Here is a 72,089-nt window from a genome sequence, read left to right on the forward strand (position 1 = left end):
CATTAATCATTATAGAAGTAATAAAGATTTTACCATTCTGAGAAAAAAAAAAATCCAGCAGCCTGAGGGATTTTTTTTTTCCTGGAAATATGCTTAGCTAGCAAGTTTTGTACATTTGGAAAGCACATCTGGGAGCAGCTAACTGGGCTGTCAGTCTTACGTACAGTGACTATTCCTTTGTCTTTTTGTGGTGCAATGCACATGTCTTAATTATAAAAAAAAATGCAAAACCAATGAGAGAATTATGTCTATAAGTGCCAATTCACACTTGTGAAAGATGAATACTCCTTCAAAATAGCAACAGCAATAAAGAAGACCCAATTTCTTGTCATTCTTTAAAAATTCCTACGGAATATACATAGGTTTCCTCCTCTTTTTTTTTTTCTTTTTTTTTTTTTTTTATTTGCCAGCCAACCAAATGATGACACAGATAATTGAGAAGTTTCAGATCCTACCAAATGCAGCTTACCTCTAATTAAGTGTTGTCCATATATGTGAAAGATTAGAATATTAAGGGCTTAAAGTCAGGATTAGCTGTAGAAGCTGTCATCATCCTCAGGAAACAAATTAAAGGCACTGACTGTTGATTGAACAAATTATTTCCAAAATTCAATCTATATAGTATATATACATCACCCTGTCACCATCTTTTCAAAAAGTGGCTGGCATATGAATGTATGACAGCATTACTCCCATTTAGAAGAAGTTATTTGTTTACTGTGCACAAACAGGCACTGGCGATAATTTTATTTTATATGAAGAGATCTGTTGATGATAGTTCAGAGTATTGATGACCATGCTGCCTCTTTATTTTATTACCTTCTTGGTTATTTGAGCTATCCAGTGATTTATCATTAAATGTTTAATTTACCTTGACTTCTACCACATTTTGAACTTGTTTTTCTCTGTAAAGCCAACAAAACAGCTGGCACAGTTGATTTCTGTGCCATGTGTAATTAAATGCTAGAGCAAAAAAAGAAGAGAATTAGAGACAGTCAGTGGCCAGTGATTTCCATGTATCAGTACAACATCTCAAAATTTCTCAGCCTGCTTTCTAATCTGCATACCATTGTCTACCCACCTTCCTTCTATTTCGTTCACTGCTGCTCAGCCATGTGGAGAACTGTGTCCATTTTCAAGTACTTGCACCAGTTAATAGAATTCCTGACCCCAAATCAGATTCTGAAGTGCCTTATTTCTGAATTGCCTACCCTCCAGTTGGCAGCTATGCATCAAGGTGTAGGATACACAAGGAGGTGGCTTTTTCTGTCATGCTTTCTGCTTTGAGTATAAGGTTTTAAACACTACTGTGCTCCATCAGGTTAGAGTACTCAAGTGGAAGACTCTGATTTGAGTTTGATGAGGTGGAAGTGAACTTGAAGCCCATCTCTCCTCTGTCCTAGTAGACAATAATTAGGATGGGGGATGTGAGAGGAAAATGATGCCTTCCTTTCTTCCCACAAGCTGTGATTTGCACAGGATAGGGACTGCCTGAGCAGATATATGAAATCAGGCCCCACACGTTAGGAAGTTAGGAAACATTTTGTGGTAAGGCTGATCACAAGACAGGCTACAAATAAACAAATGTCCTGAGGTGCCTTGTATGCACCTAGCTGCAAAACCAGAGGTGCCTACCAGAAATGGTTGCAGAGGAAACTGAGATGTCACAAGGGTGCCTGTGGAGATGGCCTGCTCCACAGGTACTAGCGATAGCAAAATGATGGATATGCATCCTTGAAACCAAGCACTCCTGTAACTTTTGTAACTACAGCCTTGAGCATCTTTGTGACCATTCTCTCTGCCTTAATTGTTCTATTTGTTGCCTTTGGTCCCAGTGAGAATAGTCTCATAAAATGTCCTCCATCTAACACATTTAAAAGAATTGCCTGCTATTTATTCCTTTGTCTATATACCCATTTGCTCTTCATGTTCTAATGGGTGTATTTGAGATGGGATTGAATTTTCATGATAGATATAAATAGGATTTGCATTGTGTCCTTATCTATTTCCCTCCAAGGAAATTGCTTTTAATTATTATTTAAGATGCAACTCTAGTTACTGCTAAAACGAACTTGTGCTTCTAGCTTTAGGACTGAAAACTGAGCTGCAAATAAACATGAACTGAAATAATTAAATCAATTACTACCTTTGGTTATTTTACTGTTAATCTCTGTAGCCTTTATAGTTTCAGAATAATAATGTCCAAATTCATTTTAACTGAAGTGATTTTTTTTGGTTGAGATTCATGCTGCCTTCTCAGTACTCAAACTGGGTCTTGCTTGAGGCAGTGACTTAATTTGTAAAGAAATTTCTTCTTTAAACTTTGTCCCAAAGTGACTTTTGACCAGTTTATATGTGAATAGCTAAAATAATACTTGCTTAACAGTTCATTAACTTCAGTTTACCAATGATCTCCTTTGGTATTATACGTTCGATAGACCTTTTGTGATTGGAGGCCATCATTATAGCCTGCCAACTTTGCTTCAGATGGGCTGAATAAACATGTAGTTTTGAAGTTAAATATAATAGCTTCTGTTTGGCATGGGCAGCTCTGGATGCAGTGGCCAATTGTTACCAGGTTTCTGTAGTTTTACTGGTACAGCCTGCTCTGAGACATCTATATCCCTTTCCCCCATACCATGAGTAAAAGGGTTGCCTGTTCCTCAGCCTCCCGCAGCTGAGCCATCCCTGACCATACAGGCAGTGTGTCTATTAGGTTTTCTCAGCATTGTAGTGACCTGGCTGTTTCACCTCCACAACCAGTAAGGAAGGAAATCGTAAACAGAGAATGTGTCCACAAATGCCAAGGATGCAAAGAATTAAATTAATTAGCTACCTGGAAAATGTTCAGAGCTGAGGACATCTCCTTTGGACAGGACAAGATGGATAGTGGCAAGGGAAGCATCAGAAAAGGAGCTTGTGGTGGCAGACACATTGGTTGTGAGTTGGCAGTAGTATTTGTTGCATGGTGGCACATTATTCATGGAAGACCAGCAGGAGGTATGTGGGAATATAGAGCCAGGATCCCAAATTAATCTAAATTCTTAATTGCCTAGATGCCTCATAGGCATCTAAGTGCAAATTAACCTTCTCAGAACTTCAATCGTTGCAGCTTCTCCTTATTGGCTTCTGAAATCTTACACTTTTCAGATGCCCAAGTGCCATTTCCAGGGGAGAACTGTCAAAGCCTTGTTTGTTGCTGAGTAGCTGGGCTCCTCCACCTCTGCTACAGTTCATGAACTGAGCGCTCCTCTGTATGATCTTCTGTTTGCACTCTTGGAGCATGCTGTCTTTGTTAGAGGACTCAAAACAGAAATCACAGCAGCGGTCGTCTCTTTAATAGCCTGTGGGAACATAGGAATCAAATTTTAGTCTTTTCTCCTGTCTTTTATCACATTTCTTAGAAAAATACCTTGGCCTTTCTGTTTTCAGGAACAGGAGCTGAAAGTAGCACAACCTTTTAACCTAGTGCTTAGGTTTTATGAATCGCTCTCTGACATTGTTCTTCCTCATTTTGGTTTTAAAAAAGTAAACAGCAGATCTTCAGGTTCTAACATCTAATATCCTAGGTCCTTACTGTGAACTTCACCCACAGTCCCTTCTCCCAGGGACACTGCAGTTTACAACAGATTGGGCATGAAAATGGTTTTGATTTAAAATCTGTTACTGAAAGTTCTATCCATAAATTGAGCATAATTTCAATGCTACAAATACATGGTCACTGTAGGTCCGATGGCATTTTAAATGTAATTAGAATGGGAGGTTTTATTTTTGAAGAATGATTTTTCAATTGGAAATCAGGTCCTTGCTGCCTGACTGAAAGCTGCTCTCATTTATGTGGGTGAATAGCAGCTCCACTCAAGCTATGGAGTTGTACCAGAGCCACTGTGAATACTGTTGTCTTTACAACAGCATAAACTTATTAGAATAACTGTTTGAGCTTATAAGTGAATTCAGCAAGCTAGAATCTCCCTTCATCTAAAGCAGATAATTCCATTAGGGTTAAATTATTTGATTTGTTTGATGGTTATATCCTGGAGCCTGCAAGGATCCTGAGAGTATCTCCCTTTACACTGCCTCGCTTCCTACAATGAAAGTGATGCGAGTGAAAGAAATGTGCAAGTTGCAAATGCAAATGTGCCACCGCCCACTTCCCTGTTATCTGTTGCTGTTTACATAGCAGCTCAGGTTGGGGTGACCTATCAGGCGAGTACAGCGTCAGGTTGCTGCCTGACAGAATGGGAAGCCTGATTGTTCCCCACCTGGCTGAGGCGTTACTGCTAGCACGAAATGCAGGTAATGTGTGCGTAACCTGATGGCAAATTTAAAGTCTTCATTCACCTGCTCTCCGTTAGATTTGTGCTTTACGCTGACTGCTCTACCATAAAGTGGTATACCAGGATAAAGGATCTGAGCTGTACCAGCTGCACTCCTAGAACAGGAATAAGACACGAGGAAAGTTTGCTGTTGTGACAGCAAAGGGGCAGGAAGAATAGCTTGCACCTGTGGAATTTTTTTCAAAAGTGACATTTAGAAAGGCAAAATGCAGATGAGAAAGAAGTGAAAATTTGCAAGGAAGATCTTTCCCATACCTCCCTTGTTTTCCTTTATTTGTATGTGTGCTTCCTCTTTCATCTATATTGTATTTTTTATTCGAACTTGAATCTCTGATGGTTTTAAAACTGGCTTAAGGTTACCCATACAGAATTATGTGTCATCAACTCATTACTGCTAGATGCACCATACATCACCTCAAGTCCCTTGACTTTTGTTCCAGACTTCAGCATACAGATGGTCATATGTTTGTTTTACCTGTCTTTGTGTTTTTATGAACACTGGTTGAATAGCAGGCTTCTGGTATCCATGTCCATCCTTTAGACTCTCGTCCTGACAGTAGAACATCTGTATAAGGGACACAGAGGGGGAGGGAAAGAGAAAGAGAGGAGACACGTTTGATCTATTCCAAGAGTGAAGAACGTGTTGGTTGATACTTGGACTGTATTAAACCCTTGAATCTATCAATCAAAAATACTGACCTGAGCAATCTGGCTTCATTAGCTCCATTTGATGCAGAACTACTTGTTTAAACATAGAGAGAAATGGAAGAAGTCATAAAAGTCAGTCTGCTCACTGAAACTCTTGCTTCTGGTAGATGATACGATAATTTTTATTGAAAATTGAATTGTAGAGAGTCATATGAATGTGGCTAAACACAAGCTTGGAAATTGTTCTGAGAAGAGTATATCCTGTATCTTTAGAGAAAAGTAAAACATCCTAAAATCTAGCAGTTGCTATGGAAATACTTAAATTAAATGTAAAGCATGCATAAATTTTCAATATACCAAGCACTTTGGGAACTGAGGACATATGTTGGGGGAAAAGCCATATATATGAACACTGAGCAGAAGATAAAAACATGGGATTTTTTTTCCTGTGAATCTTTGTATGCAATGTTCCACTGGCATATCTATACTCCTTTCTGAGTGCAGACCAAAGCCCACATTTGAAGACCAAGGTATTTCTGTGCAAACTTTAGGACAGGCCAGAAACTCGGACCTGAGCTAATTGTGCTACCAACTGTCCCATCTTCACTTGCAGCAGCACAGCTTGGCCAGCTTTGGGCAAACAAGCTGAATGCAGATTCAGTTCTAGAAGGGCCCTGCATACCACCACAGAAGATCAGGATATGTGGTTGACCTTAGGTGATCCTGTGTCAAGCAGAGAGGAGAAGATGGCTTCCAGAGGTGCCTGCTGACCTCAGCAGTTCCCTGAAGTTGGAGTATATGAGTAACTTGGTATTGTGTTGTCCTTCCAACAGTTTGTCCGCTGAGCTACAAAAGTTTTTCAGAAGATATAGATAGAAGGCAAAAGAGACAGGAAAGGACATTGGGCTAATTTCCACTCCCTTACCCCCATTTTCTGTGCACTGTGGATTGACACAGAGTGAAGGTTTGAAAGTATGCAGTTTGCACCCTACTCCAAAAATTGCTAATTCCCTCACAAGACACTCTTTTGGCCATAAGAAGGAATCACTGGGAGTTATGGTTTTTACTAGGTGCTCAGAACTGTTGGCTGTGTAAGCACTATACACTGAGAAAATAGCACACTGTGGCTTCTCTCCTGATCATCTTCTGTAAGTCCTGGACTTGTTGCACATGCCCATGCTAGGGTATCACAGTGTCTGATTGGATGCAATGCCTCTAGGGAGAGACTCTTGAGTAACTAGTGTTCTCTATTCTGGTATGTAGGAGCTACCCTCACAAGTCAGGCTTACCATACAAGATACTATGCTATCACTATTTGACATAAGTTAAAAAACACAGATCTAGAGTGAGAGTATAGCTAAAAAAAATCCTCCAGGTTTCTGTCTGTGCTGATGCTGTTGTGGTGAATGTCTAATCAGGCTGAAGACTGCAATTTACAGAATCATTTTGAATCTCTACATGCTTGAAAGACAGATTTTGTAAGGTGGTTTGGTTTGCTGTTTTGATCATCTTGTAAAATTATAGTTTAGCGTTCTAATGCAAGTTAAAAGAGAAATTCTGAATCTTCAGCTGCAGCTTTTAAATGTCAATTTCCTCTTTATCAAAAAATCCATATCAGAGAAATGTCATATGTAACTATAGGTACACATACACACATGCACACTTGATAATGCAAGTCCTTCAGTTTAATCTAAATCTTGACTTAAGAAGTTGCTTCCCTCTTCAAGGAACGTGGTGTCTGTCTGCATCAGCAGTTAGATCTGGGAATGCACTTTTGGAATAGTTCTCTGAGATGAAGACAAGAAACTAGACAAGAAACAAGATGAAGACAAGAAAGTTTCCCTTTTCAGTGAAACTAAATCAGAAAGTGTGTTTCCAATGTGTGCATAATGTTCTCTATTCACTGATGAGTATTCAGGCTACAGGATTTTGACTACCCCAGGACATGATAGAGGTGATGATTCAAAGTAGCTGCAGTTGTAAGAACACTGTCAAGCTTGAAAACCACAAAAGATCACAGGCATAATCCTGACTCCACTAAAGTGAAAAATAAGATCCACTTTGGGGAAGACATATCATACCTAGAGTAGACACTGTCACCACCTTGGCAGCTGGGTCACAAGAATGATCAATCAATTTTTAGATATAGCTGCTGGATCCAACACCATAATATATTCCGAATTACACTCATCTGCAGAGCTAGAAAAATACACCCTTTTGCACCCTTTAGCAAAGACACATCACCCTTGCTGGACAGACACATTCATGGCTTTACTAAGGTCATAGCTTGTTTGTTTGCCACTGTCCATACACATAAAATACATTCCTCTGCTGACACAGCCTGCACGTGCCTGTCTTTTACAGCCCTGTGGAACACTGGTTTGTACAGTTGTGAGCGTGCAGTGTCAGTTAATGAGTGGCATGATGTGATAAAAAACATCTATTTGGAGTGGCCTTCATCAGTGTATGTACTATTACTAGTTGTATTGTTTCATTTAGATAATGCTGGAATGGAAGGGTTGAAGATAGCCATTCATATCTGCAAATAACCCCCCATCCTGCTCCAGGAGATGCCAGTAAAGATACTGTTGTGTCCACATAGGCAGGTCAAGGAATTTCAGGTATATATTTATATCAATTCTCCACAAAGTAAAATATTCTAGCAAAAAATAAAAATAAAATAAAATAAAATCCAGAAGCAATAAATAGTGCCTAGTGGGTTTGATTTCAGTCTGTAAGTTATGTGCTGTTTCTTTGTAACCAACAGCATAGACAAATTCTTTTAACCACAGACTTAAATGGTACTGGATTGTTTTGAGACTATTTTACAAATGTAGAGCATATTAAAGAGAGAATCAGGGGTTGTATTTGTGAAAATATTTGGAATAGAAATTAAACTATAACATGTGCAATATGAGAATATACTTTTTAATGAAAAGGAACATATTTACACAGCTAATATAGACCAGAGAGCATTGGAAGAAGCTATTATTGCTTGTCAGGAGAGACACTGGTCGTCAGGCTTGATTTGATTCACAAGTGAACAATGAGTATCTCAGTGGTTACATTTGTGGTCACTCGATTTAATCCAAATTGTATATTGTGACCATTATGTTTGCTATGTTACTTGAAAGCAGTGTATTTAAATATACTACATTGAAAATTAAACCCTTTTATTTAGGTTTGACTAGCAGATATAGTTATCAAGATCCCACAGACTTGGGGGAAAAGAATTGTTTACAGAACAATAAGAAATTGGTATGCCTCCATAAAAATTTCAATGCACTGGGCCAGATTGTGACAGTTTACTCATACAGCACTAAGGTACTATTTAACATGCAAATTAGGTAATGTGGACTATCAGCTTTTGAAGTACAAGGTTCAGATATCCTTATTAATTTTTACTTATACTTTATTCCACATTACCCTAATTACTACAGAAAAAGAATATTTGTGAAATATGGTACTATTTAATTGAGGAAGGCTGTCAAAAATTTTAAGGAATCAGTTCATGTAACTTAACTCTGATAAGAAGTCCAGGTAAAAGCATGAAAACTTTAATATTCTAAATTTCAGGTAAGAATTTGTTTGTTTGTTTTTCCCCTGAAAATAATAGTATTAGTACTTTTAACTTCACTTAGGTAGTGCATTTTAAATTTTTCATCAACAGTAGATGTTCTTGTCCCTAAACTGTCTGCAAAAAAACCATGCTACTTGTTCACTCTACATAAAGTGTAAATCTTGGAGTTTTCACAGGTTAGCTAAATCACAGTCTACTTGAATTTTTACATTTGTTAATCCCACGGATGGTATTCTATCACTGCTTAGTGGTGGATAAACTTGTTTATCCAAAAACAACACTTGTTTATAAATAACTGTCTTATTTCCCTGTCCATTCTTCCTTGAGTGGAAACATTGATGCATATTTTTGAAGCTTATTGGCACTGGTTTTGTTAAGTCAAGATTAAAACACTGCGCTTGTACTTTTTATCAGTAGGAGTGCCTGTGTCTAAAATTATAATACAGTTTCTGACTTGTATAGCCTTCATCTACCTTCTAAGAAAGTGATTTTCCATTTGTAACCAATAATTGCTATTGTTTAATTTGTTGCATTGAATGCCTGATGTATTCATAATGTCAAGATGATTGTGGGAACATCAGGCCTCGTTGCCATGGAAATACACATTTACTTGCACAAACATATTTCAAAAATAATAACTTTTATAGAAGTTCATAACAAGATGAAATTATTTTTTTAATATTGATCAGGTTACATAAATATTTTTTACTTTTTGTTTAGATATGTTAACTAGGAGGCCATGTATGGGATTGATGCTAAATCAGTCCATACCCCACTAGCTGTCGCAGGCAGCGGCAGAAGTAGATGCTATTAAAGGGGAGCATGTGAACCTGGCCACCTTCTGCTTTATCCCCCTTCTTCTTAGTTTGGAGGGCATAAGGGAATATTTCCACCACCGTTTAACTTTTTTCCTCACAAACTTCTTGAACCAAAATGATCTGATGTTTCAGTCTTCATAAATTTTCAGTTATTTCCCTTGTCCCATTAGATCTCAGCACTTCTCCCAAGGTTTATTTCTCTCCTTTATGTATTTATAAGACTCTTTTTCATCTTCTGATTAATTTACCAATATATATATGCTGCATAGGGAATCAAGTGATCAAGAATTGACACCTCTGACACGTTTTCAAGCTTCCAATGAGTTGTGAATACAAGCTCAAGCTTAAGTTTCCCATAGGTAAGGAAAGCTTCTTCCAGCAGAGGCGCTAAGATGTCTAACCTTGCCAGGCTGGGTCACTTGGCTCTTGGCATAGTTGCTCCAGAGAGCCTCAGGGTGGGTTTACTTCAGGGCAGATCATCCCTGAGGTGTGCTGTAGGTGGATACCATGAAGGGGGTGAACGGCAGATCAGACAGGCCATCACCACGCAGAGATGCACTGCTTCTCCTGCCCTCCTGCTCTGCTGCCTGCCTGCTGGGGCTTCCTCAGCCTCGGCCCCTCTGCCGGTGAGCAGCAAAAAACGGGCTGGAAGAACAAGGGCTTCCCCCTGCTGCTTCTTTTCATGCCTTGAGCTCAGAAATGCAAACATGAGTGTAAATGTAGGCTGTTAGGAGCCGTGCTGAGGGAGAGGTTTAGAGGGCTTTCATGTCAGTCATAGAGGTGCTCTCGGAGAATTATAGATGCTCACCTGCTAAAGTAAAATTATGAAATAGGCATTTCTGGAAAAAAAATAACATGAGGAATAATAAAAACTCTAACTGAATCCTATTAAAAAAAAAAACCATGGATAGATTCAGGGGATGGTGGATGAATTCTCCAAGGCTAGTGAAGATTACAAGCTTTGCTGCCAGTACTGGATCCTTAAATCTTTTATACTGGCACCCAACGCATCTGTACTGGGAAGATTCTTGTAGGTAAGATCATCTGTATCTACTGAGACAATTCAAAGTTCACATGACAAGAGAAAAAAATGTACAACTATACACAGTTTATTTAGTTATAGAAAAAAATATTAAAATACATGAGAATGGTTACATATCAATGCTCCCTGTAATTCTTTAGGTTGAAAAATAAGCATTTTGTCTTTTCCAGATCTTTGAATAAAAGAGTTCGCTGAAACATGATCTTACAAAAAAGAAAATTTACTTCTTTTGTTTAAGAAGATACAGGAATTGCAATGAAAATCAGATCAGAATTATCTGCTTGTATTTCATATATATCAAACATTGGCTTCAAAAGAAAAAAAAAATCAACTATATGATATGGACCTTAACAATGTAAAAAACAATTCTATGGAAATATAAAACAGATTTTATGTTTGCTAGATTTTGTTTCACTTTGGCTTGCTTTCTTACAAATTGGAGATTCTTCTGTTGTATACCAGCGCAAAGGACTTGAGACATTTAAAGTGTGTGCTAGACTTGTGTTAACTGAAATCTGGCCTGACAGATGCTGAAAGAAGATAAATTATTTAAGAAAAATGTTGCATAAAAGTTTTACTGAACTGAGAGAAAGAAAAAATTCCCATGACTACCTCTGAATAACGTCAGTAGAAGGGGCAACACGGAAACAGCTATTTGTAGAAGAAAGATGTAATGGAAAAATCAAATATCTCCATAACTGCTATTCTTTTTGTGTTCTGGGGACATGCAACTTCCAAGCTAGCTTAGTGAAACTATTAATGGTTCTTACTCATGTTAGCTGTTCCTGTGAAATCAGGAGAAATATCTGGTAAGATTTCAATTTCATCTATTTTATTTTCTATAGCTTTTAAGCTATCTTAATATTTCTCCATTAATTTTGAACAGATAAAAGAGATATTGAGAAATTTTATAGCATTTGCGGTCTCATATATGCACTTGAGTCTTCAGTATGGCTTCAGAGCAACCATGACCACCATGGTGTACTACATTCCACTCTTCAGGTTTCAGGAAGCATGCTGGTCCAACAGTCCAATGAAGAGCAGTAAGACTTTTCAAAGAAAGATAAAATGTGTCCACAAAGGAGAAACACTAGGAGGTCAGTTTAAGCTTATCAAGGACTACATTAAGAGTTTACTGGGCTAAAATCTGTAAATACTAACATAGGAACAATATTTTGTTACATAGTCTTTCAATCCATTAAGTGAAACATGATAAGAACTAAGGGAACCTGGACACTAAATTCGTTTTAGGAATGAGGAGAAAAATGAGGGCAAATTTTTGCAGTCAACAGAATTGACTCAGCAAGAGTTATATAGGTTCATCATCAATGAATGTTTTTTTCTGAGAGATACATTTTATCTCAGTCTGCAGTTAATGCAAAGGAGACCTACATCCTGTGTTTTGCTTAGATGAAGAAACTATCAAAGCTGTCTCATTTATCTGTAGTGCCAATATAATTATGGAATCCTGAGCTTCATTTCAGATTCTTTCTTTAAGGCAGTAAAAGCATTGATTTAAGATTCTGTGAGTAATTTTAGATTCCCAAGGGCTCTATCTTTCATAGCTGAAGGAGGACTCTACCAAAGATGAAGTCATACTTTGTGTACTGTTAGTGACCTGTACTTGGCTCCAGTCTGTTGGCTTTGCTAGCCTTATGCCGGTAAAAGCTGTAAATATGTGTGACTAATTCATTGGTTCCATTCTGCTCTAATATAGGATCAGGTATACTATGGACTGTGAATCTTCAGAAGCAATTGTCAAGACCTTGGATTCACAATCCGATTGACGATTATTTGCCTTAATTTAGGTATTGAGGTATTCTTCTCGGAAAATATTGACTAGTGATAAGATTTATGTACTTGGAAGAAACAGGCAGTCTTGATGAGTTTCCCCATGCAGAATTATTTTGGTAGAAAAGTGTTAAAATGTTCTTGTTAACCTTTGTTAACTGAAGACTTCTTTTTAATTCAAGATGACCTTTCTTTTCAAAATGGAATTAGGTTGTATCAAATAAGGTTAACAGCTTTAAAAGGTAAAAAAAAAATAAATCTTTTGAAGTAACAAACATATTTCTGTTGATTTGACCTTTGTTTAGTTATTCATCCATTCAGTTTTGGGATGTTCATATGTAAAAATGTTTATATCTGAGACATTACTAGTGTTGCAAAGTCAGAGAAAAAAAATGAAATCTTCAAAATATTTATGGGACAGAAACGTTTTCATGTACTTCTGTATATTGAGATGAACCTTACAATTAACCATGAAAAAGAAATTAGGAGTTGATTTTATATGGCAACTTTTGTGATGGGAAAGTTGTATCATGTAATACTAGACAGACTTTTGAGGAGATGTATGTGCTTCTGTTACGACTATTGTGATGTAATTATAAGAATGTACTTACTAAGGTAGTCTTAGCATTTGTGAGTTAGATTTGCTCAAACTTTTTGAAAACAAACTAAAGACCTCCACTCAATACAACAGTTTTTAAATTATGTCTTTGTACAGTGATAGAAATAGAAACAAAAGAAAAAATAGAAATAAAAGAAAAAAATAGAAACAACTCCCAGCAGTGGGTTAATGGACCATCGTGTAACCATTTTAAAGTATAAAAGAATAGGTGAGGAAATTAAAATGACTTTCATGTTGAGAAGTAATCCTCTTTGTTTGCTATGGCTCAGAAACTATTAATTTGTCAGTGCCTGTATAGGGGGACAGTGGTCTCCACTGATATTTGCCCCTGAAAATACCATACAACCCTGCTTCATGCTTCTCTCTTCTCACCACTTCATATGTATTTTAAAATCCTCTTAGGGAGTGATTTTTCACTTTCTGCATGAAGACAGTGTCCATTTGTTTTTGTTGTCACTACAATGCAAATAGGCATAAAAATAAACATTGTGTGAATCCATAACTCAACGGAATTATATCACTAAACAGAAAATATAAGACAATTACAGAGGTGAGGGTTGCCCTCCTTGGCCCAAATAGCTGGGCATAATTGAGGACCTGAGAGTTTTCTTGTTGAGAGGAGCAAACAGTGATAGAATCTGTTACCTCTTGGGTGCAATCTGTCTTATTTACAGGAAAAATATTAAATCCTGTTTCTCTAAGTGCCACATTAAGAATGATAAGTCATATCCTTTCTTACAACTCAAAGCCTAGCCAGTAGAAAACTATCTGCAGAAAGATCCTCTACCTTGGTTCCTGCTGGGGCCACACTAACAGCTTGTCTGTGGCTTTCCTCTGCATTTTTGCTCGACTGTTCTCCTTTATGAATTTGCCATACTTCCACATTAACACTATCTCTTTCCAGTGCCATAAAAAAGGAGGCATTGCATTGTTTAATCCACCAAGAAGAGTGTCTGGTGTGGCCGCCAGAGTAGCAGGAAATCTAGTTAGGAAACAAAAAAAACAATAGAAACTGCAAGTCCAGCTTGTCATGATTCTGAGCAGCTTCACAGGAAAGGAGAGGAAATACTTCCTGAGTTTGGGAAGCTGACACCAAGAAGTGCACACTTCTGGAAGAAAATGTGCAGCACAGGAAAGTCTGGGTAGTAACAAAGGTCTTCATTCCTCTAACTTGATTTTCTTACATATCATAGAACCATAGAATCATTAAGGTTGGAAAAGACCTCCAAGACCATCAAGTCCAGCCATCACCCAACATTACTATAGCCTTTAAACCATGTCCCCAGGTGCCACATCTGCACATTTTTTGAACATCTCAATGGATGGTGACTCTACCAACTCCCTGGGCAGACCATTCCAATGCCTTACCACTCTTACAGTTAATAAATACTTCCTAATATCCAATCTAAATCTCCCCTGGCACAATCTGAATCCCATTTCCTCTTGCCCTATCACTAGTAACCTGAGAGAAGAGACCAACACCCACCTCACTACAACCTCCTTGTCTTGGCCTTTTGCCAAGACAGACCTTTTGCCTTCAAAGAAAAATATGTTCTACTGCTGAGAAAGCTTTATTAAGTCTTTGTAACACTTGTCCTGCTGCCTCCACGCACATACACAGAAATGTTCCAGTATCCAGTCCCCAGATATGTAATTGGGGCAACATTCTCTGAGGAAATAATATGATGTAAAATTTATACTAAAGAGATTGATGAGTGCAGAGTGGGGAGACTTGCCTGCAAGGATCATGGGGTTTCTTTACCCAAACTAATCTATTATTTTTTATTTTATGTAAATGTAAATAAATTAAACTGCTTGGATTAGGGGATAATAGTAATAAAAATACTAAGAAATCTCTGGGAGCCTTTTGGCTCTCAAAACCCTGTTTCATTTAAATAAAAATGAAGCACCACAACAGGAAAACAAATATCATTAAGTAAAGTAATGTTACAAATAATGCTGCTGAGAGATTTCCTTTACAAGTAAATGTATGGACACATTCACAATACAATAGCTTTTGTAGGATTTTGTCATCTTTCAATCACAGTAACTTACAGTGCGTATGCTTACTGTTTTATGGAATTATTTGTGCAAGAGACAGATGGGGAGCTAGAAAGTAGGTTTGTTTTAAAGATATTACAGTGTGACTGTCACTGTATTAGCAGACCTCATTGTTTTGGAGTAGTAGGAATTACAGTGGTTATCTCTAACATGTTGTGGGGTTTTTGTGTCTTCACTTTGCTCCCATCCACTTGTACAGTTAGACCTGGATTCTGTATTTGTAGCAAGTTGAGTGTTGTAAAATAATTGTAATACCTTTAAAGCCCCCAAATGTATTAGTACTTTTTTCTTTGGTTTATGTGGTACATCTTTTTTCTCTTTTAAGAAGCAAAACTGAAAAGAAGTGACCAGATAAAAATAGGGATATACATGTTGGTATTCCAGCAAATATAATTTCATTGTGTGATGATTTCTAACTAGCCAACCATTACAAAATTATTGTCCCATGTCTATGCTCTGCTAAATTATAGTTTGGCACTAAAATTTTTTAGGAGTTGCAATGTAAACAAGATTTCTTCTGAACTGTTGGAGCAATAAAAACTGGAGTGAGAATGGTTATATTGATCATAGATGTTAGAGATAAAGATGTTTTTTCTAACTCAAAGAAGTAAAGCACAATAGGCTGAATTCCTCTCAGATTTCCTAGGCAATTTGCTTAACCTTTGTATGACTCCTCTTCCTCATCTACAGAAACAAGGTAACACATCCCTTTACAATAGTGCCATGAGCATTAATCCATTGTTTCAGCGCTAATTAACTTATTACACAGTTTAGGAGCTGAAGAAGTTGTAACTATCATGAAGTAAAATTTTGTTTTCCAACTCAGATTATAGGGGGCGAGGGGGAAGTAATATTCCTAAACTTTTGATCCTTATAAGAAGTTTTTCTATTCAGATGGGAACGTATATAAAATGGTATCTTGCTGCAGTTATATATTTATAGAAATCGACTGTAAATGTTTTTACAAATATAAATAATATTATTTAAACAACTTTAAAAAAAATCTAAATTCAAATTTAAAATATTTTTCTCCTTGGCATCTGCATGAGAAAGCTTCAGGTATGTACAGTGGATGCAATGGACACTGTGTTGCTTAAAACCTTGACCTTACTTTCTACTGAGATCAGAAGGTTAATGTTTCTCATTCCTCTTGCAGGAGTCATGGAGTCGCAGGTGTAAGGATAGTTTAGTTGAAAACCTGCTTTTATTAACAGAATCCTGCATTTCTGTACTGGAAAACAGCCCTTACTATATGAAATAGTACTGCATTCACCTATCAAAAGATGATTTTCTGTTCCATGATCAGATTGCCCCATGACTCTGAATCAAATTAAAATACATGAAGAAAAAGTCTTAAAATCAATCACTGTCCTGGAACATTAGACAGAAATTGCTAAACCTCTCAATTAATCTTGAAGAGAAATTAAAGTGGTCACTGGACAGCAAGAATCCAGTGACAGTTTTGTACTCGGCTGAGCTACTAGACAAAATACGATGTGATTCATAATGGATCTGAACCCAAGCTCAGATATGAACAAAGGCAAGCAAGCTTTTATTCTAGGTTGCCTACCAAATTTTTAATTGGAAGACATTTCAAATTATCTACTCCTGATTAGTATTACATTTGCTATTTTGCACTTACGGAAGGTAAAACTACAGGAAGTAATAATTAAATGAAACAAAAGGAATCCATTTCCTGGCAAATCTCTTTTCCATATCACAGTTGTTTTTCTCTAAAAATACCCTCAAACTGAAAAAAAATGAAAAGTAGGAAGCCTCTGATCCTTCTCTCTTTTTTTTTTTCCTTCAGCAATTGAGAGCCCCGCTGAAACGCCCTGCATTGCAAAATCTGCTTAAATCTTTCTGTGGAACACCTTTCCATATGGATATGCAGTTGCAACTTACTGGATATGCTTGTTATGGATAGGCTTGTTGCAACATACAAATAAATTTAATTTCCTACAGAATTTATAGTATGAACTAACTATAATTATCCTAGGAAAAACAAAAAAAAAAAAAAAAAAAAACCAATTTAAAAAGAAGTAAGGATGATCTTCTAATTTAGCAAAGTCTGAGTTTGCAGATAAGGTTCACATTTGAGCTCCATATGACTGTTAAATGTGCCAAATTAAAAATGCCAGCGATGTCTAATTCATGCTCCAGACTAGTAATAGTATACAGTCATTATGCCAGTAAGATCGAAGCCATTTAAAGGGAAGAGAAAACAGAGAGTGGGATGGTATAAAAAGACCATTTTAATGGTGTGACAGAGGAGTTTGATCCTGTATTTTCCTATATTACAGGAACTGTACACTTTATTTTAAACTTAGTAAGCAGAAGCTGCAGCTGTTTACCTTGTTTCATATCAATCTTTGGAAAAGATTGAGGCCTGGTGTTCTGATTTTCTCGGTGATGAAACTGCAGCTGCAGAAATGGCAAAATATCAGACTGGAAATCCGTAGTCCCTTAGAAAGGACGCTGAGATGGTCCACCTGTGAGCTGTGTCACACAGCAGCACCACAACTCTGCAAACAAGGATCATCTGCTGCACTAGCAGTTCGACCTGAAAAGGTGACCATATAGAAGTAGTACCATAGAAGGTCAAAGTCTTTTGGATACTGTACAGTGGCCCAGTCTGGTCTTCCCAGACATTTGCCAGATGAAATGCCTCATGGAACATAGACCTTTCATCCTTTTAAGACCTATGTGGAACTACAGAGAAGGGGTGGCAATTAAGACACAAAGTCAGTGATGTGTTAATCATCATGCAATATCTCTGCACTGTGCAGGGTCTCTTCCAAAGGGATTTTGGCTCATTCACTTGCACTCCTGCAAATTTCCCTTCTGGGTCAGGTGCTTTTAAGCTTCACTCCCTCTGGCAGTACCCACCTAAGCCATTGCTCATCTATTACAACAAGGATCTGCCAGCCCACCAGCAGACTGAAGAGCAGTGAAAATGAAAAGGCAACAAAACTACAGAACTGACTAATAATAATTTGAATGTGCAAAGAGAGGGGATACAAACACTCTGTAACTTATCTGTTTACTGGTTTGGGTTGCTTTCTAGACATATCAGATCTCATGTAAAACAAGCATTTTACTAGTGATGATACACAGCTCTTGTATAAAGTGAACAGGTTAAGCTGTTTATGTTCAACTGCTGAAAACACTCCATAAATCGATGTCAATGTCAGAAACCTTATTAGGTTTCAGAAGAGGAAGGAAAGCTTCAGTCTAATCACAAGAAAGGAGGTCTCCAGGCTTTTGAGAATGACATCTGAAGGGCATTTAGACTGTTTTCTATAAAAGGAAAGGGCAAATTTCCAGTACATATATAATCACTGGTAGCATTTATGTTGTCATCCTCTCTAAAGCAGTAACAAAGTGCACAAATGGTGGATGATTAGAGAGGTCAGTGAAGTGCTCCATGCAGCTGTAATTGTAGAGTTTTTAAAAATTCTTTTGACATCAGAGAATATCGTATGTTTTTTTAACCTAGCTTTTTGCTATGATTAGTTAATTCATGCAAAATCAGTGAAGAAACAGAATGGTAAATTAAAAGCAGTAAAACAGGAATGTCATTTTGCAGTCGCAATAACTAATCAGCAGATTCAGTTCACTCTAAAATTGCTGCTACCTGCCAACACTTAACTCCACATGCACAAGACCTCAGCAAATTTCTCTTTAAAATACGAGCACCTTGGAGATCTGTAAAGTGCTTTTAAAGTGCTGCCCCACTGCTGCCCCAAAAGTACACATCTGCTGATGCTGCATCTATATTCTTTCTTTCCTGCTCCCCCTAGAGCACTTCACAATATTTTCTCATCTCAGATGAAAAATCAGAATACACTGTTCTATTTAGCTAAGTTACTTAATTTTAGTTAATGTAAAAACTATCATTCCCTTATAAAATCTGTCAATCTGCCACTGACCAAATAGGAGTTCTTATTTCAATCATATTCTTCAAAATATGGAATAATTACAGTTATAGTTGGTTAAAAGTGGTGGAATCCTTCAGTCTGAGTGTAAGTGGAGGTTTCAGTCCAGGGGTAAGGGAAATGAGACACATACCATTGCCCAGCATACTAAGTGGAAGTCTACATTATTTGTAAAGTTCCTTGTTTCACAAAAATATGAAACTGGAATAGAGGGAATACATGGGGGAAAGAACAAAGAGCTTGGGAAATGAAGAAACAGTCCTGTGCTGACTCCCCAGTGTGAAGGAAAGAAAAAAAGACAGTCTGATGACCACAAATTTAAATTTTATGTGACTTCCATGATTCCAGACCATGCAGGATGCAACTGTTGGCATATTGTAACTCAAATGGCAGAAAAATAAAAATCTTTATATCATGCTCAGGTGTACTTCAGAATTTCAGAAAAATGTCTCTGTAGCACAGTCCTGTTCACACATAGGTTACACATTTGTATTTGAATGATTTTTCATGTGAACTTTACTTCATACGAGTCAAAAATGATGTTGAACATAGCAGGTTGCAACTTTGACATGAAGGGTACTTTCCCTCCAGTGCACCCAAATTTTAGCACTGGGCTTTTGTCCTTGCTGAGGGAGAATGAGGTAGTTCAACTGGTGCCCAGACAAACATTTGTAACATCTCCAAGATGATACCACTTTATGCTTGCAGCCATTTCAATGTTTTCAGCTAGCTGTTGTTAGCTTGCCATCATCAGCCATTAGGGTGGAACCATAAGCTCTCTGGGAGAATTAAAATTGCCTGCTTGGGTTTTACGATATTTTATTTTAGGACATCTCTTTTCAACGTTCATTATTCTCCTGTTCAGGGTTTCCACAGAAGTCCAGGATAGGAGAAAGTTTTAAATGTTAATGTCTTGCTTACTGCAGGCTTTGCAAAGGGAATTGTGAATCCTTTGACTGTGCAATTTTTTTCTTTTTTTGTGCAAACAACCTGCATGAGGTTGTTCCCTCTGACCCCTCAACCCCACCCCTTCACTCCGGTGGGTCTACCTCCTTATTTGTTACATTATTTTTTTACAGTGTATGAGATCAGGGGCAATGCCTCACATACAAGAAGACAGATGGAATAAACTGAGCTATGAATTAATGTTGTCATCACTGAAATACACAGCAAAATTTATACCAGCATAAGAGGCAGCAAGAATAAGCTCTAGGAAATTATTCAGATATCATTCCAAATACCGTTCTGTGTTCTGTTTATTGAAAACATGATTTTTTCCTTGTGTCATACAATAATCATTACACTTCTGTATGTAACATTTTGCACATCTCACTCACTGAAAATAGAGAACCAGGTACAGAGTTATGTCTGAGTTGATCTTAGTTTAGCTAAAGTTCAAATCCAGTGTTTCAGAGTAGAAGAGAAAAATAGCTTTCTGTGAAGCAAAACAGACTGAGGCACACACAGCTCAGACTAGCCAGCGGGAGTGTTCTGCATTATCGAACTAAACCAGGACCTTTTAGAATCATGCAGAAGAAGCACCTTGTGTTCTTATACAATGTACTCCTTTAAAAAGCAGTTTGACCAGACCCTAATAAATATTGTAATTGTAGACAGCACAGTAGCTAGTCCCCTTCTGCTCTTTGTGTCAAAAGTTTTTTCTTATTAAAAAACAAGCAAACCACAACGTGAGAGGGGCGGGGGTTGGTTCTTGCGGCTATCTCTGAGTCTTATAAACTCAGAAAAGTTATAACTTCTCCTTCATACAGTCCTGATAGTCTCCAAGTTCTCTTAATTCTGCACTTTTATACAATCTCCTTTTCAAAATAAATGGAAAGCTACAAAGCTTTCAGCAGTATTAAATTTTGCGTAGACGTTCACTTGTTCTAAAGGATGATTTTTCCTGATTTCTGATGATAAATACTCTCTTCTAGGCTACTGCTGTAGTTTCTACAGTAAATGGGCTTTCATTTAGCTCATGGTTATCAGTGAAAAAACACCTGAAACACCGCAGTGTTTCATACATTGTTTATTAGCTATTTGCCAGTGACACAAGAACCACAAGTGAAAAGAAGGATGACTTCAAGCATGTTTATTTTCATGCCTGTGCATTCAAGCTGCTTGCCTTGTAGAAAAATTAGATGTCCTAAAGCTGATAAATGTGACTGACACTGTTGATGACTGAGTAACTTCGGACATTTTCTTTCTGGTTTGCAGTAGAGGTGACCTCACCTGGTGGCAGCTATCACACATTTTTTTTCCTCAGATCTTTACTTTTTACTGTGTTTCTTTGCAGGTTGATGGGTGTGTGATCATCACAACTTAATTTAAAGTTATCCACTTTATATTCCACACATCCTGCATCTACTGGGAATAGATTTAAGTACCTCTGAGGTGTGAATACAAGCAAAATTTTAATCCAAGTATTTCACCTTTTATTTTTGCAGCCAGACCCTGCGGGCAGAGATATCTCCATCCGACCAATCTTGGAGCACTGCGAAAACACTCACATGACAATTTGGCTTGGGATTGTCTACGCTTATAAAGGGCTGCTCATGGTAAGCATATCTTGTTCTGCACAAAACTGATGTCAAGCTGCTTTGTACTGATAGGCATGAACTGAATTATATTTGCTTCCCTGATGGCTAGGAGTGAATTTAAAAATTCCTTGAATACATTTCTTATAACTGAACCTGTTCTAAAGTTTATTAGGTGGTGACATGTGGGTGTATGCATCTGTGAAATAAATAACATACTAATAGCACTTAAGCTGAATAGTACAGCTATACCACAAACCAAGAAATTCAGTACTGAAAAGATGTGTCTATGAACTGAGACAATTTTGTAAATAAAGAAGCCTAATCATCAGAATTCCTTTAGGTTCTCCAAAAAGGTGAGGCTAGGTTATTCTAGATGTGATCTGAGTTGCAAATGTCCTTCAAGAACAGTCACAGGATTAATTTGAAGCCTGAATCAAAATAGCCCTTTTGTCACTGAGGCCCATCTCCACAAAAAGATTTAGTTACTGAAATGAACCTCGGGAACCAGAAATCCTGAACTTGGACAGTTTAAAATAAAAAAAAAAAAAAAAAAACCAAATCAGTCTGTAAAGGTCATTAGTGATTAAAAGCTCATAAGCCTGAAGGTTTTAAAAACATCTAATTTTGACAGCACTAACCAGCTGAACACCTATCCTGAGTTGAGCCCCATCTGGACCCTAAACGTAGATAAACATTAGTTTACACTGCCCGAAGGCTTCAATCTGTTCATTACAACACCCTTGAAAGACTGGGTCAGCTGCTTCCACTTGGTGTGGTTGGTGCTGCTGCCATGGGGGAAACCAAGGAGAGGGAGCTGCTGGTGCCTGGAGTACTCATCTTCCCTCCCCGCGGCAAGGGACTGTTCTGCTGGGCTGCTTCTCATGCTCTTTTCTGCAGCCTGAAAAATCTTTAAGTATGCATTATGAAGTTCAACAGGAAGGGATGAGAGTTTTGTTGATTTTTGATTTTTTTTTAATTCTAAACACTCAGTAGCTCTGTGGTCAGATTGGTCTGCTGGGAATGCCTTCAGGCAGAGAAGGCACTAGCACCAGGTGTCTCCAGTTCCAGCCTTAGTGTCCCCAGGTGAGAGCTCTGATACTGCAGTTACTAGCCAAGAGAAAACCTTCTCACCGAAAAAGATTTTTTAAAAAAGCAGCTTCATGTCTAGGCACCTATCTTTTAGAAAATATCCAAGCAGGTTGTGAGACACAGAGCTAGGACAAGAGCTAGGACATACTTGATACCCACAAAGGGACCAGGAATCAGGAGAGACTCCACATCTCAGCATGCCTTAGCAGGCAGCTCTGAGTGGCCCTGCATTCACAGTAACCCCAGCATGTAACACAGCATTGAGGGATTCGTGTTTTAATGGCACGGATGCCTAAAGTGAGGAGCTGTGATGTTGACCAGTATTGGAACCAGAGTTTGACAGTGAGATACAACTGTTCATTGTCATAAAATACCATGCTTTATGCAAAAACACATCACAAGACCCAAAATTGTATGAGTATACTGAATGTGGAACTTCTTTGCTCACCAGCAAACAAAAAAAGGGAGCAAGGGCTCCTTCAGGCTGTGAAAGCCCCCGTACACATCTGCAGGGCATGTCTACAAGGCTCCATGCTGAGAGCTTCTGAATTTCCTACTTTTGTTTCTTTCTTAGATTCTTCCTAATCTACAAAGTGACAAATTCTGATTTTGTCTCTTTTTTAAAACCAAATATTCCAAAGAGATACAGCTGAACTGGCAAGCGTAGCTTTAGTACCCTGTTGTTGACAGGGTGTTTAACTTCATTGCAACATATCTGTTCTACGTGGTGACGGTTTGTATCTGTTAGATCATTTATTTATCTTCAGGAATGAATCATGCTGGAAAATAATCAAACGGAATTGGTTCTTACTAGTCCTTTGCCCTAGACTCTTGTTGGCATGTGTGTTGGACTGTTTTCTGCAAGATATTTGACTCGGTATGTTTAAGTTTTGAAATGCCATTTGGTATTACTCACTATACTTATTTCAGGCATGCAGTGTTTTATAACCACAAATGAAATATACACTTTTTATTACTCCAGTGCCCTTTTATCACATAAATCTCTACATATGAAGAAGGAAGATACTCTTCTGAATCAATTAAATAATTGCTGTGGTGAGTTATATGGGGACAACAGCATTGATGCATTTTATCTTATTACCAAAGATGGTTTTATATGCCACACATATTTTACCTTCAGAACAAAACTCTCATGTTACTGTATTATTTCATGATAATTTATCTAATATGAAAGTCTGGAGCTTATAATAATAAAATACTTATTTCTAACTTAACATATTTTATACTAGAGAGCTGGTATTGCTAATTATAGTAAATTCAATATTTAAAGTGAAATGGCTTAATGATTTACTCAGGCCAAAATTATTTACAGTGACCCCCGGTTGCCTCAAAATGAGAATACAGAAAAATGGGGTTAACCTAAAAACGTGAAGATGTAAAGCACTGATGCAGTGAATAAATCACTCAGGGTAGGGCTGAGCACAGAAAGTCAGGAAAGGGCAGAGAAGGCAAGGCAATCTAAGGGAAGGCATTACCTGCCAGGAAGTCAGATTCATGATTCTCCAGTTACCTTTGAAGGGATGTGAGAAAATGCTTACTAATTGCATGAGAGCTTCTCAGTTATTGGATTCAGCTCCCTCAAAACTGGTGACCAGAGAACAATGGGAAGACAACCATCCTAAATCTTGCCTTTGTCCCTGGCCAAGCCCCACCATACATATGGGACTGGTTTTTTCCCATCTCAGGTTCAGCTCGTAAAAGGCTACATACAAGTTCAAGGTCTTGTCTGTGTGTCCATGGTGACCATCAGTTGCTGTATGTCTAGATTTTGACTTCTGGTGATGTAAACATGGTTGAAAAATACCTTTATTTCATATAATCCAAAAGATAGTAGAAATCACACCATCTTAAACCTGCCAGTGGTGCATTATTAGTGAGTGCACTAATATCTTTCTGAAGGGTATGAAATATTTTTCTGATCTCAGCCAGAACAATGCCAGGTTAAGGATGGATTGGACTCGTTTTAAGTGCTTTGCTAACTACAAACACTGGACCTGTCTACAGTTTATTTCCCCCTCTTTCTGATAATGTGTCTAATTAACATTAGATTCAAGGTGTACATATGTTGAAGTTTCATTACGTTGTTGACATATTGTTACAGTTACCTATTATTCATCTACTGAGAAACAGACTTTAGAATCTAAGGTTTATTTTCAGTTTTGGCTGTTGCTCTGCATAACAAATCCTACTTTTACCCTGTAAGTGTTCATTAAGGGGTTTTTAAGCTGTAACTAATATTACTGACAACTTCTGATACACAGTTTTAAAGGTATGGTCATTACCTAACCTTGCTAAGGATGAAACCATCAGTATTTCATGGTGAAGACAGGGAAAATTGATGCATATACATCATTGGACTTGGTAAAGGTCGCTATGAATAAGAAATTTAATTCCTTCTAATGATCCATATTGCAGCGTCCTGTTTTGGTCATTGTAATTGACATACTGCACAACACAGATCTGTAATTTATTTATGAAGCCAAATAAAGTATTAATTTAACTAAAACATATATTTGTGATTATGTTTAATCTTAATTTCAAGTCTGAAAGATTCCTCTGCTTCCTGGGGCTCTCTAATTGCCAAGCTGAATCTGTCTAGCAATGACCTCCAAACCTTGAACGTTGCTGAGTCTTTCATATATGATATACCACCTTCTTTAAAATGACCTGATGATGGCTTTATTCATAGGCAAAATACCCTGAGTTTGGCCAAATTGCTCTGACTTCTCTAAAAATCTTACTGCTTTATGAAAATGACATCTATTAGTTGTTCACTGTTCTTCACCTTTCCTTCCTCTGCATCCTTTTCACCCATGAGGTTATAAACTCTTTCAAGTCATCATACAAATATGGGACAGCATTAGGTTAGGAATATTTTGAAACCTATCCTTCTTTTCAGCATCTTCTCATTAGCAGTTACACATTGAGATCTATCACCTAGATTTTAATCAGTTTAAATTTGTTGCATTGATTTTGAAACATAAGATTTTTAAATAACAGTACCGTTCAGTGTTAAGACAGACACTACTGAGAAATTTAAGTAAGCTGCATAAATGTGATTATCTTTATTTGGTCTTGCAATCTCATTGAAAAAAAAAAATAGCTGTATGTTGAATTATATCACTACCTCTTTTCCTTCGTCATTTATTGCCTGAGTTCATGTACCAGCCATTTCATTAATTTGCTTAGGATAGAAATTACCGTAATAGGTCTGTAATCACTGAAGATGTTCCACTTTCTCTTTTCTTATACGGCCTCTTTATATATTAAGTGGAGCTTTGCCAGAATGCCAGTAAATATCAACAATTAAGCCCAGCAGTCCAGACAACTTCTAAATCAGCTCCTAAAACTCCTGCATGCAAGATACCCGAATGCTCTGATGACAACAGCTTGTCTTGACAGGGTTTTCAAGAGCTCTCTTATTGCTGGTATAGGCTGTATTTCCCTGTTTTTGCCAAACGTGAATGCATTGTTCTGTGTCTATGTAAATATAGGACAAAAATATTCATTAAACATTTCTTACCATGCATCGTTGCTATTGAATTTCTCATCTTCCAAGGAATGAATCATTATTAGGATTCCTTTTCCTCCACATACACTTGTAGAAATTCTTATGAATTCTGCTAATGTTGCTAGCCATTCATTTTCTAATATGTATTTATCTTCCCTTTGCACTATCAGTATTTTAGAACTTTAATTCATAATCATTATTATGAATTTCCTCTTTTTAACCTTTGTTACTGTATGTCTAGACTTTGGCCAATTTTATTGCTTGCTCGTTTTAAATTCCACAACATCCAAAATGATTTTTTAAGGTAAGGAAAGCTTCTTTATACTTACAAAGTTTAGGGGATATCATTTGCAACACATACCCAAACATCTTTCAGTTGCTGTTTGTAAATATTCCTGTTACTTTGCCTGCTCCCTTCTCAAATAACTCCTTTTTTGCAAATCTACCTCCAAGAGTATGAAAACATTGGATTAACGTTTGTGGATTACCCATGAAAGCAGAGGAAGCTAAGTACCATGATTCAGAGTTTGGTCTACAGTCTGTGCCCATTGGCACAGCCTTCAGTCAGCACTTGGTGCTCTTGCCTTGGTGAGTGGGAGTGGAGAGCATCTTGGCCAAGGTACATGGACCTCACTAGCATCAGATTCCTCTTCTCTGAACTCCATCGGAGGCTGGTTGTGTGACAGGCACCAGCAAGCAACACCCAGCCAGAGTCCAGGCTGCTGTTAGTATGCACAGAAGCAGGAACCTGAGTGCTAAGAGCATTCAGTCACTTACAGAGGATACTGAGGCAGAGCCTGGTTGTCCTTGCTGGATGCTAGATGTCCACTCCATGTGCTTTGGCCTTCTCTCTACATCTAACCCAGGACCTGCTTATGAACTGTACAACTGTGGTGTGTAACATCTGCTCCTCATTTTTATTGTTTTACTATATATACTCAATATAGATGGGGTATAAAGATTTTTTGTTGCAGTGGAGCAAATTGCCCAGAGAGGCTGATCAGCCTTCACCCTTGGATGGTTTCAAGACCAGACTGTATAAAGCCATGAGCAGCCTGGTCTGACCTTGCATCTGAGCCTGCTTTTTGTGTGGGAAGTTGAACTAGATGATTTCCTCAAGTCCCTCCCAATTATCTTATGTTATTATATCAACAATATTTCTATTCTTAATTAATCACTTTATCAAAATAATAAATTGTATGTGCAGAAAAATTATGTAAAAATTCATCATTTTCTGAAAATACCTTCAATTTGAAAGCCATTTACTTCTATTCTTACCTAATTCCCTTTGTGTTTGAAAAGAGTACCCAGAAGAAGGGACTTCTGCCTTCTCAATATATTTTCATGTTTCCAACTCATATTTATAGTGAATTTAACACCAAACCATCTGTCCTGTCTTACAATCATTACAGAGGAAGATAGCTAAGCTTTGTGATGGAGTAAGGTAGTTTATAGTGGTACCAGATATTTCTTATATCTTTCATGAAGCATTGACAGTGTTTTAACATTGAAAACCTAAGCTACCATGTGGTTTTGTAGCATAAATTTTTCCCTACTATAACTATAAGGAAATTTCAAATATATATTTGAAATATTGAGGATATTGAAGTATACTCTTAGATGTCTCTTGGCATCAATTTTTATATAATAAAAATAGATTTAAATTGTTGCACACTTGTTTAGTAGAGGTGTTTGCTCATTTTACAGTATTGTGATTGCCTCTGGTCATCTTGTACCAGAGACAATATAAAGCTATTCCAAATGGATATTTGCTAATAACCAGTTGTGTATTTGTTTCAACTTAGTTATTATAATATGTCGTGAGAAAAGAGAATTTTCATAGGAGAAAACTAAATACAGTCTGAATAGAAAAAAGGGAAAATATTTTATTAACCTGTCAATTTGAGAGGCTGAAGTATAAAGTGGAAAATTTTATCTGGATGCATGTTAGTGTCCATAGCTCTGCATCTCTGCTTTTCCATCTTGTCCTTGGCAGAACCATACTAAGTGCCCTGCAGCATAAAGGGCTTTGCCAAGATTTTTGTGAAGAAAGTCCTTCAAATGAATAGCTGAATATCATATCTTTCAATTTAAAAAAAAAAAATATTTAGCCATTATCCTAATGCTCAATAGAAATATTAAGCTTCCTATAGTACTGGCTATCCAGAGCAGCTCTGTGAAAATGAACTAAATGCGCAGCTGACTCATACAGGTCAGGGGAGTGAGAGTGGTGGTTTACCCTCAGAAGGTGGGAGACCTAGGAGGATGTGGTTTGTCTCAGCTTGCTCACCCTACTTGCTATGCTGGCGCTTAGGAAAACAGTCACATTTCTATGCATCTTCCTGAAAACTGCACAGTGTGCTTTACTGCCCAGTTCTCCAGTGAAAACCCAGAAAATCAAATTGCTTTTATTTAGGTGGGGTTTTTTTTTGCTTGTTTTGGAGATTTTGTTTTGGGTTGTGTTTTTTTTTTTAATTTTGAAAAATCTCAAAAAAAATTCTAAAAAAAAAAAAAAAAAAAAAACCAGAAACCATTTCACTGAAATAAAAATGTGCCTATGTCTGTCACGATCTGGGTTTTATGAATGAACATGAGTAGGGAAGCTCACAACTTCACAGTTACTTCAGACTGAGAGGTTTTTACAGGCCAGTCCAAACTGCCTTTGTTTTAAGGGGTGGCAGGAGGAGAAATCTCCCAGTAATCTAGCTAGGAATAAAAATGAAACAAAACAAAACCCCCAAAACCTAACAAAACAAAAATCCCCAGGTGTAAGGTCTTTGACATAAAGGCTTGCTTTTGTTCTTCCATACAGCCCAGCAGGGCCTATGATCCACAAGTGAGCTCAGTAAGTGCTACTGCAATATGGTAACGAGCTGCAAATCTGCAGCCTTGTGCAATACATAATCTTTCCAAAACCATACCCTGCACTTACTGGCAAGCATGGCTTCTGGCAAGATTGGAGACTTTTCCTCTGGTATTTCTTTGCTCTTACCTGATATCCTCAGTATATTTTCTTTCTTTATCTTTCTTTCCTAATACTGCTTGTAACCCATGCTCAAAGTATAAGCAGACATGTTGAAATGAAACGTATACAGAAAATGGTTTAAGGGCAATATGGGGCACAAGAGAATATAGGAGGATAAATAATTTCCTGCTTGTCACCTGCCAGTCTGTGCAGTCAAATAGCAAATCGACTTTTATTAATATATGTTGTGGATCAGTAAGCAATTGTTACTGTGTTTAGCAGTAATTCTGGTGAACAAGATTTAAAATGAACTAGCTAGCAGAGTTTTGGAAAACAGTGCTAAATATCTTCCAGATGTTTTCAGATACAAACTCTTTTATTATATTCTCAGCTATCAAAATTTAGTCATTACAAGATTTTTTTTAAAAATTATAGTTAGTCTCTTAAAGTTTGTAAACACCAATATTGTATTCTCCATAGTCCTGGTATCCTTCTAAGACTTTAATATAGTTCACATAGTGACAAGAATTCTATCTTTAGTCACAGTGGTATAATCCTGTTGTCTTCACATACTCTTTTCCCCAATTTATACAACGGTTGTCTCACAGCCTTTTTAGGTGCACTGACAACACAGCCTAAAACCACCATATCAGCTGCTACAAAAATAATACTCTCAATCAGTGGAGTGTCAAGTGGAAGCTGCCTAGCCTCAAACAAAAGATGAAATAAACCAATCATGCCTGTATAGGCAATACCTTCAGAGAAACCCCAAACCAACATTTTATGACACTTTCTACATCAACAAGATACACATCTGAGTAGGCTAAAATGGGGGAAAGCTTTAAGTTAATGACTATCTGTGTAGGCAGCCTTCTTAGTTATAGTCTCTTTGGTTGAGATTCCCTACAGAACTTAAATTAGACCATTAGATTTGACAGTAGACTATTGTGCTCCTTAACTTTTAGATAGTTGCTTTCTACAGGAGCATGCATAGCCCAAAGTTATTCCAATTCCTTCTTTGTTGCACAGGATCCATCATGAGCCTCAGGATGGGCACTTGCATCAAGGAGCAGCCTAATGAAGTCGGTATAAAACAGTGGGGACAGATGTGTCCTACCCCTCTCTGATTATAGCACATTAGCACTGCAATGAACCACATGCCTCCATCTCAATGTGCTCATGCACACCTTCTCTAAAGACTGTTTAATCAAAATTCTCATCAGAGATCAGAACTAAAATCCCACACAAGTGCCCAAATAATTCAGACAGTCAGTCTCTCATTACATAAAATATGACAGCTCTGAAAGAAGTTTGAGAGCTCCCTCTGAAGACAAGCTCTTCCCTGGGCCTAGGGAGAACATCTCAGGCAAAATCTGAAATTGTACCATGTTGTCCAAACACGACACTATGCAACAGTTATCACCAGCATCACTGGCTTGAATGAAGATGTCTAGCACTGTATTTTGTGGGGGACGCAAGCCAGTGGACACATTCTGAGAAGCCTTTGCCAGCCAGAGCCTTCCAGGAGAAACAGGAGAGACAGCTGCATTGCAAATCCCAGCAGGTAGCCTGCAACATCAAATAGCCCTTAAATTGCACAGCAGTCTCAAGACTTAGGTGTGCCCAAGCATAATGAGAAGCATGATTTACATAACTGGGGAAGATTAACATTTAAAGCTGAGGTACTAGGAGTAAAGAGTAGCTGAACTGAGTCCATGAACTGAGTCCATGTTTTTAAATGGAACTCATAAGTTTCACATTCAAAAACTGTTGACGAATCATGGAAATCTGTCACTTTCACTAACAATGTCTGCATCTCATTCCTCAACCAAGGCATTTTAAGGATTTTTCAGGATTTTTTCAGTCATAAAAGTGAATTTTTCATTTCTGCAGATTGGCTGAACCTCAGGAAGGCGGACAATAAGAAGGGCAGATAGAGGGAAAGCAATCATGTTCCCTCAGGAAGGCTCTATCTCAGAGGAGAAATCTTATCAACCACTCCTTGTTTGCCTGCTACATAGCAGGCAAAGGAGCAACTGCAATCACCACTGTCCTGGCAGCAGGCTGCAGAAAACTCTTAGCTTTTTTCCATGTTTGAGGCTGAAAGATGAGCTGTGACTTTCAGAAGAGGAGAATTCTCTTCCTGAGGCAAGCATTTTACCCAAAGTGCCTATAAAATTTAAAAACAATGCTCTCAGTTTTATAGTGCGTCATTCTGAGGAAACCCGCTTGCTGCAAGAGCCTCTTCCTTTCTTTAGTTATCATATAAATAAAAACCTTCATTTCATCTGGAAGATACTTAACCACTTTCCATGCCGTTCTCAATTATAAATGAGAATGGGCCAAACCAGAACCCCCACAACACTGCTCAAATGATCTTTTTCCATTATAATTGATGTTTTAGATCACTTTATAACTGCCTAAGCTATAAATTCATGCCCATTATTTGTAATAAGTGCTGGTCTCATTTAAGTATGTTGGCTGTATTCCCAGAATAATGCTTTTGGAAGGGAATCTGTTCATACTGGGAGAAGTGAGGGAGAATGAGAGATGACCTACAACCCTAAAAATCTCATTAATAATTAATTGTAGCAGGAGAAGATGGAAACCTTCTCCATAGTTAATCAGGGTTTCATCCTTTTAAAAACATTATACAGACATGCACACAAGGATTCCTTCTACACCTCAAAACAGCTCAGCCCAGACCAGGCTGTTTGTCAGTCCAGGGGCTGGCAAAGTGTAGATCTGCAGCACAGCTGAGCTGCTCAGTGCAGGGAGTGCAGAACAGGCAGCCACTGGGGTGGTGGAAGGTCTCAAGGGATAGCTTTGCATCCTGAGAAAAAGTAACACAAGTGTATGTCCTCACTGTGTCTAGGTCATTACAATGGATGGCCTGCTTCTGCAGAGCCTGTAAAGGGGTCTGTACGTTCCGTGCTCCATCTGTGCACAGTGCCAGACCCAACAGCAGAGCGCTGCCTGCATCCTTCCTCATTGGAAGTGTTATCTTGGTTACCTGATGGGCTCTGAAAATACATTGGAGGATGTGCTGCTTCTCTGGCACAAAGATACCCGGCTAGATAAACAGCTTACTCACCTCAACTGCCCTACTGGAATGGCTCTGAGGCTCCTTTCTGCTCCAGGTAGCTGCTTGCGTATACTTGGGCTTCTTGAGAGCAGCCCCCTCCCATGCTTCACCCGCAGCAGCCACTACTTTTTTTCCTGCACTTCTTAAGCTGCTGGGAAGGGCAGGGGAAGAGGCAAGGGAACTGGGGTGAGATGTTGGGCTCTCGTCCTACTAGGAGAGATGGGTAAAACAGAAGAGATAGGCTGGTGACAAGGAGGCAAGGGAGTGCCCTGGGTAGGACCATGTCCTGAAGAAGCATGTGGAGGGGACAGGGTGGGAATGGTGTCAAGGAAGACTTGGGTAAGGATTGCAAGGGCAGCTGCCACTGCTGTTGCTGGGAGGGGTCACCCCTGCCTAAATATCCTGCTATAGATTGCAGCAGTGACAGCAGAGTTGGAAAGCGGGTGAGCAAGAGGCTCACCTGGACTAGGCAGGACCTCCAGCCTGCCACACTCCATGGGCTGACAGTAGATGCCTAATCCACCAAAGCCTTCCAGCCAGGACTGCTCATGAGCATGCGGCCGGGTACCATATGTGCTGTAGGCAAGAGGATGAAGGTAGCAGACAGGCTCAGCAATGGAAGGGCAGGGCTGGCAGCTGGGCAGTAATCCTGGCTTGAACTGCCTGGGTGAGTAGGTAGGTGGCTGCAGCCTGCTAGTTTCTGTGGGGGTGCCAAGCAGCTGAGTCACAAATGGTTGGGTTTGTTGCCATTGTTAGCCGAGGTAAAACCTAAGCAAATAATCAAGGAGATTTGCAGTTATTAATGTCCAGTTTTTACTACAGTTGAAATCATGTAAGGGTAAAACTCTATTTGTACAGCAAATATAAATCTCTCAGTTCCAAATTCTCTTGTGCTTGGCTGGCAAACAGTGTTCCTCTGGTCTAGGTTATTTGCCTTTGAAATTTATAAAGGTTTTTTTTCCCATGGGAAAAAGCAAAAAGTAAACTTTTACTAGGTAACTGCAATTAATCCCCAAATGGCATCGTCATAGACCTCTTAATTTCCTGGATTACCACATGGATTTCAGTTGTATAGAATAGAAGATTATCTCCCTGACACGGCAGTGAACGAGTGTGATGGTCTGGGAGGAAGGATATGAAGGTCAACAGGAGTGCACTTTTTTCCTTTCTTCTTCTAGTCTATTCCCTGATCAGAAAAAGCTAGAAAACACAGAAACCATGACTTGGGTCTTAGTGATGGCTCCTCTCTCTGTCCTTCCCTTCTCTCCAACACCATCTGCTGTCTGCCATCCTTCCCAGGGCACCATAAGCTCTTAGCAGGCTCTGCCTAGACTGTAGGCTGGGTTACCTATTTACATTATCTTCAGTTCCTTTATGTTTTTGCTGTGTTGCCAACATTTCTCTGAGGAATACAAGAGAAAGAAAATCATGGTTTGCAGCAGTTCATGTTGTAGAAAAATCTAATTAAATTTTAAGGGATGCAGGCAGCTTCCTTACACTGAAGACTTTCCCCTTCAGAATTGCAGAGGCATATTGCAAGTAACAAAAGGGCTAAAACTTAAAAATACACCAAAGAAAAAAAGCAAACAAAAAATTGCCACAAGAATGTTTTATGCCAGAAATCATTAGATAACTGCAATTGAAAGGCCATTACCAACTCCCACTATAATAAAAGACATTATAATTGCAGGCTGAACAACTGGGGTGACAGTTTCTACATAATATATTTGTCTCCCATGACACATCTTGGCACTACTGTTTACTAATGTAGGTGATAATCATACAATGAATAACTGGATTGATAAGAGTATATTGAGAAGTGCTGGTAAAAATAGCTAAAAGAACAATGCACATTATATCTTTAGTGGAATCCTTGAAAACAAACAGGAAGTACTCTCCTTAAAAATTCCTAAAATTATAACATAAAGATAGCCATAGTATTTAGAGATATTTGTTCTCATCACGAATTCCAAGTTTCACATTTTTCTTGCAAGAGCAGGAATTTATCCTAGTGAGCAAACCAAGCTACACAGGTAATTAGATATTGGGTGAAAGGTAGGTATATCTCAGTATTGCATATACCTATATCTGTCATGTTAGAAGACATACCAGTTTTAAAGTAATGCTTTTTCTGGATATCCGCCAATTCCTCTTATAATTTTATTTTTTTTCCCTTCTTTTACTATTTCAGTTATTCGGGTGTTTCCTAGCCTGGGAGACACGGAATGTCAGCATTCCTGCTTTGAATGACAGCAAGTACATTGGCATGAGCGTGTACAACGTGGGGATTATGTGCATCATTGGTGCTGCTGTTTCCTTCCTCACTCGGGACCAGCCCAACGTCCAGTTCTGCATCGTCGCTTTAGTCATTATTTTCTGCAGCACCATTACACTCTGCCTTGTGTTTGTACCTAAGGTAGGGGAATTTGTTTAGCATGGATTTTTTCCTTGTGTTTTGTAATTGTTATGTAATATGTAAAAGTTCATTGTGTTTTCAAGTGCAGGGGATGTGTGTGAATTCTAAACCAAGCCCATCTATAACCTTTCTGGATCCTGAGAGGAAGAACAAGGCTTCATAACATTTTTTTGAGAAAGTAGAATATGCAAAGTTACAGGAGTGTGAAAACACATGTTTCTGTTGCCTGTACCTTTACTGAATCTGTGACTGGGGAAGCAAAGCTTGTTTTCTGTAATTTTAATAGAATAGTCTCCATTTTGAACTTCTGGGAACTTTTTGGAAAGGGTAGTAAGTGGGGATTCAAGAGACAGGTCCAGTTGTCTACTCTGCCATGTTTCTAAGGTACTTTAAGCAATATGATCAAGATCTCTGCTTCTGTACCAAGAAAACAGTAAGACCTTTTTAATTCACTGGCATGCTGTAAGGTTAACTATGTTGAAAGCTCTAAGGTGTTCAGGTGTGCCAGTACATGTATGCTGCAAATGCTGACATTAAAGATAGGTTAATTAACAGATATATTAATGGACTAAGCGAGGTACAGACTGGGAGGCGTATGCTTTCATTTCTTTTTGCACTGTTGAGCTCTGAGAATATGTTTGTTGTGCATTGTTGGAAGAACTGACAGGGCACTTACCCACAGAGGGCTGGAACTTGATCATTTCATTTGATCATTTCACCTTAAGTGACTTGCATGAACCTAGCTAATCACCCCAAATCAGATGCCTATGCAGTTGGATGTCTGAAACATCTGCAAGGCAAGAGACAAGATGCAGGTCCTTTCACCTCTGGAATCTGGTTTTAAGGTTTTCCAAATAAGCAGTGATAAAAAGTTTGGGACGCTTTACTGGTCTATGTTCAATCACCATATTGAGCAAATTATAGTAAATAGGTTCTGGTGCTAAGTGGCATCCCTGGTAATGGCTCTAACAAGGGGACTAAGAACTATATGTGTAAAAGGAACAAACTAATAAATTTGTGTCAGAGTGTTCCCTCTGAAACAAATTGGAGGCACAGACTAGCAATAGAAGCTGACTTCTGATCTGGAAAAAAATGCATGTTCTCCATGACCAACTAACCAGGATATCTTCACAAGTTCTGCAACTCACTTCTCAAATATTAAAAAGCTGTACAAACATATATAGTCATATTTTTATTCCGGATCTTAGAGAATAGTCACAGCTTCATTCTAAATTAAGGGAACATTTACAAACACAGCAATGGAGAGTACTTCAACATACTGCAAGATTTAAGTGTGTAAGCTGTATGAACATGCATATTAAACCTCTGATGCCAAAAATACCTCCACAGAATGTCATAACTCTCTTCAAAGAGAAAATATTAATGTTGTGACATGCTCTTCTGCCCCTTTGCTTTCATGCTCCTTTGCCCATCCTTCTTTTCTGCTGCCACAGGCACTTAAATGACTTTTCTGTTTCCTTTCTTAACCCCTTCATCTGTCGTTCTTTTAAACCTCAATTACCCTGTCCTCATTTTTCCTCTCAGTTCTTTCTACTCAAAATACAAACATGAACCATAGCCTTCTAGCATGAGGTGCTTCATCTCATTCCACGTATTGCCAGGTTTCCGAATGCTTAGCTAGTTTGCATTAAAAATGGTCACTGGATAAGGCACAAAAAAAAAGAGACTGAGTCAGGAGCTGGAATGCAGCACTTCCAATGCCCATGGGAGGGCTTTCACAGCTGGAGAGTTCCTCTTCTAGCACTCATGTATTTTGCCCTACATTTCTTCTCACTGTGCTGTGCCACAGTTAGAGCAGGATGGCTGGCAAGCCTGCTCTCCTGCAACCTGCACCAGCACAGGTTCCACAACAGCCTCTCTGGACCTCACAGACAATTAGATCTGACACAATCCAGTTTATATATCTAGGTAAGATGTCAGCGTGAGACAAGCTCTAAATCTTTCCCCTTTTCAAGTATGTAGTACAATTTTGGTGATGTAGGAAGCTTGCCAGTAAAATACTGAAGCCTGTGCCTCATCAAAGAGATTATAATGAAGACTTGGAAGATGACACTTTTTCATTTATTAAACTGACAGATGGAAGCAGTAACATCGTTTTGGACCAGGTGAATACTTCAACTGTGCCATACAGGGTAAAACACATTCATTGTAACTAATCTTCAGCAGTCTCCTGGGCCAACAGTGCTGGAATTCAAATTTGAGCCACAGCCTTTTTACAAACCTGAATAGGCAACTATTCAATGATGTTAGCAAACTAGGGAATGAAATGACATTTTCCCCTTTTTTATTGTCAGTTCTACTAATCTGATTTACTTATAACATGGCAATTACTCTACTTCTCCACTTAAATGTCCACCTCATCCACTGCCATTTCATTCAGCACCAAATGCCCAGAAAAGCATGAGGGAAATCCCTTATTAGAGTAAGGTAGATCAAGGAAAAAATGTTTGTCAATCTCTCCATTTAAATGTATCCTCAAATACAAATGTTGATATCCATTATGCTGTCTCCTACTTACCATAACTGTAGATATTCTTGTTATCTGATCAAAAAATGTCTAAGCATTTTAAAAACATTATTATATATTTCTGGGTTCAAAGATAACTTGTGGAAGTGATCTGAAGTATTCAAACATATATTATATGTATTTTTCCGGTTAGAAGTTTACTGCTATGTCTGAATATCATTTTAAGGGCCAGCATGTCCACAGTATTTTTCCACACAATCATCACTTCTTTAAAAGAAAAAATGCTAATATGTATTCTGTCCTCATGAAGTAATTTCCCCATGTTTATCCATGTTTATGGAATTTCCATGTCCTTCCATTTTTTCTGCTCCATCCCTTCTGAAACAGAACACTGTGCTCACTTCTAGTCACCAGCGAAGTGCATACCATCGTTGGCTGCAATGGCAATAACAGATAAATTCTGATCCAGTTTCCTGTAGAGCAGCAAAGCAGAATCAGTCCTAGTGGGCCAGGATTAAAACATCAGTATTCTGTGTTGGTAGCATTTTTTGTCTATTTAGCATTGACTCATTGTAGATATTTAGCATTGACTCTTTGTCAAAATTGAAACTGCATAGATATGAGGCAGCAAGACATGAGTTCCACTGACTTTATGGACAGAAAAGAAAAGGAAAAAGTGCAGCTAACTTTATGCCTTGCACAGAGCAAACAACATTGCCCATGGACTTCTCCATCTAATCCACATCATGTGAATTAATTCATTAGAGCATGTCTCCTTGTGGTAAAACATCCAGTCTTTAGCTGTAAATTCCCAGATGAAGATGAGTAAATTCATAGATGGCTATACTTCTATCTTATATTTGGTTTGAACTTAGATCATATCAAATTGCAGAGCTTTTAATTTGTAACACTTTTGTCCGCTAATTTAAGAAACCTTGTAATTAACATTCTTGACCTTTAACTTCAGTTTAATGCAGCTTTTGGTATGGGAGTTAGACACAGTCATTACAACCCGCCTAATTAGAAGCAAAGACGTGGGGGAGAGGCAGGAACCTCTAGAAAGACTCAGGTTACTCAGGGCCTTGAGCAGTTTGGTCTTGATTATCTCCAGGGATGAATAGTCCCCAGCCTCTCTGAGCATCTATACCAGTGTTTGACCAGGCCAACAGTAGAAATTTATTTTTCTGATACTTAAATGAGATTTCCTGGTTTTCCATTTGTGCCTCGCTTCTTTGCATTGGGCACCACTGAAAAGCATCTGATTCCATCCTCTTTTTTCAGACAGCTCAACACCTTTGGATTTATAATGCCATGCCTATGCTCTCAGGGCAGGGAGCTCCTTCAGCTTTGTCTCTGTACAAATATATGTGTATGCTGCTTGGCAAGTAATCATAAATTCTGTATTCTCTAGAGTAATCTGAGATGTTCTCCCCCTTGCCAAACAGCTAGTAGCTTTCTCTCCTCAAGTCGAGGTGATATTTTTCACGTTGTCACTGAGTGTTAAATCTTACTTATATTTGCTTAAATTAAATATGTTTAAGGTTAACTTTTTTTTTAAAGTGGCTTATTTAATTTATTTGAACAGATTTGTTTTATTTTAGGTCACTAAAACCTAATTAGTTTTTTTTTTTTTTATCTCCATAGTGCAATCTCCCATGAGTTCTTTCTGTTAATACTCTCATTTCATGCCTTTCTCTGCTTGAGTGTTATTTAGAACAGTAGGAAAGGAGAAATTTCAGATTAAATTTTTCTCAGGAAGAGAAGGGCTTGGTGGGTTCTTTTTGTGTTAAAGAAGGAATATGTCTTTTGAAAGCATGACAAGATCAATGAAGAAGAAAAAGATGTTTGATGAAATATTAAAATGTTTCAATGTAATTAAACACCAGTTAAATATATTTTAAATTAGTTTTTTTCTATTTTTTTTTAACACTTGCCTTTGCAAAATCATTTTAGTTCAACCTATTTTGTAAAGTTATTCAGAAATCGCCTCCAATACTGTACTTGGCAAGCAGAGCTCACTTTCCAGAATTTTGTACTTGAAAGTCAGAAAGGAACTTTTGGTTTACCTTTCAATATTTTGAGATACAAAAGAAATAGCTTCAAAAATAAAACATTGGACAGGATTTCTGAAGGCTTTTAAACCTTTCAGCTCATCACACTGAGAACGAACCCAGATGCAGCCACACAGAACAGACGGTTTCAGTTCACTCAAAATCAAAAGAAAGAAGATTCAAAAACATCAACATCAGTCACCAGTGTCAATCAGGCCAGCACATCTCGACTAGAAGGCTTGCAGTCAGAGAACCACCGCTTGAGAATGAAAATTACAGAGGTATTGTTTACTGCATATATTGCCTAAGCAATTTTGTAATCTGTAATCTTAAATGTTGACTACTTTTTAGAGGGGAAAAATTAGCTTTCCCTATAGAAAAAAAGTGTTGAAACAATAGGAAACAGATTATTTGTATGGATAGCTAATTAATACAGCAAATACTTAGCAGGTGTGGTAAAATGAAAATGTGCCTTAACAAATTAAAATGAAGCTTCCCCTATTCATTTGTAACAGGCAAATTAGCCTGCTGCTTTTCACGGAGGTGCTGAGCACCACAGAGCAACATCTCTCAAAGCACAACCTTTACATGCAAGCCTCACAGAGACCCGCAGCCCCAGGGGCACTGAAGAGTTATCTTTGTTCCTGTTTATGGCTGGGTTCAGAGGCTGCTGGTGCTGTCATTTCTCAGCCTCTCTGAGAATTCGTTCACAAACTTGCTAGACCGATTTTTACATCTGCCATGAAACAGAATTACGTATTTTCTAAAGGTAGAAAAGACCTTTACAATCATGTAAGCTGACCCTTTGGCACAGAGGCTGTGAAGTTTTTTTCAGTCTCTACTGAGAGAAAGCTAAGTACATGGAGTGCCTCAATTCCATTAGAGCTATAACATGTATATTTTTAGTTACGTTCATCCTTGCTCAGGAGACCTCAAAAGATGACAAATCAGCCTTGGAGACTGCCCATTTTGTGAGACAAGATAGCCGTAACTGATCTGTATCTTACAGAAAATTAACCTATTTATTAGGTTATTGTCTAATCTGTGAAGCGCTTTTATACCTTGAGGAAGAGGTATTTTATTGCAACTGTTACTTCTTCATCCAGATCTGAACTAACTGCTGCCATAGTTCAGTTATATTCTCCTGTATCTTCCATAATTTGATTGACTCAAGAAAGCGGTGCCACGTTTTTACGTATCAGTAGTAAATAGTGGAGAGGTTTTCATGCCTAATTCTTTCTCATTCAGCAGTACATCTGAATTGCTTAAACTGTCAGCTGCTAAAGCTTATTCTTCTCATACGCCCTGTGTGCAATACCACAGCTGGACACGGTCTGTTACTTGTGGCATGATTTTTAGAGATAGCGTAGTGCTATGAGAAAAGTTTATTTGGCACAGTGTGGCACTTTCGTTGCCACCTGCCTTCTAGTCTCATCACAGAAAGCGATGCAGTTACTGCAGGTATCTGAAACAAGGACTCTTGAATTTTTAGAGATTCATACTCTTTCTGTTTTGCAGCTCGACAAAGACTTGGAAGAGGTTACAATGCAGCTTCAGGACACGCCTGAGAAAACAACATACATTAAGCAGAACCACTATCAGGATCTTAATGACATTCTTAGTATACGGAACTTCACAGACAGCAAAGGTGAGAGTAAAATGTATTAGTAGCTTAACCCACCAAGATTTTGAACAGCAATCTCATTGGATTGGTTCCAGAGCACTCAAACCTTGAGAAGACAAAACTGTAAATATTTTTTACAAAAATAAAAAAAGAAAGCATGTAGATTCCTATAGTAAGCTATGCAGTACCCAGTGTGTAGTTATTTCTCTGTATGTATGTCTTCTGTTGTGTGCCCTATGTGTAGAATACACATGGTAAAATGGGAAACTTTTAAAAACATACTTGTTTCCAGAAGTCAAGTTTTCTGTGCTGCTTGGAGGGAGGAAAATCGCAGAATGCTTCAGATCTTGTGAGAGATAATTGTGCCAGCCTTCAGCGGTAGGAAGCCTGGTTTAATATGTGCTCAGCTGAGTAGGACATGCAAATCTTGCTTTTGGACACTGCTATCAAGCACATCGAAGAAAAGCACGTAAATATTTCAGTGCCGATTTCGACTCTAATTGTACAATTGAAGGCACTCATGTATGAAAAGTCTTCCCTAGGAACTGATAAAACAGGATTTCATGACGACTGTAATATTCCTAAGTTGTTTCTACTGTGTCTCTTGCATTGCTCCCTGAAGAAATAGATGCAAAAGAATTGCTTCCATTAAAGCTGTTTCTCTTTTGGGAAGCAATAAGATCTGGTGCATAGTGCAATAAAGAGGAAGGCAGGACACACTGCTTCCATTTCTGACTCTAGAATGGATCTTCTTTGTGACTTTTGGCAAATGACTTCATACAACTGAATATTACTGGAGTATAGGAAAAACTAGCTGGCCTGTCTTGATAGGTCGTGGACTTGCATGTTTGTTGCAATGCTACACTCGGGTTTCCTACTGATGTGGCAGCATAAGCTTGGTTAAATGGAACAGAAGCTACTCCTGTAAATATATTTGTTGAAGAATAATTTCAGAACAGCAACAGTTCACATAGGCTTTTGAAGTACATTGAAATTTCGGTTGGACAAGGTTACCTTTTCACAAGGTCACAAGGCTACCTTTTGGTTTAGCTTGGGTATACAGTCAGTTGTGTAACTTGTGGCAAAAAGGAAAGGAAGAGCTCTGTAGAGTTGCTAGTGTCCTTTTTAAAATTAAAAAAAAAAAAAAAAAAAAAAAACCCAGAAGAGAGGAAAAGGAAAACGTAAATAGCTGCTGGAGGCGTGTGATTATTGGGCTGAGATCAGCAGCAAGAACTAACATCAGTGAGTGGGATGAGACAGTTTTACCAAGTGTTTGAAAGAAACACATAGAATGTTCCACTCATGTCAGATGCTCCAGGAAAAATGATAAATCATGAATAATGTTTCAAGCAGAAAAGATATATTACATTGTGCCAAATGCCCGTCTGAGTTTCGGTATGAGAAACAAAAATAATTCTCAAGAGATACACTGGGTATAAATTTAGGATGGGATGCTCCCCACAGCAGGTTGCACTCCATTAGCAGTAAGATGCTGGCAAAGAAATCGAGGTGAAAATATAACCTTTTTGCACTTACTTGTGGCTATATCTACAAAAGACATCAATGTCTAACTGCTGCTTTAAGCAGCAACATCTAAGATTGTCTGTGTTCCTAATTTTCTCCCAGTACAGTTCCCCAACTTCTACCTTTCTGCTGCAGGGTACATATTTAAAATCACCTGTAGGTATAGAGCCTTAGTGTACAGAATACCTTGGAACTGTGTTATCAGGATTTACAGGGTAGATGTTCTTCTGCATGCTGAAGTTGCTGGACGCAGTTTTCTGAATGCACTTACCACATAAAGCTTCACACAAAAGAGGCAAAGGGGGGAAAGAAGGATGTTTTCCCTTGGCCATCTTTATATTGAATAGGTTAGAGCATCCATTCACCTGGGAATGAGGAAGGCCTGGATGCCAGTTTGGAGCAGGTGTTTGAAGCTTGGTCCCACACTTGGTGGTGAATGCCCCAAGCACCAAGTATTATGGAATATCCTGATCCTGACTTGTGTGACATCAAATATTCATACTTCTGGGCTCTGAGCCACCATGTTCAACAACCCTTGCTAGCCTTTTTTGTGTCTCCATTTACGTGTCTTCTGTCTCTTGTTTTCTCTCATTCCCCATTTCCCTGTCCCTTAGCTACATGTCTGAATTCCCTCTCTATTTCTCTCACCGCATCCATTCCCGATAGTCAACCTATGTGCTTAATTTAAATTTGCCATTCCAATCAAAATAACAGGGCTTTGGAGAATTCACACTGCTGAGTCACTGCTGCTTCTGTGCAGATGCAAACAGACATCACTTAAATGGTACTTAAAAAAATTCTAGCCCTTATAGCTACAGGAAAGCTAACTCTGACTGACACAACTATGCTTTCTGTAGCTATGTATTCCATGTAACTTTCTGTAAAGGAAAGTACAGAACCTTGAAATTATGCATCCCTGATGGTACTTGAGCAAAGCTTCAAAACTGTAAATAATTTACTAGCATGACCTAGAAGTGACCATGTGTCTTACCTCCACCATAAAACTGGGGAAGCCAGTGCAATGACATTTTTAAGGTGATGACAAGGTTTGTACCTACCTCGGACGTTGTAACAGACTGTGAGCTGAAAGAGAGGCAGTAGGACAGTGAAAAGAGATGCTAAAAATAACAGCTGACTTGGAGCTAAAAATCATAGCAAATCATTTGCCACATTTGTATTGTGGACCTGGCTGAATCCCGTGTCAATCTTCTTTCTAAGATACCTTGCTATTCTGAAGGAGTTCAGCTAGAGAACGCCATGTAGTGTGTCCTTGTTGCTATTGCTTACACAAATGCAGGGCACTGCACTTCAGAGAACAGATAATAACACAGGACTTACACAATGCATCTCGAACAAATCCTAATCAAACTTTAATTCATAGTATAGTCCAGTAGGTTTCTGATCTGTAAAAATTGGCCAGAGTGAAAATCCAGATTCCTATAGCCAAGTGCCAAAGGAGGTTATTTGTTTCTTCCCTTCCTTCCTCACTATCAAATACAAATTTGGGATACAAAAATTGAATTATTTTAGCCAAAATAGGTAGGCACAGCTGTGCACCCCTGTAACACCCTGACCTCAGGCAAAGTTTCTTAACTCTGGGATTCCTGCTTAGTTATTAATAGCAGCAGCTTCTGGTGTAGCCCAGGATCTCTTTGCTGGCACAGGGACTCCTTTATAGCACATTTCAGTACATCTCATTTAAAGAGAGTTATTATCCAAGACACTAATCTCTTGTTCACAAACATGTAATGTCCCTGAGACATCTACAGCGATTGGCTATGTAAGAGAAGCAATTAGGAAGATGTGTTTTGTAGTTTATGGTTTGATTGCTTTTTTTTAACGCAGGCTTTTGTCTGTGCTGCTAGATAGCTTTGTATGGTCAAGCAGTTCTCAACGTGCTCCATGGGCTGTGGCTCTGAGACCTCAAATGGCTTCCCTATTAGAAATTAAAAGGGCATCCCTTTAACTTCATGTGATACATTCCTCAGATGATTTTGACTCACTGTGCCTGCTCGTGGCCTCAGCTCTGTGCACAGTGCAGCATTAGCTCCTCCCCCAGCATCTGTGGGACCTGGTCACCTTGCTGGAGCAGGAAAGCAGCATTACAGCCTGGGTTTGAGGCAGGGGTAGGCTGTGGGTGAGACTCATGCTTGGCTTGGACAGTTCCTGTAACTGGCAGCGCCGTTCATCAAGGAGAGCCAAAGCTTGGAGACATAGCTGAGTTTTCAGGGTGACATTTGGAAAAAGGAGGACAAATGTTTGTAACTGTGATGCTGTGTAAAGAAGGTTGTCCACACAGCTCCAGGGAAGAAGTACTCTGTCAAGGGCAGAAACCAGAGCTTCCCTGCACCATAAACAGCAGAGAGTTCATGAAGATTGAAGTAATTTCTAGTGTGCAAGTTCCTGCAGAGATAAAAGTTGCTAAGGAGAAAAACACAGAGGGAAGATACTGTGTGGTTTGGGAGAGGTTCAGATAATCTTACTATCTTATTCTGACTTCTGTTTGACATTTTATTCCATGAAATTATTTCTCCATGAATGATTCATAGATTTCAAGAGTTTCATATAAAGACAAGCTCAGAAGAAATCCTGCAGAAGATTCTCCATTTATTTCTACCTTTGCCAGGGCACTTCAGAGTAGTGTATTAGGGAAATTAATGAATGACAGCCATCCTATGGAAGGTACGTAAGAAGCAAGAGACAGCCTTGGAATAGTCCCCATTATGAACAAACCCTTTTTGCAAGTTCTCTCTCTGCAGGCACCTGTGCTTGCTCAGACAGCTTTTTCTGTTTAGAGCCAGAAAACAGGCTTTACTCATTGCTGTAAACGGACTGGGAGCATTCATTTGCATGTCAGATATGCCTACATACTGTCACTTGTCACCCCACTCCAGTGTTTCCTAGTGTTAGCTTTTCCCAGTGTAAAAGCAGCTCAAAGAAAAACAGATTTCAAAGGCATGTTGCTTATAAATGCAAAGCAAAACAGAGTTCATCTGTGACAGAGGGGCGGATGTTACTTTTATGAAGTTAGTGTGATTCAAAGGAAAGGCTTTCAGAAAGAGCTCCTGTGAAGGAATGCTGTTTTAAAGAAAGGATATAGTTTATTATATCCCTTGTATCTAGAGATACATATATATATATATATATATTAGTTTCTGTGAAGCCTAGCAAATGAATTCCAAATCCTGAAATTGGGGCATGTTTCTATTTCAGCAATGAGACCTAACTGCCAGAGGTTCGGTTCCTCTCCTTCCTTGCACAGAAATAGATCTGTAGTAAAGGGAGTTTCTTTGGATTTAAGTAGTATAATTCAGAGGAGAATCACAATGGCTTTTCTCTTTGGAAAATCCTCCTTTCAAAACATAACTATCAGAAGTCATGATTTAGACTGCCTGATGCTGTGCACTTAGTTTGGGAGTACTTTGTCTGATATACCCAGCAGATGGTATGATCATTTTAATTTTTCCTTTCATTTTACTTTCTATTCATCCTATTCACATGAACAATAGAAACGGGCTAATTATGTTTCACAGTCCAAACAACAGGAAAATGGGAAAAATCACTAGTGGATTTTTAAAACCTACCTCTAGCTTTAAAGTTTCCAGAGTTCTTTAGTAAATAAGCCAGGTTTTCTCTGTTAGCTCTTAGAAGCTGCTGTTAAACCACACTTGCTTCTTTGTGGAGCATAAAATATGCTTTCTAGCAAAGAGAAAACAGCAGTGGAATTGAAAGATGGGGAGGTGGGGGGGAAGAGCAGTTCCACCATCTAGTTGTAAGCCATCAGAGGAATATTGCTGCCCAAGTGTAATGATGAAGATGTTCAATAAAGCTGCAGTGTACAAATGTCAAAAAAAAAACACCACCCAAGCTTCTAGTTAAAGAAACAGAGTTTCTAAAATCTTGGAAGAAAGTGCAGCCGTGGCAGTCAGCCGGCGTTTTCTGCATGGAGACGTTAAAATGCCTGACACGTTTAAGCCACCTCAGGTAATTTTGAGAGCACCAGGCTGCGGAGCGATAATTCGTGTGGCAGGTCTGAAGTGAGCATCACCCCTGGCAGAGGGGCAGGCGAGCAGCTGGGAGCAGTGACCTCCTCGCTGAGCCTCTCCGCAGCCACCATCCAACGGGCTCCTGCAGATCAGAGCTTTGTAATTGGAATTGTTTCTCTGCTGCAAGTACACAAAGGTCCCCAGCTACAGCCTTCTGGCTTCACCGACAACTGGGCAGCGGGTTTTGTTTTCTAATGAATCCATCAGCGAGTGCTGCGCCAGGCCCTCGAGATCTATTTGTCTTTTCTCCCTGATGGTTTTCTGAATGGAAAGTGCTCAGGCATCACTTATCCAAACTTCTGAGTTCTGGTTTGAGGTCTACAAAGGTGACAATTACTTATAAAGTGCTTCTGGCTAATGTAAATTCAATTTTGCAGGTAGTTAGCTCATCCCAACTGCAACATATTCAGCAGTGTCTGCAGTGGCGGAAAGTACCCTGTGAATGAAGGGCATTTTTCAAGTGCTAGACTTAATGGACAGGGGAAGAAAAGATGGAGAAGTGCTGAACGCAGTGCTGCACTTTCCAGGGAAAACTGGGAACACAGATGTTTACTGTTACCTTTAATTATGCTCTGTCAGTTGTTAACATATATAAAATCAATTTCCTCCATCCTTAAATTTTGTAGGTGCATATGGTAATAGTGTTTTTTTTCTTTAAGCTCCAGCTCCTGAAAGCATATGACTAAGTGAGAATCTTGCTCTTCATTATTTAAATGAAAGGTAAATGGACAAAAAAAAAAAAAAAACCCAAGAAAAAAGGATAAAGAAAGATATTCTAGTTTCCATAGCTGCAGAATAAAAATCTAACAACTCCTCTCCCAAAAAGCTTAACAAATAAGAATTACATTTTTTTTTTTTTAATTTTGAAAGAAGCAAAAGAGAAGAAAAAAAATATCTCAACATTGTGCCAGTTTTATGTGGATTTTGTCTGTATTTTATACATATATATTAAAACTTATGTATGGTAAACTCGTTTACAGAAATTTATGCAGTGTATTCAGGGAGAGTCATCTGCAAGAGTGGTAGAAAAAAGGTCTGTTAAGAGTAACATCCAGTGATATATGGGCAGTTGGTGTTGAGAGGTGAGTAGGCAGAGAATATATGATTTCTGCTCTACTTTAAACTAAATCCCCCACCTTTTTGACAGGGACCACCTCCTTATCTCTCGCTCTCTGTCTCTCATAGCACAACGGAAAGCGCAAGAAACCCTTTTATGAGTATACAACACAGATTAATATATAAAATACAGACTGCTGATGGCCAACTGTTGCATACTGCCGATGAAGAATTGTATCTTCAGTGGCTTTGTGAAAGGTTAAATTTCTCATCTTGGCCAAAGAAGTTGGAACCCTAAAAGAGTTAAACAATAGGCCTTTTCCATCCCTCATTACAAAGATTACTCAATTTCAACTTTGCTTTCTATCCCAAATTACAAGCGTTACTCCATTTTAACTTAGGTCTATATGACAAAGTTGGCAATTTACATTGTCAGCTTAAATCAGCTCAGGATTGGACGTTGGTTTTAATCATGGAAGTAAAAAGTGTTCTTCTCTACATGCCTGTTTATAGACATCACAAGGCTTTTATGCAAATGTCAAGCTCAATATACATAGAAATGCAATAAATGGAAAATAAAAACTGAACTCTTTTGACAGCAAATGCCACACCAGCAAACTTCAGGCTGCCCTGAGATGATAATCTTCATTGCTTATCTTAACCGCTGTCAGAGCTGACTCTGCTGTCCTCCCTTCATGTCTAAACCGTCACTGAATCCTGTCATATCTTCCTTTTAAAGCACCCTTCTTGCTACAACTTAATGAAACTTAACTTAGCTCTCTTCAATTTTCTTGCCCCAACAGACGCAGCTTCACATGTCCTGGTCACTTCATTTCTCACCCAGAGCCTTCTCTTCCATGCAACATCAGTGAAAAATCTGGTCTCCCATGTCTGCACATTTTTGCATCCCCATCTATTCACTTCTTTCCAAGTTGCTTGTTAGATTTTTCACAGCAGAAAGCGAGTGCTACCAAATAATGCCAGGGATGACCACACTGGGAGGGCAAGTATATGTTTCGGAGCTTGCCCTCAAAACATTCCTGTTTCTACTTCCAGCTTCTTTCCTTGCTCTTTGTTTCTGCTGCTTGTTCCATCCCACTAGTACTCGTCGATAACGTATGTTCTTAGTAAGCTGAGAAGCCCTAGGAGAACAGAAAAGCAGCTTAAGCCTTTAGTACACACTGGGTTTTTCATGCTGTTTTCATTCTCTCTTCACTATTTTCCTGCTTTTACCCCTCATATTCCTTTTTACATTTCAAATCCTCCAGTCCCCTTTTCAAGAATTAACCCTCCAGTCCTCTTCCATGCTGCCTTAATGCCTGCAGCAGTCGCTGCTTCTCTGTATGGCTCGCAAACAAATGTCAGTGATGGATTTGGAGCTGCTCTGTAATTATTTATGAAAACTGTGCACTGTCCTCATTACTCAAATGTTTTCCATGTGACTTTATTTGGCTTAACACAGTAGGAGACTTTGGAAGAGCAGGAAGGAGCAGAGAGGATCCCTGGTGAAGACAGCCTCCTTGGGCTGGCTCTGTTCGGCTGCGTTTCGCAGGGGCACCGGTGCCACAGGCCTCAGCACAGCCAGCCAGGCTCACCCAGGATGGGGGGGGATCAAGTGAAGCTACCTACAGGGCAAATGATGATCTTCTAAGTTATCACTGTGCAGAAAAGAGAACAGCAGGAGAAAGCTTAATGAAATCATTAGCTGTCCTTCCTGCAGACAGCCTATGGACCAGTGCAACGGGCATGAATCATATTCCTGTGCTAAATGATAGCAGATAGTTAAACGACAGCACTTATTTGCTTATGTGATTGCAAGAGTACCAAGGTTTTGTACATCAATGAGATTATAGTTGTTCTAGGAAAAGACTTAAATAAGAGGGCTGGTTTTTTTCATATGAATAGGTAACGATTTTTGGGTGCAAGATAATATGATGGTGCAGTTACATTAATTTTTTCCACAGCCTAAGACTAGGTAAGAGAGCATGATAGGGCTACATAGAGATGGGCAACAAGATTTGTTTTCCCTTTTTTTTTAAAAGGGTAGAGGGGAAGCAAAAGAAGGACAAAAGAAGTTTTGCCCCTTTGCTGTTTCTCCATAGTAGTTCCTGCAAAGAAGCACATCATCAAAAGCATGAGTACCCAAGACTAACAGGGAAACCTAAGACTGTGTTGGAATGTTGAGAGTTTACTTTGTGGCATTATGAAATTTTGAAGTGAAACAATTAAAAAAGGGTTACTTAGTCACAGTAAAGTAAAATTGAATGTGTTGTCTATCCAGATGGTGAGAAAGCCATTTTGAAAAATCATCTTGACCAAAATCCACCAGCACAATGGGGCTCATCAGACCCTTCCAGAACAAGCAAAGATCCTATAGAAGACATCAACTCTCCAGAACAGTAAGTAGTGTACACCTTTATTACTGGTACAGAAAGAGGCATCTCTTGCTCTCGCAGGTATGCATGTGCTTGGGCTTGCACATTTTCTACTGTGTTAGCCATAAATTCCATCCTGGACACCATCTGCCTTGCTGATAAGATGTGAATTTTAATAATTGCATTTCATCAAAACCCATATTTCTCTTTCATGCATTTTTATGGGAAAACTGTCACTGTAAACCCTTTTAGCCAACACCAGCTACAGACAGCACCTGAACCATCAGCAACAGGTGTGAATGACACCTCCTGAAGCACCAGTGGGCAGCAACACTGTACTGTGATGACTCCCTGCCACCAGCTCATCATTTCCACCAAATTTACAGGCTATCAGGAGCACTAGATCCTAAGGTGCCCCAAAGGCAAACTAACATACTTCCTTTCTCTCATCAGAAGCATCCGTAACATGATGTCTAAAGTTTCTGTAGAGAGTTACAGGACAATCTGTGCCCAACCACCAAAGTATATTAAGGATGACTGTTGTCATAAGTCCATGTCCTTGCACACACCAGCCAGAGGAATCCATGGTGTACATAGCCATTCTGTTCTCTTTTGATCTTAAGCTAGCTGAGAAATAAAAACAGGCTGAGGGCTTTTCAACGTTGCCATAGCAGCTGGACCTGAGTTTTGGCATAGAAAGGCCTGCACCCAGTAGTTTCCCTTAGAAACAATGCTGTGCCTCCAAGGAGAGGATGGCACAAAGCACTTGCTAGATTCACGGAGGAGAAAGCCTTATGGTATCAGCTTTTCTCTCCAGGAACCTGTACAATCAACTCACGTATTACCTTCTGCTGGCTCAGCAGGACCTGCCAGGGGCCAGGGCTCAGGGAAGTACTGTGCTCATTTGTCCCTGGTTCAGCCCTGTCCCCTAGTTACAGGGGCACCACTTCATCAGGACCTGAGCTAATAGCTGTCAGACTCCTGATTTGTACACAGGCAACTTAAAAGCTTATTTGAAAATGGAATAAATTAAACAAATGAGTAGGCTGAGTCACATGTTCCATCAGTGACAGCAAACCTGATTTCACATAGCAGTTACTGGCTTGTATAACCTGGTGCAGGCAAACACAAGGGTTTCTAACTCTGTCCTTGCACTCAAAGAAAACTCCAGCCCAGACCTGCACAGGAGCCAATACACACACACACATGTGCACCAAACAAAGCCCCCAGTAGCTGAGATCTGGCTATTTCACAGAAGCAGGTCTCTCACTGAGAAAGCTCTTGTGACTTTATGGGGTCAGCAGTGTGCTTTAATGCATAGCTGGTTAGAGCTCTGTCTTTTTCCAGCACCATTTGTCAGAAATAATGTAGTGTGACTGCAGCCACATCTGCACGTGGCCACCTTATATTAAGAGAGGTGCTAAGAAAAACACAGATACACAAATAAGCCACTTGTCCCCATACAGATTTAATACAGAAAAAAAAAAAGAGAAAACAAACATTTGGTGGTAACAGAAGTTCTTCTAGGGCTAGTGATAACTGATGAGAAGACTAAGATTTCCTAAAGGTCTTGAAGAGTGAGTCAGTACAAATCTCAACAGTCACTGCTAAACCAAAACAGTGTTATTGAGCATTTGCACAGCTGTGACTGTGCCAGGTCCAAGGGTCAAGGTCTCCCCTCAGGATGCATTGGAAATTTGGGTACCAAAGCCACAGCAGCTAGGCACAGTGGACCTGCCAGAGAGACGAAGTGTAGCCATCTTCACGGCTAAGGTTTTGTGATTCCCTCTCTCTGAAAAGAGATTGCCTCTTCCCAAAATTTGTGCTCTTCAGGAATATCCTTCTGCATGCATGGGCTTTTTTTCAACTTGTCTGGCAGCACTTCTGACCTTCCATGGTTATTAAATACATTGTTTTTTCAAAAGAGGGGAAAAAAGTTCAAGACAAAAAGTAGTTTATGCCTTCCCTTTCTCAATTTCACTGCATATGTAGTGCATCTGGCAGCTAGTCACACAGTCTGCTGAACTGACTTCTTACTCAAGAACACAGATCTCAAGGATGTTAGTCTGAAAAAGATTTCCTCTTTGCCACAAACCTATGAAAGGAGGACATTAAGATAATTATTTGCCTGTAGAAATGTTAACTCTTTAATGACTATAGCAAAAAGAAACATCCCAGGTTCCTGTTACTGGCAGCACTAAGGAGAGTTGACATCTTCCGGTATGAAAGTTCTTGCAGAGTGCAGAAAAGAGCTTGACCTGGGTTTTTTTCATCCTTTCTTACCACTCGTGCTATATCTGACTGGCTGCAAATGCAATCCCTTATTCTGCCGTGGTGTCCAAAGTGAAGGCCCAGCAGTACACTTGCACTTTAGGCTCAGTAGTGCAGGAAGTTGTTCCACATTTGTTGGTGGGGTGATGTTTCTATAATCTCAACCAGAATGTGAAAAACATTTGGTTTGTGCTTGGCTCAGATTTAGAACCCTGCACATGGATTTTTTTTTTTTAATTATTATTATTATGTTACATTTTCTAAAAGGAAAATGTAGTGTGTATGACTGTAAACCAGCCTTAGATCATGAATATAGATGTGAAGTGCTGCAGTTAAACCCCGAGCCGTGAATGAGGGTTGGCATATGGATGATGTCCACAACCAGGCAAGAAAGACCCTCCTGACTGCTCTTTACCCAGACTCTGGCCAGCCTTGGGTGGGAATTGATGAGGAGATCACCACCAGGTGCTCCTGCCTTCCACACTAACTTAGAGGTGGGGCAAGAACCCACCTCTATAAGAGCTGACTGTACTTGCAGTGGGGTTGGCAGGTTTGTCTATGTAGTGCATATGTTTTGTGGGGATTGTGGCTCTTGGAAAGGCTCCCTGACTGTGCATAGCAATTGGAGTTCCCAGGGTGGCAGGGATAAAGATGAGTTTCTCTTTGAGAAAATTCTACATAATTGGACTCCTCGTCTGGCCATGGCTCCTTGGCCAGCTTGCTTCCTTCTATACATCCTGTCTCATGAGTGAGTGTGTTGACTTGTTCCTCCCTCTAGTGGTTTGACACCTTGGATCTCTGATATGTGATGTAAGAACAGAGGGAGGAGTTTGGTTGTTGGTTTGCCTGTTGATGATACTATCCTATGCTGGGCAAGCGGTCAGCAGAAGAACATACCTCACAATTCCCTTTGCCCCTTACTCCCTTTCATGATGAGCAGGACCTTGTAGGTTATCCATAGTGCCATGTAAAATTTGCTATACCCAGTCAGACATGAGGAGCAAAAGGTGGTGCCAACTGGTTTCTCTCCTGTTCACACTGGCTAGACGCTGTAAGTTAACAGGTGACGTGCAGGAAGTAAAGCAGTGCTGGTGCACGGGCTCAAGCCCCGCACTCGGATTTTTCCATGGTGCCTACTGGTATAATCCCTGGCACAGCTCTATCAGTTTGTGCTCTCCTGGGTAATGCTCAGGCACACTCTGGTGTTCAAAGCCCCTGTTTGAGGGGAGCTTAGCTGCACGAATGGAAGCTGCACCATACCAGTTCATCTCAGGTCCAGAAAGCAGCGTAAACCAGTTTAGAATAGATATAATAGTTCATTTCCCAGGAGACTGGGGTGTCTCTCACACCAAGTCAACTCATTCCTGCGAGGCAGTCCTGCTTACTCATCTGAAGATCACATCAGTCAGCTTACCTGCATGATGCCCACATGAATACATTCAGTGGAATATCTTCCGTGACCCTTAAAGACATTATTCTATTCACTTTCATTTCTGCATAACGTTGTCTCATCTCATCAGTGACCTACATTCGGTGAATTAGTTTTTGGCACTGTTAAAATTTATACTATTCTCACTTTGACAGCAATAACATGTTACAGTCTCCCAGATCTCTGGGTGAAGGTGATGATAGGTTTCTGCAGGACCCCACTAAAACCTGCCTTTTTGCTAGACTATTTCCTATATGTAGTCATTTTTGTAACCTTTAAAACAGCTAATCGCTGTGTAACTCATAATAGAAGCCATCTTGGTGATTTTCTTTTTTTTTTTGAGCTAAAGCTCTGCTTTTATCAGCAGAGAAAAGACAGTCAAATACCCTGCTGGAGCCAGTTACGTCATTTTTAGTAACCAAAATTTCTCTTCAAAAAAGTTGGTTGTGACTGGATTATTGCATTACAGCCATATGCCTCAACATGAATATGCCTCTGCTACTGAGGTTCTTCACTGACAGTGGTTCATATTAGTCTATCTGTGATCCTACTTGAATCTGTTGTTAAAGTAAGGTGGATTTAGAATGGTTAGTTTACTTGTTGTACAATGTCTTCCTTTATCATAGCCTTTTAGAAATTCTCCAGCCTCCCAGTAATTGCTAAAAATCAATATGAATGGGCTGAAGAACTGACAGAAATGATCGCTGTCTGCTTAGATGCAGTTTACATATGCCTGCAGATCTTCAGATGTTTGACTGTAGCAGCCATTGTTTCGGTCCCCCCACTTACCAATGGATCTCAGAAATGCTTTTCCATAGCAGAATCAAAATATTTTTCAAAAGCCTTTGCCCACCCTGTAGTGCTGTGCATTCCCATGTGCATTGCACTGTGTTCCTATGTGCACTGACATTGGAAGTCAAACTTTTACCTGATTTTATCCATCCCTAACAAGTGGCATTTCTGTATGGAGCTGGGGATATATGCCCTGTTCTAACACAGTACCCTGATGGCTGCTGTGTGTGCAGCACCATCATTGCTTTCTATCTTCTTCAGTAGTTGTCTATGATTCTATGATTCTAAAACCACTAATAATAACCATTCACCTCCTCCTGATATACTTGACCATATAGATGCTTTGACATATCTATATTGTATGGACAGATCAAAACAAATTCATAGAATCATAGGATCATAGAATGGGTTGAGTTGAGAGACACCTTTAAAGTCATCCAGTCTAACCTCCCTGCAACGCACAGGGACATCTTCAATTAGATCAGTTTGCTCAGAGCCCTGTCCAGCCTGACCTTGAACGTTTCCAGGGATGGGGCTTCTACCACCTCTCTGGGGAACCTGTGCCAGTGTTTCACTACTCTCATTGTGAAAAATTTCTTCCTTATATCTAGACTAAATCTGTCCTCTTTTAGTTTTTAGGACCCCTTGTCCTATCACTACAGGCCCCACTAAAACTCCCCTTTAAATACTGAAAGGCCACAATAAGGTCTTTCTGGAGCCTTCTCTTTTCTGGGCTGAACAACCCCAACTCTCTCAGCCTGTACTCATGGGAGAGGTGTTCCAGCCCTCTGATCATTTTTGTGTCTCTCCTCTGGACCTGCTCAAGAAGGTCCATGTCTTTCTTATGATAAGGGTCCCAGAGCTGGATACTACTCCAGGTGGGAGTGGAGGGGCAGAATCACCTCTCTTGACCTGCTGGCCATGCTTCTCTCTATGCAGCCCAGGATACGGTTGGCTTTCTGGTCGGTGAGCACACATTGCCGGCTCCTGTCCAGCTTTCATCCACCGGTACACCCAAGTCCTTTTCTGCAGGTCTGCTCTCAGTTTCTTCACCCCCTAGCCTGTACGAATAGCAGAGGTTGCCCCCAAAGCACTGACAAAATGTGGCAGGGGTGCAGGGTAGGGAAAAAACACTGACAGTGGAGAAAAAAAAAAACTACAGTGAGGCAAGGTACGAGATTTACTTCCAGTTAAGGAGAAAATAGCACTTTTGTTTTGATTTTGTTATGTTTTGTTTTTCCCTCAGAAGAGTTTTGCCCAAACTCTTTATTGTGTGCAGGTCTGCAGGCTGTAGTCCTCTGCCCAATTCCAGGAACCAAGTTTTCACGTGAAAGTTAACTTTAAGTATAGTTAAAGCAAAATTTGCCACCCACTGCAGCCACCGTTGGCATAGCCAAATAAACATGCTTTGTCCATGGTATGGATAACAAATGGGTAAAAAAAAAATCCCAGTCACTTGATTATGCAACTGGATTCTCTTGGAATAGCTTAAAAAAAGCTCTTTAATGAGGAGTCTGTAACAGTTGAACAAAGTAAGCATTTCCACTGGTGGGAAAACAAGCACAGACAATTCTGCATTTGACCCTGCGGCGACAGACAGAATGACAATCCGCAGTGTCAGGCTCATAAGGATTCAGCACGTGGAAGCAGGGAGCCACGCCACCTCTGCACTCCTTGGGAATGAGGCAGGAGTTCATTGATAGCACCAGAAAGAGCTGGGCACAGGAGCAAACACAGTGAATGGATTTTGTGTAGTCCCAGGAGTGCATTGCCAGCACTACCATCATCAACGCTGGATTAATATTGCATCAAATTTTTAAAAGCAGCTGGGGGGAAAGGGAAGGATGGGAAAGAGATTTCCAGCCAGATAGGCTACAACTGTTTCCACCATATCTCTGTACAAACAAGCCTTAGTTTGTAGTAAAGAAACTAAAGAGAAGCAGCATTCCATTTTGTTCTGTTTGAACTTGAAAGCTATGCTGCTTTGTCCCTGAGCAGGGCAATGGATGCCTTGGTAGCTGTCTCTGCTTCCTAACACAAAGCAAAAAAGAAATGAAATGCTTGAATCAGAAAAGCTGTCCAAAGGCAAGCTTTCAAAGATACGCTTCTAAAGGCCTGTCTATGCAGTCATTACATCAGATAACAGGGAAATACAAATTTAAAACTCTATTGTACTAATACAATGCTTTTTATGGACATTTTTCTTCTGGAATCAAAAAGCTGGTCTTTGCTTGAGCTCTCTCACTTTGATATCTGTCTTCTCTTGAAAAAGTTGCTCTGTGTTTCAAGAGTGAATGTCTCCAAATGCAGAAGCAATCCTTTTGTGATAATGTCTTAATCCCTGGAAACCTCAGCTGGATTTTATTTTTATATAAGGTGCCAGTATATCCTCAGCATAGGGGTAGCAGAGCCCATGTCCCATGGCACCATGCTCTCCATGGAGAGGGGTTAGCTGGGCTACCTATGAGCATAGTTTAGTGTTCCTTGAAAAACAAACAAACCAACTGAAATATAGACCCACACCAGTTGTGACAATGTTAATCTGCTTGGAAAATTAGACACAGGGTGTTGGATTCCTAAATACTGAATTTTAGGCTAGGTAATAGGTTAGTCTGCTTATTTAGCACTAGCTCAGTCCCACAACACAGACTGTGGGAACCTGACAACATTCAGCACCTCAAAAGCACAGATCTGAACTGCAAAGAGGAAGTCCTTGGAAAAAGACGCCAGTCCCAATTCCTTCCCTGCCTCCATGCACCTGTGTCTGCCTTAGCTGGAGTTGCAAAAATGTCATCCTGAGTGCCTTGTGCCAAGTGATGCATGGCTTAAAGCTCAGCCTGTGACCTCGTGCATGTCTGTGCAGTTAGCCAGGGCTCTGCATGCAATAGCTCACTGCGCTGCTACGCTGTATGCCCTCACTGCACACTTCCAATATCAGCAGTCTAACAATTACGCTGAAAGTGCCTGGGAATTTCAGAAAGTTGTAGGATGCTGCGAACGCACCCTTAGATTCCATTGTCTTGTCTAGCCTGTCAGAAAAATTCCCCAAGGGGAAATAACACCACGGTGGCACAGCTCAACAGCAGCAAGCGTGATGCTCTTGGCATTAACCCTCTCCATCACAGCAGTAGGCGCAGAAAATACCCTTGCAGCAGCCCACAAACATATCAAGCATGTAATGTGTTACATTTTCTTCTTGGCTAACGCTCCTCTTTCTGTCTCTCTCTCAGCATACAGCGTCGGCTGTCCTTGCAGCTGCCCATTCTTCATCATGCCTACTTGCCATCCATAGGAGGAGTTGATGCGAGCTGTGCCAGCCCGTGCGTAAGCCCCAGTGCCAGTCCTCGGCACAGACACGTGCCCCCTTCCTTCCGAGTAATGGTTTCGGGGCTGTAGGAAAGGGAGATCAGTGCTTCCTGAACTGCTTTTAAGTACTCAATGACTGGACTAAACATCTGACCTAGAACTCTGCTACAAACATAAAATGTTGGCTCTTACCGCAGAGGAACTGAGGCCATCATCACAGGAGTGCTCGTGTAACTCGTGTGGGAAGGCAAAGGAGAAGGACACAAGGAGTTTGATCTGTAGCCTTATTCATGGAGTTTTTATTTCTTCACGTAGAAGTCACTGAAAAACATTTCTTCCCAAAATTCTGCTAGCAACAAGGAGGCTGGGAAATACGGATCTTGCAAAAAAGACGCTTGGAAAAAAAAACCAACCAACTCAAATGTCACTGAGTTTTATGTGGCTGTTGAGAACATGCAATTCTATACTGTATCTGTGTAAGGAAAATACCATGGTTGAGCTATACCATATTTATTGAAATAGATACACTCATTTTTACGAGAGTTGTGTTAAATTGCTGGAAACATTCTGCACTGGTTAGCCTTGCTTGTTTTCATTACAGGGATGATGTTCGATAGGAAAGGAGGGTTATGAGAAATGTTTCCTCAGGTGTCATTGAGACTCTGCAGTGCTGTGACCAGGATCACCTCTGACTTGCAGCTGTACGTGAAACCCAAGCAAAGGCTGAAGCTCCAGCTCCGAGCTGTCACCAGCTGGAGAGCTTCTGGTTGGAAGTGGAGCACGTCACCCTTCTGCAGGGGTGATGGTAGTGACGGATGGCCATCTGCAGCTTCATTTTAGAAAAGTTTCTGCACCTATTTCAGAACAACCACCACCAATCATAATGCACTACACTGTCTGGAAACGTCCTAGGGCTGATAAGTCAAGAAGCTGAGGGCAGATGGGTAGGAAAGCCTTAATGTCACAGGATGGATCATTTTTCATAGTTTGTTTGAATCATGTCACACATAATTACAGTAAAATTAATTTAGTGGACCTGGGTGGGAGGGGTTCGGGCACAGCACTTTGCTGCTGCAGGCGAGGCCTGCAGAGCACATAGATGTGAATATACACTGCATTTGCTTTGTACCTGCGTGTGTGACAGTTGTAGCAGATAATAGAGAGGACAAATCGAATTTACCAATAGAATATTTTACCTGAATCCTAAAAGGACTGTGAAAAAAACAGTGGTTTTTATACTTTAGCTCCATCCCCTGAACCAAAGTAGTTAGGAGTGAAGATAGTGGCACACCATCTGGGCCAGCTCTGGAGCCAGGCCCTCAGGCACAGGTGAGACACGCAGGCAGCTTCTTTTTCCAGGGGACTGGAAATGTGACATCTCACTGCTGGAGCTGTTTGCTAAGGGCAGGGAGGGTAAAAACACACGAAGCACCCACTGGGCTCTCAGTTGTCTTTGACCAGCACCTGTGCATGTCAGACCAAACCTTTGGAATGACACTCCTGCAGAGGTTTACAAATCAGCAATGGCTGAAGCACAGCTGAAGAGGTTCATTAGCTGAGGGACTTAACTGCAGCTTTGACAAGCTAGCATAACTCTCCATTAAAAATAAAACACCTCATAGTGGCCAAAACCAATATGAATATGTATCCGAATCTTACAATCGGGAGCATCACAAAATATTTCACTTGGCACATACAGTAAGAGAGGTTATGGAAATATCTGTAGCTTTTAGAACAAAAACATGTAAGTATAAACACAGATAAAATAGAACTCATTACTCTGTTTAAGCACTAAACACTGACGTTGTCACTCAATGTGTGTTGACAGTATTCTCTTGCTTTATTAATATCATCAGGGCCTGGTTTATTTTAAAAGGAATGTTAATTTTTAAAAAGAGAAAATTACAATATTGTATATAATGTATACACAAAGATCTCTGTAGAAATATTATTCCAACTTAGCAGGAAAAGAAAAATTCAGAAGTATCGGACCATTGGAGGTGAGTGTGTGTGTGTCTGTAACTTCGTGAATACTGACTGTGTGATGTTTATTAGGTTTAAACCATGCAGTACATTCTTTGTCTCAATGATACTGTAGTTTCTCCCATAACATTTTTTTTTTACTTTACTGCAGATAACAAGACCAACCAAGTGAATATAGCTATTTAATGTTTCTGTTCTTTTATACTGCAGCAAAAATGTACTGTAAATTTATGAAGAGGCTGTGCCCCAATGGCATTTTCCAATGATGTTAGTGCACAAATGCTTTAAACTAGACTGGAACTGCCAGAATAAAATGTAAATGAAGAATTTCTTGTATAACCTTATACTGCATGAGATCAATTTTTAATAAATTGTTGCAAATCTGTTTTTATGAATAAAATATATAAAACATAGCTTTTTGATTCATTGCCCTCTTCCCCCACAGCAAAAACAGTTTTAATGTTTGTATGCATGTATGTATATACAGACACATATATAAAGGCCTACCTGGAGAAGGAGGAATCTTCTTACAATACCACATTGTAATAAAAAGTCAAAATACACATCCTAGTAGTTGCAGGGTTCACATCTAGAGAAAAGAGGTAGATGAGCTTCTGCCCTGAAATACAGTTACTGCAGTACTCATGAGTGAAGCCTAAGCCCTTTTTCAAATGGGAAAATAATCAAAAATATGCTGAATATTTACACCCAAACCACAGTTAATATATGTGCTATTCTCTCTTACACCACAGTGAGTGTGAATTTAGGAGAAAAAGATTTTACTGTTTCATACAAATTACTAATGTTGAGCCAGTTTTCTAGCTCTATAGTAAAAATCTCTCCTTCAGCAAAGGAGGAGTTTCTAAGAATAATCACTGATTGTTTTCTGAAGGCAAACACTAATCATCTCCATCCAGTTTCATACAGGTGGTGGGTTTTGTGTCCTAAACCAGGTTCTTCTGCATGGCAGAAGAGGAGGAGGGTGGGACTGTAGTGCAATGAGCCAGCTAGAGGAATGAGCATTTTTAGTTGTTTACTTTTCAACAGGAGCTCCTTAAGCCAGCACAAAATGACACAAAGCCCAAGATGAGGGAATTCAGAGCCACCACAAATGTGTTTTCTGTAGGATTCTGATACAGCTTAGGAGTCCCACTGAATACATGCAAAAGAGAAAACACCAATGAGGAGCTGACACCACAGATTGTGAATCTCAGTGCACAATACCAGATGGCAGGATAAACAAACAGATACATCAGAGCTCATTGAAGAAAGGAAAAAAAAGTCTAGAACAACTTTATTGTGAAACCAGTATTCAACTAGAAATTGTAGGAGGATGTGAACAACTTGCTCAAGAATAATAGGAAACTAGAACAAAGCAAAACATTGCCTTAAGAAGTCAAGAAAAAAAATAAGTTGGAGATGTCAGGGGAACAGGTTTACTTTAAACTGATGAGTTTCCACAATCACAGCAAATATGCTTCCTATAAAATAATAACATTGCTATTGAATCCATGGAAGCTTACTGAAGTTGCAGCACTTCTTTTGAATAATTAATAAATCAAGAATGGTAAGGGAAGAGCAAGAGAGACTTTTTTTTTCCAGTTTTCTCTTTCTTTTAATAGGTTCATAATAAAATCTTTCCTGGTCTTTTCAGAACTTTTTTTTTCTTTACAAATCTCCATGTGGTGTGCATGTTCTCCCCAGGGCTGGATTCATGTTCCTGTCCCTTTCTGCTCAGGCTTGCTTAGCTGCTGGAAGCCAGTCCCAGCACTTCCACAGCAGCCTGTGGCTATCACAGGGATTTACTGTGCTCTCATAGCACAGCCCAAAGGACGGCCAGTTGCACTGTTCAGGGAACCGGCTCTCCCTGTTGCTGGCTGGTTTGACAGGGGTTTTCTCCTCGCTGCCTGAGAAGACTGACAGATTTATTACAGTGGCTCAAACATCATGACTTTTAACTGAGTTCTGTCCTCAGTTACTGGCTGCCTTTTCTGTCTATTGAGATGGTGAATGGTACTTATGGCCATTACTTTAATATACACGACTATTATTCACAAGTGCACTTTCAAAAGCCTCTTGCCTGTTGAGCTGATCAGCAACCTGCCAGTGCACTACTGGGGATATCACTACTCACTACACAGCATTGCAGAGGAGCAACAGAGGGTCTGGGGCTGCACTGGGAGAGGTGGGGAGGAGATGGCCAGAGCCTGGCAAGGGCAGCCCTGGGTGATGGCACCATCATGTCAGTGTTCCCACAGACCTCTCCTACCTGCAGACATTCTGAGCCACTAGCTTTGCCTACTGCAACTGGTTTAAACGTGTGGTGAAGAGATGCTGAAGTGGGTGAAGGGGAGTGCTGAAGAGCGAAGGCCAGGCAGGAGGAGGGGGGAGTAGAGGCATCTCCAATCACTGAGCATTCACCACCCCCAAGAAAGTGGCTGGTACTGGGGCCATCAGAGCCAAACATCACACAAGCATTTAAACAAATTACTGAATTTTGGAAGCTAAATTCAGTAGAGGTCAAATCAGTCTGAGAACAGAGCAGGCTGTGGGAGTGCCAGCTGCAGGTACGAGCAGCAAGCAGGCTCTGGGCTGGCTCACTGGCAGTATAGCAGAAAGGAGTTCAGAAGACCTTGAGGTTCAGGAGAAAGGACAGGTATCTTCATGTGTCGGCAAACACAGGCTGTGACTAGAACCAAGGATTTTTATCTCCTCACAAGAGGTTATGCAGCAGGAACCCTGCATCCACATGCACCGGGTGCAACTTCAGCCAAGAAAAATACCAACTATACTTACAATCTACAGCTATACCTACTACTGCAGTCAGCAGTGTGGGATGCCTGCTTGAGCATGGGTGTTTCCACCCAACAGACCTGAAGTCATCCATTCTGGCAAGTCAATTTGCCTGGAAAATAATGTGTGTGTGTTGCAGAGAATGCTGGCAGGACACTGAACAAGCAGCCCAGCATTAACAGCCTGGAAAACACCGCGAGGGCCAAGGCATAGACATCCATGCTACCTCCTGCTTTGGGGATTTGTTAGGCATCTAAAAGCAAAATCCATTCTAAGGACATACACACACAAGGCATCCCCAGCTCAGAATTAATTCTCCCTGGCCCTGGCCTGCTCTGCCACTCAGTGCAAAACCCTGAGCCTGTGCAGCTGAACATCACCTGCTTGTCTAGGCCTACGGAGAACGGAGCCTGAAGCAGAAATAAAAAATTGGAGAAGAGTAGATAGGAAATGTGTGTGGCTTTGTACTCATTGAGTGTTCTGCTGCATTGTTATGTAAATGGCTCCTACTCTACCCTGTCTAAAGGTACCCCAGTATTTCCAAACACCAGAGACCCCTCCCAGCAGACAGAGGGACAGAGCCATCTGTTCTACAGGAGGAACCTCACACCCTTGCCAAATAAGCTAGCAGATATCATAATTAGTCCACATTATTGAGTAGGCAATCAACTGGTGGTACAAACCAGCACAAACCTTGTAAGAAGAAAGTGTTCCTCTCCAGCATATGAACATTTCTCTTTGGGAAACTTTGTCTTCCTATCACTTTGCACACATCTGTACAACCCGCTCAGCACAGCTCTTGCTATCCCAGAGAACAAAACTGGTCCTCCAACCAGAGAAACCCTTCACTTTTTCCTCTACTAGAGCTGTGTCTGAAGCAGAGAGACACGGACAAAACAGCAGAGATGAAAGTCATCTTGAGCAGTTCAGGAGATAAAGCCAAGGGAGGCAGCCCTACTAGGACCACCTACCCAAAGGTGCTCTGAGGAGCACTTGCAGATGTAGGTGCCACTAAAAGACCTGCTGAGAAAAGCAAATTTTCTAAGCATAAATCAGCTTTTCCTCAAGAAAGGTAAAAGGAAGTAAAGTTTTAGTCATTTATCTTAAAGGCAGTCACATTGACTCTCCCTACGATGAATGGTGAGTGGAGGGACACTAACAATAATGGGGGGAAAGGACAAAAGCTTCACACTAGGGCTGCAGAGAGAGGGCAACAAGATAAAGGTTAAAGGCTTTAAGTTAACAATCCCATAAGATCCGCAACTCACCCTGGCTCTCAACACCAGAAAGAAATCGTCTTTGATTTGCCATGGCTCATACTTAAGTCACTGGAAGACACTATTTGAGCAAAGTAAGAAAGCTAATGGGAGAAAAGTGAGAAAATACACATATGAAAAGACGGCTTAACAGTCATAAAGATGCAAATGAACACGGGACTCAGCTGCAATCGCTTCTGAGGAAGACACATCAATGTCAGTATCAGATACAAGCACCCCTAGCAAAAGATAGTCACTGTCATCCCACAAAGCTAGCTGTACAGGTGAAGCCGTTAAAGTTGTCAGAACTGAAGCCAACACCACCACTAACTGCCTTGGTGTTGCTAGTAACTAAAATGGGAGCAACTTTCCTCCAGATTTTGACCTCAGCTTCTAGTAAGTTCAAAGTTTGAAATTCTGCTCACTACATCAATAGCTCAGGCAGTTTCTAGGCTTCCATTATTACCAGAGGGCTTCACGAGCATGAAGGTTGAAAATTACTAGTCCTTATGAAAATTTTACAGAGACTGCTTCTTAGACACACAAGTTTTTTAACTGGATTGCTTTAGTTTTGGTGTGGGGAGAGGGCATATTTCATTATTCTCCCTACATATACACATCTTTCTGTTTTCAGAGTCTCCCACAAAATTTCCCTGTGAGATTATAGACTCTCCAACTTCAAGCCAAAAGTACAGTTTCAGTCCTTTCTTTCCTCTTCCTCCCAGCTAATATTCTATGTTTACTACTTTGTTTTAGTTTTTAAACCCAAGAATTTATTTTCCTAAGAACTAACTGACACTTGAACTTAAATAAGGGATTTATGATGAGTGAAGCTCAGCAAAGTGGAAAAAATGCATGAGTTGTTCCAGCATAATCCATGTAAACAAATAAGAACAGTACTTGCTACAGTTCAGAGGTATTTTGCTGGGACAAATTAAAATAATTCCAAAACAAAATCAAGTAAACGTACCCCAGGTTTAACTGACGATTGAGTTAGGGGACAAAGTCATTTATCTTTGAGCAGCTGATTCAGGTTGCCACAACCTGGGATGAATCCTGACTGCTCCACCCACCAGGGCCCGTTTGCTCACTGCTTATTAAAGCTGCCCTCATCTCCACAAAAACTGGCTTCTAAGTTCTTGAAGGTGAAAGAATGAGCTGTGAAATTCAGACTGACGCATGTGAATTCTCCATATAACTTTTCTTGCTTTGTGTTAGCCTGCCAATCCCATCCCATTGTGCTCTTTACAGTACTGCCATTTGATACGAAACTACTCCTATTAGGCACAAGCAGAATTGTAATGAGGCTAGAAAGACATATAAAGACATTCATTTAATTGGCCTTTCAATATGAGGGGTGGTGAACTGATGAATCCAAAAGCATCCCCCCAACTGAGCATTAGGTTATTTGTTTTCTCACAGGATTGGCGGAGTCACATCAGATGTCCACCAGTTCCTCTCAACAGAAGTTTTCTTTGCATTTTATTCTAACCTGACCCCAGGGCAATGAGACTCACTACTCTGCTTCCAGACTTTAACTAAATCTCCTTGTTGAGTCTTTTAAAATACATCAAGTAGGTGAAATCTCTCCTTCATCCTCCTACCTTGCTCAACTCTGCAGAGCAGCTGGGACATTCAGTAGCCAGACAGAGCCCCTCCAAACAACATTTTCCTTTGCAATGAAACAGGCTGCACTGTTACACACCTCAGCTTTTATTTTCTTTTTTTTCTCTTTTCAGTGTCCGTGTGCCACCACCACTGTTCTTTGTGAAGCTATTACCAATGCTGGAACATTTGTTATGTTCAAACTGTTCTGAAGAGGCTGTCGGTCCTTACTTGAGAAATCATTTGGAGCAAACACTCACTTCAGGAGTCCCAAATGTGACAAAAATAGTTTCCAAAATTAAAAAGAGCCTATTTTAATGCACCCTTCTTTTAAATAAGCTCTCTATTTTTTCTCACCATACGTCAGCAATCATCAACCACTCACTGTCTTCTACAAAGAAAAAGTGCAAACCCAGCTCTGTTTCAGAGCTCACAGGCATGCCTGCATTATTTTTTCATACCCCTTATTTTCTGCCTTTTAAATTTTTTTTTTTATGGTCATGTTGCTGATTTATTGTTTGTTTGTTTTCAAGCAAGACAGAAACAGAAATGAACTTTCCCATATGGAGAACACCAAGCACAGAGCACTCACGTCTGTGCACTACAAATGCTCGGCTATAAACTGCTTCTCCTCAGCCAGCATGCACAGAGCGCATCCCAGGCTGTGCGCGTAGAAGCTCAGAGCTTCAGTCAAATAAAAGATAATAAAATGAGCTTGGGCCTCATTAACTTAGCCTGTTGATGGGAATGTTAACATAGATTAAAATCCAAGCTCCAAAAAGCAAAAGCAGCCCCAGCCCTCATCACAGGCAAACTGCAAGAAATAATAAATTCCTTGAATTAATTTCGTTCATCATACTCTAAGGCTACAGTAAGAGGGTCTACATAAAGGCCTTTTCCATGTGGCTTTGAGAGTTTTGTAGCCAAATGCAATTTCAAGAATTAAATCTCTGGTTATGCACTTTGCTTACGGCTTTGATGAATGCCATGCTGCTCTGGCTGCATGTACAGGAAGAGTCTAGGAAGGCAATTTTCTTTCTTTCAGGACCTAGTTCAGCTTGGTATGCATAAAAACATTTATGAACATATCAGAATTTAGACAACCTTGCTCAAATCCATTTAATGGGATATATTCAAAATGATGAAAAGATGTTTCTCATTAATTTCTCTCTCTTTCAGAATAATGCTCTCCTTCTACTGATCCTCAGTTCTTTTACTCTGTTCTAAATAGATGTTATATTACCTTCATTATGATTACATTATTAGCACTACACTAGTGATGCAAATAAGGACTCTTCACCTCATTTTCCCCCTTTTCTATTGCTATAGGGGAACAGCGTTTACAGTGTACTGTTTGTAAGAAAAACTAGGGTGGAGTGAAGAAAGGAGCTGCCTTCTTTTTACTTATGCTACAAACCTAACGTTTACCATGGAAGTTCAAAAACATATTTAACACCATAACAAAGGAAAAGAGATTTATGAGATCATTAGTTCCTCCAAAAGTCCATTCCAGTCTTGAACTGGCCCTTTGGAAAGCATTACCCTCTCCTCCAGGTAGGAAATTCATTGCATGAAACAATCATCAGAAATCCTCATCCCAAAGCCAGGATTTAGGCCATCTTTTAGCTTTGTTAATCCCAGTCACCAGCTTATAATTTAAAAATTGCTTTTCTCAGACTCACTTGACTCCCATCATGAGATTCCTCTGCTAAACCACATGAGAATTCTCTCTTCTTCCCTGATATAGCTGACATGGTGAGATGTTGATGCTGCTGAATGGATAGACACTCTTGGCTGGGGGGATTTTATTAGTTATGAATCTTCCTTCACTCTTTGGGATACAGCTGAATATTTCCCCACTAACAAGAGATCTTTTAAGCTATCCCATGTGAACTATAGTGGTCTAAGACAGGTGTCTGTCCCTCCATCTGTGACACAGAAATCTCCTATCCATACCTTGCACATTCCAGTAAGGCAGCATTACCCCACAAGAAGGGTGGAGTAGCCTATAATATGCTATTCTGGGACATATTCACTTAATTGGCAAAGATTTATTTCGATGTGTGTGGTACATCAGGGAACATGCTGCTTTGGGCACTGCAGTTTTCTTTGCATCTAATATACAGATGACTGGCTTGGCATACAATGGACGCCTCTTTCCTGATGACAGTCCTCTGCCATGTATGCATTCTTCCTGGCACTATTCCCAATCCAATCACTGTGGGCAGAGCTGCACTTCCCCAAAGACAGACCTTTCTGCATAAGAACATCCCACAATCTGCTAACTTGCTTTTGCACCTGTCAGGCAGTCATTTGGCTACCCATAAATTACATTATTCCTTCCTGCCCTACCTAGCATCCTCCTCATTTTTCTTAAATCCTCTTTGTGAGAGTTTTTGGTTTCAAACCCTAAGAAGTCTCCTTTGCACTTCCCTGGGTATTCACTTCAATCTCTTTGAGTTTCTTTGGTGGCCAATACTGCTCCTCATAGCTTCCAAGAGCATCTGGCCACCTAATAGTGTGCCGAACTGCTGATTAAGCCCTTCTTTTGCAAGTGGAATGACATGAATCTCAAGAACAAAACCTCTGTCAAAGATGTAAACCAGTAAATTGGTGTTGCTATTGCTAGTGGCAGTAGGTGATGTTATCCATATTTGCTAAGTGATGACTCTGCTATCAGGACTTACAGGGTTATATTTTAGGTAGCTCTGAGTTCAGTTTACCTATAGCTGCAGAATCACTAAAGGGTTTGCAACTGTTCTTTTCTTTAACCTGAAGCTGACTGCCATGGTAAAGTTTAACTCTATAGGGTGAAGGTTTAAAAAAACACAGTGATTGTTGTGTAGATAGCTTGACAGGAAGAGTGGCCAAACAGACTGTTTAAGAAGATACAGAGGTAACCCCCTTAAATCAACCCAGGACTGAAAGAAGGGAGCCCACTCACACCACTGAACTCCTGGTGAAGAATTTTGGTGACCAATAGTTCACCATCAGCTCTTTCTTCTAAAGGAAATCTGGTGCTGGCAGCAGAAGGGAAATGGAAAGGTGTGCACAAAAGCCCGCAAAAATTTCATGGGGTCTAATGTGACAAAGAAGAAGTGAAATGTCTTTCATCTCAAGTCATTCAATGGCCTGAAGAAAACATGTCTGCTACTCTTCTCCCATCCTGCAGCATTAGGACCAGAGAGCAAGAGAGCATGGACTTCATTAGCTCATGTGAGATGTAAGGTATTTTCTGTACTAACAAGCCTATATCCTCAGAGTTACATAAACTGAATGATTCCACTCTCCCGGAAATCATCACAAAAAAAGCTGACAATGAGAAGTGCTTTCCTGCTCCTGCCTCAGCACTTATTATTTCTAGTATTTATGCCACTGTAAATTCATCTCAAGTCTGTTGTCCTGAAACAAGTTCATCTTGTCCATAAGGGAGAGCAGACTCTTGCATTATTATGATAATTTTTTTTAATCAACACTCTAAACAATCCAGGTTGGTATTGAGAAACCAAAATCAAAACAGAGAGAACTAGGGAATACATGGAGAAGGAAGAGGCTTTCCCCCTTCTTTATCCTTGGGAGAAAACATTTTTTCACTCATTTTTTAGATCAGCCTGAGCAACATCTCAAACCCAGTAAAATAACAACAACAATTAAAACAACAAAGAAAAAAAAAATAGGAAAAAAGAGAAGGTACCAGTGAGTTTTCCACCACTTTCTTACCCCTCCTACCCAGCTGTTATGCTGGTCAACCCAGTCACCGGGTAGAAAACATTCCCTACAGAGGGAGTAGGCAATTCAATATCGAACCACAGTTGTTTCATATGGTTTCCCAGATGGAAAGCCATAAAACAGGGTGAGGGCTTACTGCAAAACAAACAGAGTCTGGAGAAGGGGGAAAACATATGTATGGATGCATATATTAAAAGTAGTTCTAGAAAATCAGTTAGTCTTCCAGAAAATAAGGAAAAACAGAATAAGTTTCCACATTTTTTCCAACCAAAGCTTTACATTAGAAACTGTTGTCTGGGTGTATTGACAAGTTGGATATGTACAAGCACATTGACTTTATACTGTTGAATTAAACCTCCCTGTTGCCAAATTCAGAACATTGAAGTCCTATGTGTGGAGTTAATATAGCCCATATTCATGAGCTGATAAGAAATATTACATAAATATTATTTTGATTTATCATGTAAGGAGTTTTTGACAGGGTGTTGTGGGCTCATACATATTTTATAAAGTTGCTATTTTGGTAAAGCAGAAATGTGAACAACGCCAGCAAGTAGTTATGATTTCCTGCATTGTTACTATGCCGCATGCCAAGATTTATAGCTAACTTTGTCAATAGCTTTCATTGTCCTGCCTTTATACATTTCCCTTATTCTGTTGTTGTTGTTGTTTTTAATCATTAACTTCAAACTGACATCCTGGGGCCAATGAATTTTTAATTTGGGAGTGTGAAACAAAAATAGCTTCATGAGTCAAGAATTAAACAAATGAGAAATGAGCATATGGCAAAACCCAGGCCCTTTTAGCTGCTCTTTGAATGTACTGATTTATAACAGTGAAGTTATGTGGTAAAGCTCAGAGTACAAAGCTTGCTAAATAATAAATACAGTGCTTCCATGTAATTTTGCTGGCAATAACCCTGAGCAATTTTAATTAGCTTCATCTCCCCTTAACTGCAAGGACAGCTGTGGATGTGCTGTCTCACTACAAAAGTAGAGTTTCCAAGTTCTTTTATTTATATTCGATATTTTTGCTATCAAAATTCAGCTCTGCATCTGATTTGCCAGAAGCAAGCCTGGATTTGTGTAACTTCTGTTAGATTATGCAATTCAAGAATCATCCCCAAAATGACAAACAGGGAAACCCCAAAAACCCAGGGAGGGAAACAGAGCACCCTGACATCACTACTGCCTAGGTGCCATTGGAGAGCGGTCAGATCAGAAAAGGTCCATCTCCACCAGCACAAAGGAGCACAGAGGAATAATGACAGGCAGCCAAACCTCAATACCCTAGTCAGAGAGGCTGGCTACTCCCAGGCCCATCACATGAAGATGCTCAGCTCGCCATTCTGGTGGAAACACCATCATCAAGATGAATTTTGGTGGGAGAAGCTCTCCATATCACCTTACAAACTGAGGCTGGGGGTTTACTACCTTAAAGGGTATGGGATTCATTGTGGGGTGCAAGGGAAGAGCACTTCGGGATTTTGTAAGACTTATTACAGGTTGTTTAGAGGAGGGATCAGGGACAGGGAGGGATTGAGGGGGTTTGGCAGGAATAAGCATGGAAAAAAAGACAAGGGGATGAAAGCAACTGATTGTGTGGTTCTCAATATACTACACTTCTCTGGCCATGCCCTGTGCCTGGTCACTGCACCCTATCCTGTCTTCTCTTTAAGTTTCATTTCTATTTTCTGGATGAGGGTCTTTCTGCTCTGTGTGCATGGAGGTCCACATGCCAGCAACCGGGGTGGGGGATCATGAGTCACAGAGCCCATTTGTCTCCGACAGCAGCAGCTGAAGGAAGTGACATTGCTGCATGCATGTAGGGGTGTATGGCACTGTGTACCCACTAGCAAACATGGAGCCAGACCCACTGTTGAGCAGGGTAAGAGTCCTGGGAGTCAGATACTGCAGCAACCAGAAATCTGGGACAGATAGCAGAGAGACCTGACAGTCTGAGACTTGACTGCTGGAGGCACCAGGAACCCAGAAACCACTATGGGAAAGGGAATCCCCACCAGCTGGAGGCTGACTGAGAGACACCTCTGCACGTATGTGTCTGTGCCTGAGGCAGATGGAGACCAGAGGATCCAAGAGACAGCTGCTGGGTAGGCTGAGGGTCTGAGGCCAGTGGCTGGAAAGACCCACAGTGTGCATCTCTGTGCCTGAGCAGGCTGCAGCAGGAGACACAGAGCTGCAGCAGTCTCACCTCTGTCTGTCTGCTAGAATTGGTTGCTCCTAAGAATTTCCTCCCTAGCTTGCAGCTGAAAGGTGCAAAGAGCCTCCCGCATCATTTCCTCAAGGAAGGTTTAACAGGACATCCTGCTGCCACCACAAGGTCAGAGTCCTCAGGCAGCAGCAACTGCTAGACCAGAAGGTAGGTCACTCTGACCCTTGTCTGCCATGGTAGAAGCAGTGAGACTTATGTCTGTTGTTACTTTCTGAAGTCCAGTTCTCACCTAGGTCATTTGCCTCAGCTGCAGTTCCCAAAAAGCAGGACTTAAGCAATCAGCCATGGCTTTGGTACGCTTTGTCCTTAACCCCTTAGCTGCTGCCCCATGGAGAATTCACATAATTTATGTTCTTCTGCTCCACCAACCAGCGTCCAGCGTGATTTCTTCTCCTGCCACTGCTGAAACCTTCTGGCAAATCACTTCGATGAACTCAAAAGTTTTCTATAATACCCAAAAATCAATATGCCACCAGGAGCCTCTCGCCTCACCTCTGCCTCCACCTGCAATTCTGATGGCTGAAGACCAGACCTCCTAGCTCAGCTGTGAGGCATGGATCCCTGCCTGCTTGCCAGCATCAGGAAAACTGGGGGAGAGAGCAGTAAGCAGTGGTAACTTGCCTCAGTTTCAGAGATTAGATGATCAGAGGTCAGAGGATGACAATATCCAGATCTGCCCCAAGTTTTAAAACTGTCCTTTCTTGAAGCTCAAGACCTTTCCTGCCCAAACATCAGTTTCATACAATGAGTTTCTCTAGTGAGTGGGGGTAATCCAGCATACAAACATGTGCCAAAATGCAAGAAGGACGGTCTGCTCCCTGCCTATCCCAATTTACTTTAAAGGAGAAAAAAAATACAGAGGGGTGGTTTTTTTTGTTATATTTTTTAATAAAATCTGGTGTCTGTATTGTTACCAAAAAGGCATGTTATAAGGATCATAAATCTGACCTCATAGTTCTCATTATCTTCTGCTGTCCAGCAGCAATTTTTGTTGGTTTTGGGTTTTTTTTTCTAGTCACTAAGGGAATGAGAAAATTAGACCTGTGCTGTTGCAGTATACCAATTTGC

The 72,089-nt window shown here is 39.9% G+C and overlaps 1 protein-coding gene across 1 annotated transcript; it reads left to right on the forward strand.

The window, feature by feature from the left end:
- Window positions 1–21,281: 21,281 nt before the first annotated feature.
- LOC103778748 (gamma-aminobutyric acid type B receptor subunit 2) lies at window positions 21,282–58,060 on the forward strand (the record flags this gene model as incomplete). The annotated part of the gene is made up of 6 exons (XM_008946358.1): window positions 21,282–21,392; window positions 34,237–34,461; window positions 39,099–39,281; window positions 40,519–40,648; window positions 49,532–49,649; window positions 57,348–58,060. Coding segments are annotated over 6 exons (933 nt in total), but the record flags the coding sequence as incomplete, so codon positions are not given.
- Between the last annotated feature and the right edge of the window lie 14,029 nt (window positions 58,061–72,089).

The sequence above is a fragment of the Merops nubicus genome, unplaced genomic scaffold (assembly GCF_000691845.1).
Source record: "Merops nubicus isolate BGI_N331 unplaced genomic scaffold, ASM69184v1 scaffold4608, whole genome shotgun sequence".
Lineage (NCBI taxonomy): Eukaryota > Metazoa > Chordata > Aves > Coraciiformes > Meropidae > Merops > Merops nubicus.